This window comes from Lagenorhynchus albirostris, chromosome 11 (genome assembly GCF_949774975.1).
Source record: "Lagenorhynchus albirostris chromosome 11, mLagAlb1.1, whole genome shotgun sequence".
NCBI lineage: Eukaryota > Metazoa > Chordata > Mammalia > Artiodactyla > Delphinidae > Lagenorhynchus > Lagenorhynchus albirostris.
The window spans coordinates 11,383,350-11,454,863 of record NC_083105.1 but is presented as its reverse complement, the minus strand read 5'-3'; the positions used below and the strand labels follow the sequence as shown (position 1 = coordinate 11,454,863).

At 48.2% G+C, this 71,514-nt stretch overlaps 1 protein-coding gene across 1 annotated transcript; it reads left to right on the top strand.

Moving 5' to 3' along the window:
- Positions 1-43,359: 43,359 nt before the first annotated feature.
- Positions 43,360-61,310, top strand: NCF4 (neutrophil cytosolic factor 4). Its single transcript, XM_060165308.1, has 10 exons — positions 43,360-43,531; positions 48,928-49,012; positions 49,417-49,570; positions 51,756-51,826; positions 55,075-55,202; positions 56,283-56,340; positions 57,016-57,114; positions 59,290-59,420; positions 59,699-59,764; positions 60,932-61,310. Exons 1-10 carry the CDS (start codon positions 43,500-43,502, stop codon positions 61,125-61,127), a joined length of 1,020 nt encoding a protein of 339 aa, XP_060021291.1. The 5' UTR covers positions 43,360-43,499; the 3' UTR covers positions 61,128-61,310.
- Positions 61,311-71,514: the final 10,204 nt, after the last annotated feature.

Sequence of the window (71,514 nt, the reverse complement as noted above, 5' to 3'; positions counted from 1 at the left end):
ATGGACCACGTTCTCATGAAAACTCTCCAAGTCTTTTGAAATGGTTACCTTTACTTTCTTAAAAAATGTTTTTATTATAAAAGCGATATATACTCTTTATAGAAACAATGGAAAATAGAGGCGCTAGGGTGGGGGAGTCACCCATATCCATTGCTACCCAAGTACAGCCACTGTTACCATTTCTGGAGGCTTTTTTGCCTTCCCATTCCTGCCAGGTCATCCACCTGCCAATCACCCTTGGTGACTCAGCTTGGATGCCACCACTTACTGGAAGCCCTCCTTGGTTTCTCCCCCCTGACCATATGCCGCTCCTAGCCCCTGCATTGACCTCTATCACTACCTTGGTAATGGCCCCATTATTCCACTTGTTCTCTCTGTGCTTCCAGCTGCCGTTTCAGCTGGGAGTTTGAGGCACAAACACTGGCATCCAGCTTCTCCAGGAGGGCCTCCAAGGAGAATAATTCAAACTGATGTTTTTATTTCGGGCTATGTGTGGACAGTCGCTGTTCCCTAAAACATTCTTGGATTGCTACTTATAAAGCCATCTAAATCCACTTATTCACCTGTACTTCAGGGGCACCTGCTGGTGTATAATTAGTCATTCAGGAACTGCAGCCTTCCCTTGGGGTTCAAGCCTCATATTCATGGAGCTCTCACTTATAGGCCAAAAATTGTAGTTCATATTCTGATAAGAGAGGGTGCTTTGGGGAACAGGGAACTGGATATTTGAAACCAGACTAAGCAAATTTGGAATATTTGGTGCCTCCTACACATCTTGTGTCCCTTCAGCCAATGGGGGGAGGCCTGATGTTGGCCCCTAGCGGGAAAGCCCCTGGTGACACGACCAACTTGTTTTAAGGACATGGTTGAATCATCGCTTTTTCTTATCTGCTCTGTATTGCTTTCATTCTGGTTCTGGGTCAAATTCTATTGAAAAGATATCGTAAATCACAGAAGCTGAATCTATTTGAAAACCCTGTGGTTCCCATCTTGCTCCAGTACTGTAGACTAATCCACAGATTGTATGAGAGATCGGACTGGAGTTCAGAGAGTGACAGTGACTGACAATAACTGAGAATCTGGAAATAAACATATGGGCAAAGCAAGGCAGAGAAAGACTGCAGGACAGCCCTCCTCCCCTCCCCCCTTCCCCCTGTACATCTCCTCTCTCCCTCTCCCCCTTCCTCTCCTTCCCTTCTCCTTCCTTCTCTCCCCTCTCCCTCCTCTCCCCTGTCTCTCCTCTCTTACTATCTCCCCCGTCTGTCTCCCCATCCCCCCTCTCTCCATATCCCCTCCTCCTTCCCTCCCTCTCTCTCTCTTCCTTGACTGGACTTTTCCTTTCCTTCCTTTGTCTCCTTGGCCAGCCTTTCTTTTCCACGGCTCTCAACCATGAGTCCTTGGTCTTATTGTGCTATAGGATTGGGTGGCCTTTAGCCATCAATTGATCAATTCAACCGTCTCATTTTTAAAGTTCTTTCCTTGTATTGCTTTTTTAAAAATTGTGATAAAAAAATACATAACATCCACGATCTTAACCACTTCAAAGTGTAAAGTTCAGTTGTGTTAATTGTGTTACGTTGTTGCGTCAACTATCTCATTTTACAGATGGGAAGCCTGAGGCTCAGAGGCAATGGAACACGTCAAGGGACACAGCAGAGTGAGGACACACACCCAGGCCTGTGGATCGCCTTCTGGCTCCTGAAGGAGGGTAGGACATGCCGAAGGCAAGAGGAAGGAGAGATGTGGAGGGAGAGGGCCCAGGCAGGGGCTGGAGACGCTGGGTCATAATTAGACCACGGTCCGTGCTCTGTTCTCTCCTTCTTAACTGGAAAAGACATAAATTATCAAATGAAACCTCGAGAACACGCTCAGTGGAAGAAGCCAGTTACAAAAGGCCACGTACTGCACCATTCCATTTATATGAGATAAAATCAAGAATAAAATCCATAGGGACAGAAAGTGGGTCGGTGGTGGCCAGGGACTGGGAGAGGTGACAATAGAGGGTAACTGCTTAATGGATAAAGGATTTTATTATGGTTGATGAAGAGGTTTGGGAACTAGATATAGGTAGCGGTCACACAATACTGTGAAGGCATGAAATGTCACTGAATGATTCACTTTAAAATGGGTAGCTTTCTGTTGTGTGACTGTCACCTCAATTGAAAGCATGTTTTTCACAAGATTTTTAGTGAATTTGCAGATGACAACATATCACACGACAGCTGGTTTCACAGGTGTAGTCATGGTGGTTCACACTCATCGGAGACACACACTCATCCGTTTGCTTTGAAGGATTTCCTAGGCCACCATAACAACGGCTTGTAGGAATGGCCAGACCTGACACCGTGCTCCCTCTCTGGATGTTTCCTCACCCTCTCCCTCCTGCAGGCCCATGACAGCAGCCACTCATCCCTCACGACTTAATTCAGGTGTCACTGCTTTCCAGAAGCCCTCCTTGATTGCTCCCCTCTGCCCCCTGATTACACGCCATGTTCATGTTCCCTGCGTTTACTAGGACAGTTCCTGTGGAGCAGTTATCCACTGACTTGCCTGCTCCCACCCTGTCTATGAGCCTGCTGAGGTCAGGGACCTTTTAGCGGCAGAGTGGAAAGGAAACCATGTAGATCTTCGTGCCACATCCACCTGGGTTCAAAGCCTGGCTTGGCCGACTTATTAGCTGTGTGACCTTGGGGCAAATTGCTTAACCTTTAGGAACATCAGTTTCCCATCTGGAGAATGAAGTTGATATTTTCCCTATAGGACGGTGCCAAGGTGTCTTGATTATTTGATCTCATTTCCTGAGAGACTTTTATCTTTTCCTTTTTCTTGTCCAACTCCTTCTCCTTCTCCATTATTATTGTATTACTTTTCCCTTAGTTTCAGCCCTTTCCGATATATTTCCGAATATTGTCTGACTATCTCCCTGACCAGACGGACCATAGAATGGGCAGCCTGGTGTCCACGAGGGAGAGCTGCAGTGGTGCAGGAGGGTCGAGCTGGGGCAGCGAGGAGGTGAGTCCCAGGGGTGGGTGTCTGGGGACAGCGATGCCTGCTACCATTGCCCGGGGACAGGAAAGGATAGTATTAGCTTGAGCTGCCAGCTCTTCCTGTGTGATGTGGCCAGAGAGTCACCCTCTCTGAGCCTCCATTTCTGGTTGTGTAAATGGGGACTCATGAGAGGACTTCCCTAGAGTGTCACACCAATGGGAAGACCTAATGCAGAGAGTGGCCATAGGAATGGGTCATGCACTCAATAGCTGCACGTGCGCAGAGGTACCACCAGGTTGCCTTGCTTGTGTAGCATCACTGTGAGATGGAAGAATGATGTCTTGCACCAGAAATAGAAATATACTCAACTCTTTGCTGGGTTCTGAACAGATTCTTCAGCAGTGAACTTTCAGGAACTCCAAATTCCTACCCAATTTCTTAAAATGATTTTCAGATAAGCAAGAGAGGAGAGATCCTTTCTTTCTTTTTTTGCTTTTTAAAAAAATTGAAGTATAATTAATTTACGATGTTGTGTTGTATGTTTCTGGTATACACCAAAGTGATTCAGATATACATATATATGTGTATATATATACATATTTTTTTTTCATATTCATTTTCACAGCAAAGGAAACCATAAACAAAACAAAAAGAAAACGCTCAGAATGGGAAAAAATATTTGCAAATGAAGCAACCAACAAGGGATTGATCTCCAAAATATACAAACAGCTCATGCGGCTCAATATTAAAAAAACAAACAACCCAATCAAAAAATGACATTTTGATCTAAATAGACATTTCTCCAAAGGAGACATACAGATGGCTAAAAAGCACATGAAAAGATGCTCAACATCACTAATTATTAGAGAAATTCAAATCTTTTCCATTGTAGTTTATTACAAGATATTGAATATAGTTCCCCATACAATACAGTGGGACCTTGTTGTTTATCTATTTTATGTATAGGAGTTTGTATCTGTTAATCCAAACTCCTAATTTATCCCTCCCTCATCCCTTTCCCCTTTGGAAACCATAAGTTTGTTTTCTGTGTCTGTGAGTGTGTTTCTGTTTTGTAAATAAGTTCATTTGTATCATATTTTAGATTCCACATATACGTGAAATCGTATGATATTTGTCTTTCTCTGACTTACTTCACTCAGTATGACCATCTCTAGGTCCATCCACAGTGCTGCAAATGGCATTATTTCATTCTTTTTATGGCTGAGTAATTGTCCATTGTGTGTGTATGTATATATGTATGTATGTGTGTGTGTATATATATCACATGTTCTTTATCCAGTCATCCGTTGATGGACACTTAGGTTGCTTCCACGTCTTGGTTATTGTACACAGTGCTGCTGTGAACACTGGGGTGCGTGCATCTTTTCAAATTAGAGCTTTAGGAGAGTTCCATTCTTGTTGGCACAGCTGGTACCTGGTGTTGCAGGCTGAGGGGTGAGCAGTTAAGGGCCAGAGGCAGGAAGTGATGCCCCCACTTGAATTCCCTCAGACCACAGGTGTGGGCTAAGGCCCCTCCACTTCTGGAGGGTGAGAGGGAGGGGGGAGGGCCATGACCAGAACTGTCCTCCAGGGCGAGTGAAAGTCAAGGCCCACGGTTAAGTGACCTTGGAGAAGGGGGGAGGGGGGCCCCACTCTCCAGGCTGACGAGGCTACAGCAGGCAGCCCCCTAGAGACTCCAAACGCCAGGGCAAGAGTTCAGTTAAAGTCTTAGATCCACACATGACAAAGAAACGTCGGTAGGATGAATCAGACACGTGGGCTGATCCCTGAATTCCCTCCTCTCACTTCCCTCCCTGCTCATTATGACGGAAGGAAAGGTATTGCAAATTCTAGGCTGCCTGAGAACTCAAGGAAATACTCTAACCACCTGAGCTTGGTTTCGCCGTCTGTCAAATGGGCACAGTCCACCCACTTCAGCAGATTCCTGAGATGCTACGTTAAGGCCCCAGTTCGCACAGGCTCAGCAGGGTTGTTCCCTCCGTTCCCTCTCACATGGAATGGAACCACTTGCCTCTCCGGACCTCCATTTCCTCCTCTGGCTAATGGGGTAAGTGTGCTGCCCCTTTTCCCATGGAGGGAAGCCTGTGAGCTGTAAAGGCAGTGATGGGACTCCCCAGTCCCCTCTGAGCCCAGGAAGTGCTGAGGGGGGAGTGCGGAGGGGCAGAAATGTCCCAGGAGCCAACCCTGCCCCAGAGCACGGTCACTCGTCCCACGGCTGCCCTCCAGGTCTGCTCCCCGTTCTCCTGTACTCTTGAGCTCTGAGGAAACAAGAGATCCCAGCCTGGCTCCATCCTCACCTGTCTCCTGTGAAGCTCCCTCAGAGGTCTGCAGACTGACTGCCCATCCTGGGCCGAAAGGAGTCTTCTGTGTCCTTCTCCAGGTCCACGTTCTCTGCATTAAAGACAGACCCCAGAACCTTTCTCTCCATGATGGGAAATCAGTCAGTGGGTCCTTAGAGGGGGAGCAAAACACCTAGGAATATATTTCTGCCCTCAAAGAGTATACAGTTACAGTATAGATAGAGATATCAATATAACTATATGCTATTTGAAATAGAAGTAGATACGTGTAACTTTGTAGATACATGTAAAGATGTATATGCCTCCAACTTTCTTCACCAGCTCTCTATGCCCTACAGTTCAGGCCACTGCAAAGACTTTCTTGGACCATAGTAGTAAATATCCATGTAAATATATACACACATAAGAGGTGATAATATTCCTACGTGGTGTTAACCCTGGGAGTAATTCCAGCCACTTTGCATTTTTCAGCTCCTCTATCCTCTAAAGCTATCATCATTCCCATTTTACAGATGGAAAAACTAAGGCATCAGAGAGGCTAAGTATCTTGACCAAAGCCACACAGCAGATAAGAAAAAAGCTGGGATTTGAACCCAGGCAGTCTGGCTCCAGAGCCTGTGCTCTTCATCCTATAAACTCCTGACACTCACCAGCAGCAGCCTCTATATGCGCCTCTGTCTGCAGAATCAGCCCCTCCAACCACCCTCCACACACTCTGAATCGACCATTCCACTGCCTAAAACCCTCCAGCCCACCCCTCACCCCTGACTTTGGGATAACATTGAAAACCCTTGAGCAGGTCCTGCTGCCCTCCTCTGCCTCATTTTTAGAAGTGACCCTTTTGTAACACGCATTTGAGAATCAATGTCTCTTTTTCAGTATAAACCTCCTTTACAATGTCAAAATAATTCCTGAACCAAGCATGGTAATAATTCTACTTTTAGTTGAGAAAACATCTACCAAAAAAAGCTGCCATGAATTCAGTAATTCTTTAAAATACATTTGACGAATTGTGATATGGATGTATTATTTTTTCAGTTTATAAACCAGGCTGGATTCAGAGATAAATCCTCAGACCATACAAATCCTTGAACCCAGAGATCCTTATCCCTCAGCTGGGAATCTTTATCCCTCCACTCTTCCAAAATCTTGCAGGTTCCCGAGGCACATTTGAACATGCTGATCCCTTGTCCTGGAGTGACCCTCCTTAAGGACCCAGCTTAAGCACCATCTCCTCTGAGGAGTCCTCCCCTGACTCATCTCATCACCCCACCGTTGCCCAGCTCTGCTCCATTATCTCTGTACCATGGCCGGTTCTTTACCATTGCTCACATCACACTGTCTCATTGTCGTTTGTTTGCAAACACCATTGTATAATTTGACCATTGAGTACAGGAACTTTGGCACCCACAAGACCCAGTTTTCTGTCTTGGCTATACCGCCTTCTAGCTTTGTGAACTTGGGCAAACTCGAGCAAATACCTTCACTATTTTTGACCATCAGATTCTTGACCTGTAAAATGAGGATGCTCGTACGTACCACCTGTCTTCCCAGCATCACGTGACTTTCTGATAGCAGAGCCTTTCTTTCTCTCTCCCTTTGTCTCTATTTTAAAGTAAAGTAGCCATCCCGTGTGGTTTGATAGGGCTACAGTGGTGGGCAGGTGTTCCAGACCTGGACAAAAAGAGGGCTACGGGCTTCCCTGGTGGCGCAGTGGTTGAGAGTCCGCCTGCCAATGCGGGGGACGTGGGTTCGTGCCCCAGTCCGGGAAGATCCCACATGTCGCGGAGCGGCTGGGCCCGTGAGCCATGGCCGCTGAGCCTGCGCGTCTGGAGGCTGTGCTCCACAACGGGAGAGGCCACAACAGTGCAAAGCCCGCGTACCGCAAAAAAAAAAAAAAAAAAAAAAAAAAAAAAAAAAAAGAGGGCTCCATCTCCTGGTCACAGAGACTGGCTTAAAGATAGGCAAGTGGCTCCAAACAAGCTAATCCACGCCTGTCTGGAACTTTCTATAAGAAAATAGGGAGAGATTGTCTCTTCACCCAGGGATTGCTAAGCAAGTAGAATGTGGTTCTAGAGAGGTGGGCAGCTGTCTTACCCACCACATAGAAAGAATCTAAGAAATGGAGAGAAAGATGAAACACTGATTGTATCATATGAGCCCCTTGATCCAGCCATTCCTGAAGATAGATAAACTCCTGGGCTTCCAATTACAAAAGCCAATAAATCCTTCCCCACACCTTTCCTTTGAAACTTAAGTTAGCAAGTGTCAAGTTTGCTTACACCTACACCAGAGAGAATTCTGACTATGATTGGTGGTTCCTGATGAGCCATGCTTTTTAGTATTCATGCCCTTGTGTCGGTAAGTCCTCTTGACTGTGGGCAGGGCTTGCAAGTTGCTTTAATCAATGGAACGGGATGGAAATGATGTCGTGCCAGACTTGGGCCTAAGCCTGAAGAAAACCTGACAGCTTCTGTGCTCCTGGGAGGCCTGAGCTGTCCTGTAAGTTCAGGAGAGACCTTCTGGAGATGCCACATGAAGAGGGAGAGGTCCAGATGCCACACAGAGAGTTAGAAGCTCAGCTTCCCAGTGTCCTAGCTGAGTCCAGCCCCCTGTCAACCTAACAGCTGAATGCAGCCATATGAGTGATCACAGGCGAGACCTGATGAATCACCCAGTCTAGCCCTGTTCAGGTTACGGTATTTGGAGCGATGATAAAATGATGGTTGTATTAAGCCACTGTGTTCTGGTGTATCTTATTGCACAGCAGTAGATAACTGAAGCACTGACTAATGTACTTCTTCATAGGGTTGCTGTTAGAACTAAGTAATATAGTGCATGTAAATTGCTTAGCACAGTGCCTCGCACATAGAAAATGTTCACTAAGTATCAGCTATTCTTTTTCTTATTGTTGTTGTTACTGTTTACATGTTTGCTGCCCAAATTAGATTGTGAGCTCACTGAGGGCCACAAGCGTATCATATGCATTGCCGTATCCCTGGGATCCAGCCTAGAACGTGGCGTACGTTTGACTTTCTATCAACATTGCTTTCAATGAATGAATGACTGAATGAACAGCAAGGGAAAGTGTTTGCAGAGGGCAAAACCCAGAGCATTAGGCACAGTTCGTCCTTAGAATGTATTTTTGAACTGAACATACTTCAGATGGAATTCAATCCAAAGGGTATATGGACTGCTGAGGGTCCAGACAACTTTCCAGGACAACTGATCTCCTGGTAGCAACTCAACAATCCAGGCTGAGGGGGATTTCAGAATCCTGTGGCGGCACCATCTGGAGCATGGCCTCTGATTGGTTGGCACATCAGGTGAACACAGGCATGGAGTACAGCACATTGGCTCTTAAGTTCTTTCCCTTAGAAGGACATGCCTTACTTCCTGTTACATTTCATTGGCCAAAGCTAGTCACATGGCCCCATCTAATTTCATGTGTGACGGGGGGCTGTTCTCAAGGAGAGGGAACTGTTTTAAACCAGGAAGCCACCCCAACAGGTGCTTACACTTTATGGGCAAGATGGTCAACAGCTCTACCGCTCGGATTAGCCCTGGTATAGTGAAAAACAGGGAGAATACTCCATGCATCTCATTTTTCAGAGAGAAAATCAAGACTCTAATAAGTAAAGTGACTTTCTTAGACCTTAGAGATTGATTAACTTTTATTTAAAAAATTAAAATATATGAGATAAGGCTAGTCTAACAAAATGCTAAGAGTAATTCTCTGCAGTGGGTACCTGGTATTCAGTAGAATTCCTTCAATTTCTCTGTACATTTGAAATTTTTCATAATAGAATGTTGAAAATTTTTTTAATTTAAATTTACTTTTAAAGTAGTAAATACATTGACATGCTTCAAAATTTGGAAGGTATCAAAAGTTAAACAGTATAGTCTTCCTCCTCTGCTGTCCCAAGCACCCAGTTTCCTCCCCAAAGACAACCAATGTTATTAGTGTCTTATGATTCCTTCAAGAGATATTCTGTGTCTGGGCAACCACAATTCCAAACAGATGCAGGCTTCTCCCTTTTTATTATTATTAGGAGGTAACCCACTGTACACACAAGTATGCATCAGGAATTTCCCCTGCACCAGCTAAATGCTTGGTACCCATTATCTCTTTCATCCTCATAGCAACTGTGTGCGAGAGACATAATATCCCCATTTCATGGATGAGAAAACTGAACTATAGGGAAATTAAGTGAATTATTCTAGATCCCATGAATAATAAGTGGCAACATTAGGATTTGAATCTAGGTTTTCTGACCCCAAATCCCATGCTATGAGCCTCCACGTTGCAGCACAGGCATGGAGGGTCAGGGAGATGTTCTGGTATTTTGTCCACAGGGATGGCGTTGAAACCACACTCCTTCGGATGGGACTCGAACCCAGCTGCACCTCAGATTGGGACTTGAACCCACAATCCCTGACTTAGGAGGGGACTCGAACCCACTGTCTTTTAATTGAAACCTCTCACCTGGTCTCAGGACTTACTGAAGCTCAGGTTCTTTTGTCTCGATGCAGAAAGAATTCAGTGTGAGGCAAAGTGATAGGCAAAGAGTGAGTTTATTAGCACAGGATGCTTATGAGAGATACAAGCGGGCAGGCAAGGGAGCACAGCCCCAAGGACAAAGAGGGCTACATTTTTATAATCAAAGAAAAAGTGGGGAGGGGAGAAGACAACCTTCTTCCTCATTTTTGGGCAGACGTCAAGGCTTACATCCTTAGTTCCTCCTTTGACCCTATATGGTCTAACTGGGACTGTCATGGTGCTGTTTACATCATATATATAGTAGCAGAAGGGTGATAATATATACTAAAATACGGTAATTCATCTCAGGTTTTGGTGTAACATCCCCTTTCCCGAGTATTTTCACTCTTCACCTGTATTCCTGTACTAGCTACACGCAGAAATGCAATTCTTCAAGGACCGTTAACACTGTGACTTCATGTTACAAGATTCAGACCCATATCTATTGTCTTGTGTTTTAACTATCAGGATTGGTGGCTTGAGTGTGTCTGGTGCTTGAATGTGCCTGGTCTTCCTTCAAGGTAGAGTAGATCGTTACTAGGTTACTAGCTTCTTTTCTTGAGTGGTCATTAGCTTACAACAGTCTCCCAAACTCCCTTAAAATTCTCTTTCTGTCTTTAATCCCCTGGTGGGATTTTTAAACTATTTAATGATCCTACTCTATCCCTATCAGCATGGGATAGAATTTTTAAAATCAAGCCAGAAATGAGAACAGGTCCATCACGGTGTGAACCAGGACCCATTTGAGCGTTAATGGGCCTCCAGGGCATCCTGCTAATTTTCACCGAGCCTTGCCCAAGCAGTGTCCCCCGGGATGGAAGTAGATTTACAGCTGTCACAGCGACTGAGCAGGTGTAACCAGCAGCAATTTCATCTCTCCTGTCCCACACCAATGCTATGGGGCTTGTTCTACTCTGGTCCTGGAGGAAACTGTCTCACTCTTAGGTAATTAAAAGCTCTCTCGTGCCGGTAGCCACCGTAGATGTCAGTTCCATAGCTAGCATGTCCAGTTTTATTTAATGATTTAAACTCCAGATTTTATTCAGAGATAAAGCTTCGCCCCTCGTCTAGCTGCCAGAGGGGGAGCCTGCAGTGGGGCCCACTTTTCTTGGTTCGCTGCATTTCACTCTTACGACTCATCCCCTGGCTTGCTAAGAATTGATGGTGAGGGGACAGGGAAGTTCTTACCTCTCTGGCACTCTTGGGAAGTGGTATAGGCTCTTTCTGGGTTTGTCAGATGTTTAAAATTGAGTCTTTCAGGAGGCCACTTATGTGGGTTCTTCGGAGACTCTCGCTGCTAGGCAGTTCTCCCTCTCTTGTGGGTGACACTTCTCAGAAAGGACACTGACTACTCGTCTCCTGATCCCTGGGTGCCCACCTCTACCCCTCCGGGTCTTCTGCCAAGGTCTCTTCACCCCTCCAGGCAGCAGTCAAGGGCAGGATCTAAGATCATCTTATGCTGGCTTGCTCTCTTGTGTGACCACGTGTACAGAAAATAAGCTCCCAGACAGCATTAGACTTTATGTAACTGGGAGTATTGTCACTTGTCAATCAAAGTTCTGTACTCTGCTGCCCCCGGACACTTCATCAGACAGCAATCCGTGGGGCCGGGAGTACCCAGAATACTCGGGTCAACCTTTCCCATTGGTCTGCTTGGACCTACTCAAGTACCCCACGATGGATGAATCTGCAAGGACGGCTACCAGCGATTCCTCTCATCTCTATGTACCTGCCATTGATCTCAGCAAGAGGTGGAGTCTATTCCTCTGCTCTTTTGATGGGTGGAGATGACCTTGTGACTGACTTTGACCAACCAAAAAGGTACGAGTGATTCGTGCAAGTTTGGAGCCTGGACCTCAACGTACCGTGCAGTTTCCACCTTTGCTCTTTTGGGGTCCAGTTGCCACGTACAGAAGCTCAGGCTAGATTTCTGAGTGATGAGAAACCACACGAAAAGAGAGAGGCCTGGCCAGCACCCCCACCATTCCAACCACTCCAGCTTTCAGCCAAAGACAGTCACATGAGTGACCCCAGCCGACACCATGTGGCAGGAGAACTGCCCGGCAAAGCCCAGTGGACCCACAGAATCAGGAGACATAGCGCACTGTTGCTTTAATCCACTAATCATGACAATAGAAAACGGAAACAGGGGACTTCCCTGGCGGTCCATTGGTTAAGACTCTGCGCTCCCAGCACAGGGGGCACGGGTTCGATCCCTGGTCAGGGAACTAAGATCCCACATGCCACACAGCGTGGCCAAAAAAAAAAAAGAAAAAAGAAAAACAAAACGGAAATAGAATTTGGTACCTAGAAGTCGGTGCTGCTGGAACAAGACCTAAAAGACATGGCATTGGCCTTGGGACTTGGTGGCAGGCGGAGAGAAGGGTAGGGAGGAAATTGTTAGCGGAGGCCGCAAGAGCATTGAGAAAGTTTCTCCTAGAGGCTGGAGAAAGGTGGAGCCCTTTGTGTAGCAGCAGAAGTTTTAGCAACACTGTTGCCTGCGATAATGCAGATGATAGAAAACGTACTTCATGAATTTGTGGCTCTTCTAAGGAGATTTTCAGGCAGAATGTTGAAACGACAACTAGTTTCTTTTACTGACCTATAATAGGTATTTCAAAAGAAAATTAAGTTAAAGAAGGAACTGTTCAATTTTCAGGTAAAATTTTTTAAAACTTTATTTATTTATTTATTTTTGGCCGCATTGGGTTTTCGTTGCTGCGCGCGGGCTTTTCTCTAGTTGTGGCGAGCGGGGGCTACTCTTCATGGCAGTGCGCAGGCTTCTCGTTGCGGTGGCTTCTCCTGTTGCAGAGCATGGGCTCTAGGCGTGCAGGTTTCAGTAGTTGTGGCACGTGGGCTCAGGATTTGTGGCTTGCAGGCTCTAGAGCGCAGGCTCAGTAGTTGTGGTGCATGGGCTTAGTTGCTCCACGGCATGTGGGATCTTCCCGGACCAGGCCTTGAAATTGTGTCCCCTGTATTGGCAGGCAGATTCTTTTTTTTTTTTTACATCTTTATTGGAATATAATTGCTTTACAATGTTGTGTTACTTTCTGCTGTATAACAAAGTGAATCAGCTATATGAATACATATATCCCCATATCCCCTCCCTCTTGCGTCTCCCTCCCACTCTCCTTATCCCACCCCTCTAGGTGGTCACAAAGCACCGAGCTGATCTCCCTGTGCTATGCAGCTGCTTCCCAGTAGCTATCTATTTTGCATTTGGTAGTGTATATGTGTCAATGCTACTCTCTCACTTCGTCCCAGCTTCCCTCCTTCACCCTTCCCGTGTCCTCAAGTCCATTCTCTACGTCTGTGTCTTTATTCCTGTCCTGCCCCTAGGTTCATCAGAACCATTTTTTGTTTTTAGATTCCATATATATGTGTTAGCATACCGTATTTGTTTTTCTCTTTCTGACTTACTTCACTCTGTAGGACAGACTCTAGGTCCATCCACCTCACTACAAATAACTCAATTTCGTTTCTTTTTATGGCTGAGTAATATTCCATTGTATATATGTGCCACATCTTTATCCATTCATCTGTTGATGGACACTTAGGTTGCTTCCATGTCCTGGCTATTGTAAATAGTGCTGCAATGAACATTGTGGTACATGACTCTTTCTGAATTATGGTTTTCTCGGGGTATATGCCCAGGTGTGGAATTGCTGGGTCATATGGTAGTTCTATTTTTAGTTTTTTAAGGAACCTGCATACTGTTCCTCATAGTGGCTGTACCAATTTACATTCCCACCAACAGTGCAAGAGGGTTCCCTTTTCTCCACACCCTCTCCAGCATTTATTATTTGTAGATTTTTTGATGATGGCCATTCTGACTGGTGTGAGGTGATACCTCACTGTAGTTTTGATTTGCATTTCTCTAATCGTTAGTGATGTTGAGCATCCTTTCATGTGCTTGTTGGCCGTCTGTATATCTTCTTTGGGGAAATGCCTATTTAGGTCTTCTGCCCACTTTTGCACTGGGTTGCTTGTGTTTTTGATATTGAGCTGATGGCAGGCGGATTCTTAACCACTGCACCACCAGGCAAGTCCCATTCAGGTAGAATTTTGAGGGAACAGAGGACCCAGGACAGCCCTCCAGTCAGCAAAAAACTTCTCAGAGTAAGAACTAGTGTCAGGGCAAAGATAAAACACAGGGGCTGCCAGTTAAATAACGGCGTCAGGTTACAGATCATATCAAGGCTGTAAGACCTCTTTTAAGAGTTTGTAAACATTTAAGGTTTTTCTTTATAGACCCTCTCAGATAGACCAAAGTTTTCAAAAATCTTAAGGGAGTTTTCCCACACACCCTGCCATGCTCAAGGGAAAAAGAAATCTGTTTTGGAAAGAATTATGGGTGGGTCTTTTGGGACACAGAGTAAATCCCAATAACATGCATGAGAAACTTACAGAGTTTTTGAGGAGAGTGATTGGTGAAAGGTCAATCAGCCTGGACTCAAAGAAAGAGAGATCGTTCACATTGAAAAGAGGTCTTTGGGATCCCAACTTTCTATAGTCAGGAAGCAAGTCAAGCAAGCTACTCTGCTGCAGATGATGGGCCATTTCTTATGGAAAAGGAAAGATGTCTCAGAGGGTGGACCCAAGAGCACAGAGGGTAGACCAAGAGCCAGTGGATTAAGGAATTACTCCCTAGTGAAGTAACTTTTACTGTCCTAGAGCAGGGGAAAATGGTAACATGTGCTCAGCTGGGTTTCCAGATTTTCTATGGATGAGTGACTGCTACATGCTTCCCTTTCCTCCTCTTTTGGAATGGTCGCATCTATTACGGTGATCTCATCCCTGTCTCACCCTTGTCTCCTGGGTGTGGGGGGCAGAAAATTTGTCTTTTTGTTCACGAGTCTCTGAATCAGGAGGAAACTGAACTTGAGGAGCTGCCTCTGGGGAGCCTCACCTGTGCCTGTATGATGGAGATGATGAGATCCTGGACCTTAAGCTTAATTGCAAAATGAAATGAGACTTCGGGGATCTCGGGAGGGAGAAGGGTAACTTATATGCATGATATCTGTGGCCAAAGGGCAGACTAGAGTGGATTAAGGATAGTCACGAGTTCTTTGCATCTTCTCTCATCAAGAAGTGCAGTCTACCTTCCCCTCTTTGAATCTGGGCTGCTCTGTGACTTGGCTTTGACCGACACAATGCAGCAGAAAGCCAGCCATCACATAAAGACGTCTGATCACCCTGTCAGACAGAGAAGACCTGGAGGATGAATGACAACAAAGGGTGAGAGAGAAGCCCTGCCATTCCACTCACTCTTCGTGGTGCCAGGGAGCGTTAGAAAAACCATCTTGAATCCTTTGCTTTAGCTGAAGCAACTTAGCCAACACCGCATGGAGCAGAGATGGGCCGTTCCCACCAAGCTTTGCCTCGTTGCAGAATCATGAGCAAACAGTTGTTGTTATTTTAAGACACTACATGTTGGGCTTAACACTAACTCGGCAATAGAAAGCTGATACAGGAGTTATTACCAGAAGTGGGATTTGAACCCACACAAATGTTGAATCCACTGGCGACATGTGCCTCGCTGGATTTCAAATTGCTGTGGCCCGTGGATGGCTGCGCACCTTCTGTTTTCTCTCTTGTTTTTTAATGGAAGCATCTGCTGAAGTAATCTTTTCCCTATCTCACCCTGCGAGGGCACGCAAGGCCGTGCCACTCCTCCCATCAAAATGTGGAATCTGATTCTCCAAATCCTTGACTCTGGGATGTCCTTCTGACTTGCTTTGACCAACAGCGTGGGTAGAAGTTACACTGTGTGAGTTTCTGAGCCTAGGCTTCAAGATGCCTTGTAGTTTCCACCTTTGCTTTCTTAGGATCCAACCACCCTGTGGCAGAGCTTGAGCTAAACCACTGAACGATGAGAGTCCACATGGAGAGAGAGAGTCCCAGCCAGGCTCCAGTCCCTCCAGTCCACCCCACCTGATGTCCCAGGCTTGTGGGTGACACCCCCTTGGTCTCCCAGCTGCACCTAAATCCCAGCTGAGTGTAGCCATGTGAGTAATCCTCAAATGACACCACACAGAGCAAGAGAACTGTCCAACCACCCAACCCAAAGAATCATGAGAAATAATATATCATTGAAGATTAAGGTTGAGATGGGTTTTCCCACAGTGATAGGTAATTGAAACATACCCCAGCAATTACCCCCTGGAGTTGGGGCACATCCTCCAACAAATCCCTCTAAAGAAAAACCTTTAACCTTCAACTTCTCTGCCTCTCCAACTTTAACCCTCTTATAGCTTCCAGTGGAGGAGAGGCCAAGGGTCACAAAAGAGTTTTTTGACCCTTTCATTTTTGCAAGACCAGCATAAGGGATCTAGTACAGGGGTTGGCAAAGTATAGCCGAAATCCAGCCAACCACCTCTCCTCTCCCAGTTTTACTGAGTTATAATTTGTTTACTGGTTCATGAGGTATGAGCTGCTCAGGCTTGCCGCACATTCCCCTGACATGATGGGCTCCTCTGTCAAGGGATGTTTTACCTTCCAGCTTCTTCCTTTGATTACATTCAAAAGGCCCCAGCAACGCTGAGCCATCATTTCAGCTCCTAAGAGCTTTTCTCTCTGTTTGCCGTCATCCCAGGAACTCCAGAAGAATTAACTTGCAGTGGAAATTGTAGAGGAATGCTCTCTTCTCTTTGTAAAGCTAATTTCGGTCTGGAGGAAGATTTATGCAGGAGGATTAGAGAATATGTTAAAAAAGAAGCCGTGATTGTGTTTATTTTCAGCCGCATTTGCACATATGACATTTGCAGATGCTCCAATAGTAGGACCTAGACACATAAAGCTTTGATGATTTATCCCCAAACGGCAATCTTTTCTTTGATGGGCATAAAATTTCCATAAAATTTATTGGAATACTGAACAACCAAGAGGCACTTTGAGTGACATACCCTGCTCTATAGGTTCAATGGAAGTCAAATTAAGTGAGGCTTTACCAGGGGATGGGGGGGGATAAATTGGGACATTAGGACTGACATATATACACAACTATATATAAAATAGATAACTAATAAGAGCATGCTGTATAGCACAGGGAACTCTACTCAATACTCTGTGATGGCCTGTGTGGGAAAAGAACCTTAAAAAGAGTGGCTATATGTATAACTGATTCACTTTGCTGTACACCTGAAACTAACAGAACATTGTAAATCAACTATACTCCAATAAAAATTGTTTAAAAAATTAAGTCAGTCTTTCTTGGCCATAGCTACATATGTGCAGAGTTTGGTGGTCCAGGTGGAATTTAAAGGAAATCCTAACTCCTTCCCAGGACCCAGGACCTGCAAGCTCTATGGGCTTCCACCCACCCTCCCTCGGACTTCACCTCCCACCCTGCCCTTCCTTCTTCACTGTGTATTCCAGGGACTCTGGTGACCCTGCTGGTCTCGGGACACAATGCCACGTGTGTTCTTACCTTGGGACCTTTACCCTAGCTCCTCCCTCCTCCTGGAACCTTCTTCCCCCAGATATCTTACCCTCATGGCACTCTCTAGAGCCTCATCAGGGTCTCTGCGCAAATGTTGCTGCATGCGAGAGGCCATCCCCGGCCACCAAGTCTACGGTGGCATCCAACCTTCCCCTCCACTTCCCTCTGTTCACTTGCTTTCGTTTCTTCAAGGCTCTTCGGCTGCTTGCCTGGGGGTTGCCTATTCATTTCTCCATCATTTGTCTCCCCCACTAGAAAGAAAACCTCAGAGGTTTCCCCAGAACTGACGCCTGGCAAAATGAAGCACTCGATAAATACGTATTGAATGAATGGGTGGATCCTTGAAAGAGAGGAGGTAACTCAATATAAATGATGTCCTGGTGGCGGGACAATGGCATTTCTTTCTCTTTTTTTATATTTAATGAAAAAAAATTTTTTAACGTCTTTATTGGAGTATAATTGCTTTACAGTGCTGTTAGTTTCTGCTGTATAACAAAGTGAATTAGCTATATGAATACATATATCCCCATATCCCCTCCCTCTTGCGTCTCCCTCCCACCCTCCCTATCCCACCCCTCTAGGTGGTCACAAAGCACCGAGCTGATCTCCCTGTGCTATGCGGCTGCTTCCCACTAGCTATCTATTTTACGTTTGGTAGTGTATATATGCCCATGCCACTCTCTCACTTCGTCCCAGCTTACCCTTCCCCCTCCCTGTGTCCTCAAGTCCATTCTCTATGTCTACTACTTTATTTCTGCCCTGCCCCTAGGTTCTTCAGAACCTTTTTTTTTTTTCAGATTCCATATATATATGTTAGCATATGGTAGTTGCTTTTCTCTTTCTGACTTACTTCACTCTGTATGACAGACTCTAGGTCCATCCACCTCACTACAAATAACTCAATTTCTTTTTTTATGGCTGAATAATATTCCATTGTATATATGTGCCACATCTTCTTTATCCATTCATCTGTCGATGGACACTTAGGTTGCTTCCATGTCCTGGCCATTGTAAATAGAGCTGCAATGAACATTGTGGTTCATGACTCTTTTTGAATTATGGTTTTCTCAGGGTATATGCCCGGTAGTGGGATTGCTGGGTCATATGGCAGTTCTATTTTTAGTTTTTTAAGGAACCTGCATACTGTTCTCCATAGTGGCTGTATCAATTTACATTCCCACCAACAGTGCAAGAGAGTTCCCTTTTCTCCACACCCTCTCCAGCATTGTTTGTAGATTTTTTGATGATGGCCATTCTGACTGGTGTGAGGTGATACCCTCATTGTAGTTTTGATTTGCATTTCTCTAATGATTAGTGATGTTGAGCAGATTTTCATGTGCTTCTTGGCCATCTGTATGTCTTCTTTGGAGAAATGTCTATTTAGGTCTTCTGCCCATTTTTGGACTGGGTTGTTTGTTTTTTTAATATTGAGCTGCATGAGCTACTTGTATATTTTGGAGGTTAATCCTTTGTCATTTGCTTCATTTGCAAATATTTTCTCCCATTGTCTTTTCATCTTTTCTATGGTTTTCTTTGCTGTGCAAAGGATTTTAAGTTTCATTAGGTCCCATTTGTTTACTTTTTTTTTTTTTCCATTTCTCTAGGAGGTGGGTCAAAAAGGATCTTGCTGTGATTTATGTCATAGAGTGTTCTGCCTGTGTTTTCCTCTAAGAGTTTTATAGTGTCTGGTCTTACATTTAAGTCTCGAATCCATTTTGAGTTTATTTTTGTGTATGGTGTTAGAGAGTGTTCTAACTTCATTCTTTTATATGTAGCTGTCCAGTTTTCCCAGCACCACTTATTGAAGAGACTGACTTTTCTCCATTGTATATCCTTGCCTCCTTTGTCATAGATTAGTTGACCATAGGTGCATGGTTTTACCTCTGGGCTTTCTACCTTGTTCCATTGATCTATGCTTCTGTTTTTGTGCCAGTACCATATTGTCTTGATTTCTGTAGCTTTGTAATATAGTCTGAAGTCAGGGAGTCTGATTCCTCCAGCTCTGTTTTTTTTCCCTCAAGACTGCTTTGGCTATTTGGCCTTTTTTGTGTCTCCATACAAATTTTAAGATTTTTTGTTCTAGTTCCATAAAAAATGCCATTGATAATTTGATAGGGATTGCATTGAATCTGTAGATTGCTTTGGATAGTATAGTCATTTTCACAATGTTGAGTCTTCCAATCCAAGAACATGGTGTATCTCTCCATCTGTTGGTATCATCTTTAATTTCTTTCATCAGTGTCTTATAGTTTTCTGCATACAGGTCTTTTGTCTCCCTAGGTAGGTTTATTCCTGGATATTTTATTGTTATCATTGCAATGGTAAATGGGAGTGTTTCCTTAATTTCTCTTTCAGATTTTTCATCATTACTGTATAGGAATGCAAGAGATTTCTGTGCATTAATTTTGTATCCTGCAACTTTACCAAATTCATTGATTAGCTCTAGTAGTTTTCCCGTGGCATCTTTAGGATTCTCTATGTATAGTGTCATGTCATCTGCAAACAGTGACACTTTTACTTCTTCTTTTCCAATTTGTATTCCTTTTATTTCTTTTTCTTCTCTGATTGCCATGGCCAGGACTTCCAAAACTATGTTGAATAATAGCGGTAAGAGTCGACATCCTTGTCTTGTTCCTGATCTTAGAGGAAATGGTTTCAGTTTTTCACCATTGAGAATGTTGTTTGCTGTGGGTTTGTCATATATGGTCTTTATTACGTTGAGGTAGGTTCCCTCTATGCCCACTTTCTGGAGAGTTTTTATCATAACTGGGTGTTGAATTTTGTCAAAAGCTTTTTCTGCATCTATTGAGATGATCATATGGTTTTTATTCTTCAGTTTGTTAATATGGTGTATCACATTGATTGATTTGTGTATATTGAAGAATCCTTGCATCCCTGGGATAAATCCCACTTGATCATGGTGTATGATCCTTTTAATGTGTTGTTGGATTCTGTTTGCTAGTATTTTGTTGAGGAGTTTTGCATCTATATTCATCAGTGATATTGATCTATAATTTTCTTTTTGTGTAGTATCTTTGTCTGGTTTTGGTATCAGGGTGATGGTGGCCTCATAGAGTGAGTTTGGGAGTGTTCCTTCTTCTGCAATTTTTTGGAAGAGTTTGAGAAGGATGGGTGTTAGCTCTTCTCTAAATGTTTGATAGAATCACCTGTGAAGCCATCTGGTCCTGGGCTTTTGTTTGTTGGAAGACTTTTAATCACAGTTTCAATTTCAGTGCTTGTGATTGTTGTGTTTATATTTTCTATTTCTTCCTGGTTCAGTCTCGGAAGGTTGTGCTTTTCTAAGAATTTGTCCATTTTTTCCAGGTTGTCCATTTTATTGGCATATAGTTGCTTGTAGTAATCTCTCATGATCCTTTGTATTTCTGCAGTGTCAGTTGTTACTTCTCCTTTTTCATTTCTAATTCTGTTGATTTGAGTCCTTTTTTTCTTTATGAGTCTGGCTAATGGTTTATCAATTTTGTTTATCTTCCAAAGAACCAGTTTTTAGTTTTATTGATCTTTGCTATCATTTCCTTCATTTCTTTCTCATTTATTTCTGATCTGATTTTTGTGATTTCTTTTCTTCTGCTAACTTTGGGGTTTTTTTGTTCTTCTTTCTCTAATTGCTTTAGGTGTAACGTTAGGTTGTTTGAGATGTTTCCTGTTTCTTGAGGTAGGATTGTACTGCTATAAACTTCCCTCTTAGAAGTGCTTTTGCTGCATCCCATAGGTTTTGGGTCATCATGTTTTCATTGTCATTTGTTTCTAGGTATTTTTGATTTTCTCTCTGATTTCTTCAGTGATCTCTTGGTTATTAAGTAGTGTATGGTTCAGCCTCCATGTGTTTGTATTTTTACAGGTTTTTTCTTGTAATTGATATCTAGTCTTATAGTGTTGTGTTTGGAAGAGATACTTGGTATGATTTCAATTTTCTTAAATTTACCAAGGCTTGATTTGTGACCCAAGATATGATCTATCCTGGAGAATGTTCCATGGACACTTTTTGAGATGAAAGTGTATCCTCTTGTTTTTGGATGGAATGTCCTATAAATATCAACTGAGTCCATCTTGTTTAATGTATCATTTAAAGCTTGCATTTCCTTATTTATTTTCATTTTGGATGATCTGTCCATTAGTGAAGGTGGGGTGTTAAAGTCCCCTACTATGAACGTGTTACTGTCAGCTTCCTCTTTTATGGCTGTTAGCATTTGCCTTATGTATTGAGGTGCTCCTATGTTGGGTGCATAAATATTTACAATTGTTATATCTTCTTCTTGGACTGATCCCTTGATCATTATGTAGTGTCCTTCTTTGTCTTTTGTAATAGTCTTTATTTTGAAGTCTATTTTGTCTGACATGAGAATTGCTACTCCAGTTTTCTTTTGATTTCCATTTGCATGGAATATCTTTTTCCATCCCCTCACTTTCAGTGTGTATGTGTCCCTAGGTCTGAAGTGGGTCTCTTGTAGACAGCATATATATGGGTCTTGATTTTGTATCCCTTCAGCCAGTCTATGTCTTTTGGTTTGAGAATTTAATCCATTTACATTTAAGGTAATTATCGATATATATGTTCTTACTACCATTCTCTTAATTGTTTTGGGTTTGTTATTGTTGGTGTTTTCCTTCTCTTGTGTTTCCTGCCTAGAGAAGTTCCTTTAGCACTTGTTGTAAAGCTGGTTTGGTGGTGCTGAATTCTCTTAGCTTTTGCTTGTCTGTAAACGTTTTAATTTCTCTGTTGAATCTGAATGAGATTCTTGCTGGGTAGAGTAATCTTGGTTGTAGGTTTTTCCCATTCATCACTTTAAATATGTCCTGCCACTCCCTTCTGGCTTGCAGAGTTTCTGCTGAAGGATTAGCTGTTAACCTTATGGGGATTCCCTTGTAAGTTATTTGTTGCTTTTCCCTTGTTGCTTTTAATATTTTTTCTTTGTATTTAATTTTTGATAGTTTGATTAATATGTGTCTTGGCGTGTTTCTCCTTGGATTTATCCTGTATGGGACTCTCTTGCTTCCTGGACTTGATTGACTATTTCCTTTCCCATATTAGGGAAGTTTTCAACTATAATCTCTTCAAATATTTTCTCAGTTCCTTTCTTTTTCTCTTCTTCTTCTGGGACCCTTATATTTCGAATGTTGGTGCATTTAATGTTGTCCCGGAGCTCTCAGATGTTGTCCTCAAGTATTTTCATTCTTTTTTCTTTATTCTGCTCTGCAGTAGTTATTTCCACTATTTTATCTTCAGGTCACTTATCCGTTCTTCTGCCTCAGTTATTCTGCTATTGATTCCTTGTAGAGAATTTTTAATTTCATTTATTGTGTTGTTCATCACTGTTTGTTTGCTCTTTAGTTCTTCTAGGTCCTTGTTAAATGTTTCTTGTATTTCCTCCATTTTATTTCCAAGATTTTGGATCATCTTTACTATCATTACTCTGAACTCTTTTTCAGGTAGACTGCCTATCTCCTCTTCATTTGTTTGGTCTGGTGGGTTTTTACTTTGCTCCTTCATCTGCTGCGTATTTCTTTGTCTTCTCATTTTGCTTAACTTACTGTGTTTGGGGTCTCCTTTTTGCAGGCTGTGGGTTTGTAGTTCCCATTGTTTTTGGTGTCTGCTCCCAGTGGGTAAGGTTGGTTCCATGGCTTATGTAGGCTTCCTGGTGGAGGGGACTGGTGCCTGTGTTCTGGTGGATTAGGCTGGATCTTGTCTTTCTGGTGGGCAGGACCACGTCCGGTGGTATGTTTTGGGGTGTCTGTGACCTTATTCTGATTTTAGGCAGCCTCTCTGCTAATGGGTGGGGTTGTGTTCCTGTCTTGCTAGTTGTTTGGCATGGGGGGTCCAGCACTGGAGCTTGTTAGTGGTTGAGTGGAGCTGGGTCTTAGCGTTGAGATGGAGATCTCTGGGAGAGCTCTTGCCGATTGATATTACGTAGCACCAGGAAGTCTCTGGTGGTCCAAAGTCCTGAACTCGGCTCTCCCACCTCAGAGGCTCAGGTCTGATACCTGGCTGGAGCACAAAGACCCTGTCAGCCACACAGCTTTTGGGAAGGCTGAGGTCTTCTGCCAGTGTTCAGTAGGTGTTCTACAGGAGTTGTTCCACATGTATATGTATTTTTGATGTATTTGTGGGGAGGAAGGTGATTTCCACATCTTACTCCTTTGCCATCTTAAAGGTTCTCCTCAAGCTATTTTACACATGCCCAACTTTTGGGGCCACCAACATAGGTGAAAGTAAAGGTGGAGTTTAAGTATCTGAAATTGGTCAGGACGTGGTCATGGCTGGGCTTGGGATGCTCAAGGTGGGGGGGAGCCCGACCACAGTGGCATTTCTCAATGAAGGGAGATGCCAGGAGGCAGGGCTTGACCCTCAGCCCTCAGGACAGATGGGGCGTGGCTACTCTCATCACTCCTCACTGGGGTGCATCTGACACACTGTGTTCACGGCTCCAAAGTTTAATTTAGCTGATGCCTTGGCTGTAAGCAAGAGCTGGTAAATTTAGTTGGCGGATTAAGGAACATATAAGATGCACAGCTCCTTAAAAGGAGTGGATGTCAGGGGAGAAGCAAAGCCGATGCATCCCGAAGTTCGCCGTGAAGGTGGAGGCAGGAGGCCTCCCAGATTAAAGCAGGCCAAGGGGCCGCATTTGCTGAATCTTCTCAGGGGGAGCATCCCTGCGTAGGGGTGGTGGAGGGTGAGCACAGGGATGGAGCCAGTCACTGAGTCACTGAGCAACACAGAGCAACCTGCTAACAAGGAGAAGGACAGCTCTAAAACCACCAGGTGGCCCAGAAACCATAAATAAATGGATGGAAAAATGCGACTGGAAGAAAATGTAGAACATCTGCGACGCAAAAAAAAAAAAAAAAATTATATATATACATATATATACAATCAAAAAGCAAACAACAAAATGGACAGAAAAATATTTGCAACACGCACAATAGAAAAGGAGCTGATTGGTGCTGATTTACAAAGAGCTCATAACCAATGAGAAAATGATGAACAATCCGATAGGAAAAAAGGGTCCTGAGCACAAACAGGAGGGTAAAAGGGAAAGAAATACAGACGGCTAATAAACGTGTTAACTTCTGCGCAGTCTCATCAGCCATAAAGGAAACACAAATCAAAATGAAATCCTTTTTTTTTTAATCAGATTGGCAAGAACTTTAACGTGTGATCCCATCCAGCAATGGCAATGAGGAGAGGAAATGTAAATTTCCCTTTTAGGAGGGAAATTTGGTGATTTCTATCCAAATTAAAAACGCACTGGGCTTCCCTGGTGGCGCAGTGGTTGAGAGTCCGCCTGCCGATGCAGGGGACACGGGTTCGTGCCCCGGTCCGGGAAGATCCTACATGCCGCGGAGCGGCTGGGCCCGTGAGACACGGCTGCTGAGCCTGTGCGTCCGGAGCCTGTGCTCCGCAACGGGAGAGGCCACAACAGTGAGAGGCCCGTGTACCGCAAAAAAAAAGAAAAAAAATTGCAAAAAAGGCAGCTTGATCCTCTTGCTCCCCCTCCTTCTTCTCCTTCCCCTTCTCTTCTTCTTCTTTTTTTCCCAAGACTGGGGTCTAAAGAATGGTTACTGCCCCAAATCAAATCTACCTAGTGCCTCACCCAGGGTCCAGCCAAAAAGGAGAAAGCAGTTATTTTAATAGAGAGAATTTACTAGAGGGAATTGTTTAGACAGGTCTTACAACCTAGAGGTTCATAGACGGGACCCTGGAGAACTGAGATCTGAACCACTGAGAAGGGACACTCGCCAGCTGGCTCTGGGATCTGAAGGAAATACAGTAGGGCTAGTTTGGAGTGCTGGGAAAAACCGGAGACGGTAACAAGTGCTGCCGCGGAGATGAAGGGCCATTGCTAGGGTGCAGATGTGAGGCCAGGTGATGCTCCGGAGAACAGCAAGCAGAAGGGAAAACACGAACCCGTGTCCCCTGCATCGGCGGGCGGACTCTCAACCACTGCGCCACCAGGGAAGCCCTCTTTTTTGCGTTTTTGTCCATTTTGCATCAGAAAGAACTCTTCACAGTGAAGAGATGAGACAGATCTTCTCATATGACTTACTGAGCTGTCTCCTTCCTCCTGGTTTTGGTTTTCTACTTTTACAACCCTGACAGGAAGAGTGCGAGCATAGCGAGATGAAGGTGGAGCACAGAAAGTGCAATTTCCTCACAGGCATTGGACAGGGTCTTCCCTGGAGTCTGGATCTGTCATCACTTTACTCTGGCCTCAAGAGCTGGGAAGGGGATACTGTGATCCCTTAATGTTCCAGCACAACCAGGGACACAAACTCCTTCCTACATTTATCCTTGGAATTCAGGCAGAATCATCCTGAAACTGCCAAAAGACTTCACTGAACCCCAAGGGAGAGCAGCTGAGAAGTACACACAAAGAGGACATGAATTTAGGCACGTCTTTTGCTCAGCTCATCACCCGGTGTTTGGAACCTGCTTGCAGCCTGTCACTCAAGAGAATCCAGAGAAAGCCTGCTTTTCTTGGGTCCCTCACTAACTAGCTCTTGGCCTACTTTCCTGGGCTCAGTGCCATTTGCCACCCTGCAACCCTGGGATGTTGATACCAAGCAAGGGCTCTTGTGCCCGAGATGCAAAAAGCCAAACACTGACAGTGGGTGTTTGCAGCAAAGTGTTTATTGCAGGGCGCCAAGCAAAGGAGTAGGAGGCAAGTCTCAGATCCCCTCCAACCTGGTCTTTGAGTTGGGGGTATTTTTAAAGGAGAAGAACAAAGAAGCTGGGATGAATCGTCATCTTCTGACATTTCTTAATCATAGTCTCAGGAGTCAGGATGTCTCCAGTTTACGATTCTCTGGCCAGGTGGTCCATGGCTCAGGGCCTGTTAACCCATCTTTCCCTGGACAAACAACCTGAGTTTGTATGTTAATGATGATGTCTACAACAGCAATTTTAGTACATCGACGATGTTATCAACAACAACGATTTTAGTCATTAATGATCTTAACAACAGCAATTGTAGTCATCTGACTCCGTTGATTAGCGTTCAGTTCGCACAAGATTGAGGTCAGAGGGAGCAAGAAAGGGTTTGGGTAGAGACAGCAATCATAAACTCGGGAAGGGAAGTTGGTTTTAGAGGGGCTTGGTTTCAGGCGATGAGGGTGTGATAATGGTGAGTTAATTCATGTATTGACTCATTTAACCACCCTAGGAGACAGACACTACTCTTAGCCCCATTTTATAGATGACGAAACTGAGTCCCAATGAGGCTAAGTAACTTTCTAACGTCACTCAGCTGGAAGGTAGCATGCTAGGATTTGAACCCAGTTCACCTGGATCCAGAGCCCCTTCTTAGGATGTCCCTCTGCCCCAGGTGGTTCACCCTACAGGGACCCCTCACTGCGCTAGCAGACTGCCATTGACCCAAAGCTTACCGCTTCACAAGGCAGCCTGGCCTGTCAGAACATGCTTTATGTGGAGCTGGCGTTTCCTTCTATCCTACCTGGAATTTCCTTTTAACGACACACAGGATGAATTTACGTCTCTTCAAAGCCAGCATGAGTCTCTTTCTGAGTTTTCTCCTCTTCTCACATTGCCTCCTAGCAGCATGACCTTGAACCAGTTACTGACTCTTTGCCTTGGTTTCCTCATCTGTAACATGGAAATCATAGGAATAGATACCTTATTGGTACTTTACATGTAAAGCCCCTAGAGCAGAGCTGGAACACACAGCAAGCACTCCGTACAGGTGGGCTACTTTTATCGTTCTGCAACCTCAACGTTCTCAACGTTTCAAATGGGGATGATATTGAACCTGGCTCCATACACAGTGTGGCTGTATGGAATCAGCCAGGGCTCTTGGGATCCTGCCTTCTGTCTGTCCTTCTCCTCAGACCCTCCCCTAGATACAGACTCAGGCTACTGCCCAGTCTTCCAGCTTCTCGTCTTGCCCTGCTCCCGCACATCTTTCCCTTGGCTTCCTTGATGTTCTAGGTAAGACGCAAATCCCATCCGGTCCCTCCCCTGCTCAGATCCCTCCCCAGGTGTTCCTGGGCTGCTGGATAAAGTTCAGTCTCCTTCGTTTGGCTTTTAAAACCCTCCTTGGTCTGTCCGCTGCTGACCTCTCCGCCTCGCCTCGCCTCTCTCTCCGCTTCTGCTCTATTTGCAGCCAAATGAACCAACTCCCAGGTCTCTGAGCCTCACTTGACTTTGAGCTGCACCTGCATCCTGCCTGACTCCCCAGGGCCCAGCACAGGGCCTGGCACACGGCAGAGGCTCCTTGGTCCATGGAGGTGCCCGTGGGCTAATGCAGAGGGTGAATGCTCTAAGCCAGCGTGGCATCCGTGTCAGTCAATGTCATTATTTTTTCAGGGATCCTCTTCAAAATCTGTCACCACAATTGTCTGGTCCGAAGCAGTGTCCTGGAGGCCACCTGATAGACCAGGCGTTAACCCTTTAGTTGCCGCGTTGTGAGGAGGCTGCAGAATTCCGGGGCGAGTGTTGGGGAGGGGGGCAGTGCACAGGCACCGAGGGGCAGTGCTTTTTAACTGACTGGTGTAGAAGCATATCTATATTTTGACAATGGCTCAGCCGTGCCTGCTTCTCTGGAAAGCTCCCTCCCCATCCCTGGCCCTGTTTCCTCCCCTCTCCCCAGCTTCCTTGCCCAATTGCTCTGTGGCCCCCTCCAGCCCATTACTATTTGGAGACTTTTATTTTGAAGACTGTACAGCATTAGGGTGACCCATTTTTTTCCCAGAGTTAGTCCACAGGGCTTGGAAATCCTCCCTCCCCACATGGCACTGCGGACACCCATCTGGCCTGGTTCTTTAGCCTAAAAGTCCCTCGACCGGGGGCCACACACTCAGGATGGGGGCCAGGGAGCTCCCAGCCGGCTCCCCTCACCCGTCCCCAGCACATGCTACACAAACAGCAGGGGGGCATGCAAAACAATGATTCACCGCCTGAGACCTCCACCCAAATAGGTCTGCAAATTGGATTAGCTTTTGAGACACAGTTTAGTCACCACATTTAAGAACGAAGGGTGTTTTCTCTCATATGGTGAGAATCGAGAGCTCTCGGATTGATGGGGGCCAGTGACCTTGTACCAGGTACTCAGCCTCTCCAGGCCTCTGGGTCTCCTCAGGCCAGGGCAGATGACAGTCTCCAAAGGGAAAACCCTCTCCTATGGTTCTGTTGCTTCACGGTCTCCATGGCACCCGATGCTTGTTGGATGCCTAAGCTAGGTCTGTCGGAAACCCATCTTTGAATTTGTGACAAAGTTAGAAATGTCTGTAAGAGAAGCATCAGAAAATTGTGGAAGTCAGCCCTTCGTGGAGGGGGAGCTGCCCTCTGAGAATGTGCAGTTTGTCACTCTGGCGAGTCTCAGTTTCCTTGTGTATAAGCGGGGACCGTCGCGGCCGGCAGTGCTGAATGAGCCAGCTAAGGCACCTGGTGTGTGTGAGGGCCTGCATCTGCGTTCTCCATCGAGGAGCGCTCCGGGCCCCAGGCCATGCGGTGTAGGGGAAGCAGCAAGCACTCTAAAATGAGAGGGATGGAACTCAAGTCCCAGCTCAGCTCTGTGACCTGGGCAATTCTTTCCGCTCTCCAAACTGCAGTTTCCTCATCTATGAAATGAGAGGAATAATGCAAATGAAAGAAAACAATATGCATTGCCAATTTTTTAAATGCCTGTTACGCTTCGTTCCTGGAGGAGTTGGTAGCAGATGATGACTTCTTAGGTCAGGAAAATCCCTTGATTAATTCTTGTGTTGTTACTAGAGAGGCCCCCTGGGCAAAGTCTGGATGAAAGATGTTTATAAACGCAAAAAGCAATAAACTACTTTGTAGAAAAAAGGTAGCAGTGTTGGATTCTCCTCCCTCCTGAGCATGAGCTGTCGTTATAGAGAAAAAAATATAAACAGTATAATCCCACAAGGACAAAGGGAATAGAAAGGGTGCATTGAGAGAGTGCAACACACTTTTAGAAGAGGGATTTGTTTGGAATGATGGTAACATATTTAGGAGGCAGCAGAAACCAGAGCACACAGAAGGGGACTCCAGTGAGAAGAGAACGAGTGAACCTCCAGGACCCCAACAAGGACCGGGACTTTAGGGGCGCAGGTGGAGGGGATGATGGGGCGAGTTGAGAGCCAGTAGCAGGGGCTTACCCTTGAGCCTCCTGCAGGAGATTTATTCTCTGGAGATGGTGGAGGGGAGACTCTCAGGACACGAAAGCCACCAGCATGGCAGAGGACAGGGACAAGACCCAGGGCTGAAAATGGTATTAATTGGAAATTTACATTCTGAGTGGTCAGAACATCCTCCCTATATCCTCTCACCCCCAGTCCACACTTGCCCACTCCTACATTGCAGTCATAGGTCAGCTGCAAGATAAGTACTGGAAAATTTACTAGAGAAACAGACTTATACATGCTATCTTGGTGGGGTTCCCAACAACATAGCTGCCTCCCTGCCCCGACACCCAGATAGACACCTGTCAATTCACATGCCATCTCCCACCCTTGCAGAGCTTCTGATCAACTTTATTCGTGCATTTGTCTTAAATACTAATGAATAACCAGAGAACATTAGACACATGAGGAAAACCACCCATGTGAAACAGAGACACCAGACTAAAATGATAAAAGAAAAAGAAACTGGAAGAAACACTGTCCCACTAGATTGGACTCAAGAACGAATCACTGGGGAATTCCCTGGAAGTCCAGCGGTTGGGGCTTCACACTTTCACTGCTGAGGCCCAGGTTTGATCCCTGGTTGAGGAACTAAGATCCCACAAGCCATGTAGTGTGGTGAAAAAAAAAAAAAAAAGAATGATTCGTTGGATCAGAATGACTCCAGTCAAGCCACAGATGTATGAGCAAAAATAAATTCCTTATTGTTACGTGTCACTGCGATTTTTGTGGTTGTTTGTTACACAGCAAAAGCTGATGGATACAATTCATAAAACAAGAATAGGAAAATACTGAACAATCAGAGAACAAGAGAGAGATCTTGAAATTTAACATAAGGTAGCTAAAATAAGTATTTCAGTAGCAGCTTTGGAAGATAAGTCACAGAAATATCTTTTGGGTATAACAGGAAGACATGGAGATGGAAAATATGAGGGGGAAAAACAGACTTAGAAAAACAGCTCAGGAGGTCTAACATTTGACTTAGAAGAATTAAAGACAGAGAGAGAGAGCAAAGAAAATTATCAAAGAAACAAAATTTCCACACGCTGAAGATTGAGAAGGTTTACTGGGAACTAGTAAAACGAACAAGAAATAATCCACACCACAAACATCATCGTGTAACCTCAGAAGACCAGAGATAAAGAGAAGGTCCCCAAAGCTTCCAAATTTAAAAAAAAGTTTTAATCCATTGAAACAAAACTAAGAATGGAGTTGGTATTTCTGTTTGTCCCAAGACCTACACAGGATGCTAGAAAACAATGGAAAACTGCCTTTGATATTCTGTTGAAAATGATTTTCAACAAACAAGTCTCTATCCAGCTAAGCCCAAACAAGCATGAGGATGGAATGAAGACCTTTTCAGGTGTGCAAGGACTCAGTGCATTAACCTCCAACGCATCCCTCAAAGTCTTCTTCCTTGTTGTGAAATAAGTGTCTGCATCTTTTGTTCAAACGGGGACACGTCCATGAAAAGAAGTAACAGGTGCAGTCAGAGCCACTGGCTGGGGAGGAGAGTTGGAAAGGAAGGATCATGGGAGCAGATTCCTGCAGTGGGCCATGCATCTGGCCCAAGACAGAGAGCCAGCGAGGAGCCTCTCACCCCTCTGGTCAAGCCCACACCTTCCACCCTTCCGTGGAAGCCTGTAAATGTGGTTTGGGGGGGAATGAGGGGCAGACCCATGCCCCACATGGGACACTGCAGGGCCCAAGGGGGCTGGGGTTGGGCTGGAAGGGTATGGCTGCAGGGTAGTAGAGTTAAGGCCCCTCTTCCTCCTCTTTCTAGAAGAACTGGACTCTTGGAAAGAATCAGGGTTGGGGGCTGGAGAAGGTCTAGATCCTGCCATTAAGTGAAATGAGGAAAGGATGACCCCTCCTCTCACCACTACACTGGTTGGAGTGGTCAGAGCATCAAATGTCATTATGAAGGTTAAGCCCACGCTGGGATCTGATGAAAGCAGTAACCATGCTTGTTGCCAGCACCCCCAGGGCTCTAGGGTCCCCTACACATAACAATCCTAACCTCGTCATCTGAAGCACCTACTGTGTGCCAGGAGGTACCACATTTCTAATCCTTGCGACACCTTTCCTGTAGACGGTACATAGAGTCTTTCAGGAGAAGTGGGAGTTGGTCAAGCAGAGAAGCTGTATACATGCTCGGGGACCAACCTGCAATGTGGGCTGGAGCTGGGAGAGGCGGGGAATGAGGCCGGGGAGTGGATGGAACCCACAGCCAGAGAGAGTGTGAAGGGTGAGAAGGGGGCTGAGGAAGCAGATGCTGAGGAGTCTGGGATGGAGTCCCCAGACCAGGAGGAGATGCTGGAGAGGCGGTGCCAGGGAACCAAGGCTGCTTCGTGGGCATCAGAAGAGGCCAAGGCCGGAGAAGGGGCCCTATGTAAGGCCTGAGGTGGGTGCACCGAGAGCAGTACTGGCAGGAGGTCCCGGGGACGCAGGGGTGGGAGCAGATTGCCAAAGGGGGAGAGGATGGAAGGGCGGTTACAGAATTTCTAGGACCTCCTGTTGCAAAGCTGTCCGATTCCTGTGTGTACATTTCCAGGGTGGCAGGGCACTCTGGGAAGCTCTTGCACGTTGTGGGCTAGGAGAGAGGAAGCGCTTCTTTTAACAGAGAAGGCAGAGCCATGAGGCAGAGGAAACGTATTACCTCGGTCACCAGGGTCCCAGCCTGGCCCAGGGAGAGGGGAGTTCCTGGGACCGGAAGCTCAGTCCCAGCCGGCTGCAAGCCCCTCACCTGCTGTGCCCCTTCTTCACCTCCTCTCTCCCACCAACTCCTGTTGGTCCTGCTTTGGACATTGGAGATTCATAGATGAATATGACACAGTCCTTGACCTGAATGTGCTCGTGGTACATAATCTTCGGCAGGAAGAGGTGGAAAGTCTAGAAGACGATCTGATAGAGACCCCCAACTCCCAGGAGCTAGAGAGAGAGGCCGCCCAGCCTTCAGGAAAAGTCTTTGACCAGCTTAGGTGATGCAGAGAATTAAAAGGACCTTAAGAAAGTCAAGTTAGAGGGAAGGGGGAGGGGCAAGATACGGATAGAGTATGAAGAGGTACAAACTACTATGTATAAAATAAATAAGCTCCAAAGTATATATTGTACAGCACAGGGAATATAGCCAATCATTTATAATAACTACAAATGGAGGATAACCTTTAAAAATCACGGATCACTATGTTGTACGTCTGAAACATATAATATTGTACATCAACTCTACCTCCATTTAAAAAATGTGAAAAAATAAATGGAATCATTAAACAACATCCATTACCAACATCGCCAGGCTGTACAGACCACAGTCAGAGGAGCCCTTTTTTCTGGGGCAAAGTTTTAATTAAAGACAGGGGCATCATAGTGGCACCAAGAAACAGAAGCAGATCCCCAGGAAGGAGGCGACCTCGGGGGGGGGCAGGGCATCATCCCCACCTGAGCTCTCCTTAGCTCTCGGGAGAGCCTCTGTGAACCGTTATCAGGGAGACTCTTGGTTCTTAAGTCTGCTGCAGGGATCTGCGAAGTACGGACCAAGGGCCGCATCTGTGGCCTATTTTTGTACATAAAGTTGTGTTGGAAGCCGGCCACACCCATTCAATTATTTATTGTTTATGGCTGCTTTCACGCTGTGACAGCAGAAGCCAGTAGTTAGGACTGACCGAGAACGGCGCCCCGCAAAGCTTAAAATATTTACTACCTGGCCCTTTCACAAAACACGTTTGCCTGCACTGCTCTAATGCATGAAGTCGGACACAGGCTCAGCTGCTGTAAACGAAGGTCAAAATGTCAGCGGCTTGAACACAACAGAGATTTCTTTCTTTCTCATGAACGGGCTGAATGCGAGTTGTGCAGCATGGGTCCAAGACCCAAGCTCCCTCGCCTTTGCTGTTCAACCATTCGCTACCCTGGGCCTCTCTAGCCAGCAGGAAGGGGAGGAGGGAAGTGGAGGACACGCCTTCTTCCTTTGAGGGTACAGCCCAGAAGTCGTGCCCGTAGCTTCCCCTCCCATCCCACTGACCAGCCCTTGGTCATGTGGTCACATGTAGCTACAGGGTAGATTGGGAAATGGTACCTTTACCAGGGGGACACGAGTCCAGCCCAACTTTCTTTGGACTTTATTACCAGAGGAAGAAGGGGAACATGGACTCTAGAACATTCTGTAGTCAAGAACAAAAGCACAGAGTGGGGAGGGAGAGGAATTTGCATTCCCTGTAAGATATTGGAATAAAATTTGTAACATGCCCAAACTGAGCAGGCATCTGTAACTAATACAAAATACCTCCTTCCCCCACTTCCTTCCTCAAATATTTATTGAGCCCTCAATTAGATCAGGCTCTAGCTTGGTGCTTTTTACAGATAAAGGAACTGATGGTCAGAGTGGTTAGGTGAGTTGTCCAAGGGCCTGTCCTCCTGCTTCCCTGGGGACATTCTAGCTGGGAGGGAGACTTGTGGCCTGCGAGGCTGGCTGGGTGTTGGGGAAACAGCAGACAAATTATTTTAGCAGCGAGAATTTAATATAGGGAATTGGTTGAACAGATCTCAGAAGACTGACAAGGCAAAAGGGGACACTGAGGTAACTAGATAGTAACTGCTTCCTACGACCATGGGAACAGGAGAAAGAGAGTAGGGTTGTCACAACCTAGAAGCTTGGAGGAGGGAGATGGTGGAGGGGGTGTTTTTGCCCAGCTGCTGCTGGTGCCTTAGAAACTTGGAGAAGAGACCTTAGGTAGCTGGAACTCAGAACTTCAGATCGCTGAGGAGGGGATGAGGTGAGCCTCATACTGGGAATGTGGAAAAAACTAGAAACTAGAAGCGATTGTTACTGGAACCACCTACAGCTTCCAGGGCAGCACTGCTGGGTACAGTGAATGAATATAAAGGAATAAATGCCTGTCTACTCTCCATCCTTCCGGCCTCCCTCTAGTGCCCCCTAGTGGCAGAGATTACTGGGAATCAGTTGGCAAAGCAGAAATGTGGTTTGGAGACCCAACCCGCAGCTCAAGAAAGCTGAGCACAGAAGGGTAGGTTTGGAGCTAAGAGGAGATACTAACTAGCCCACAGGTTACGGACGCATTTAGACCCCTGGTCTTTACAAACCCGGTGCCCCCGTCTCTGAGCCACCGTGGATCTGGAACGTTGAACATATATGCCTCCGGTTGACTGGCTGCAGGGAATGCAAAATGCTGCAACCACTTTCTAAAATGGTTTTCTTAGAAGGTTAAATAGGCACCTGCCATATGACCCAGCACCTCACTCTTAGATATTTACCCAAGAGAGATGAAAACTCATGTCCACACAAGCCTTTGTACGTGAATGTTTCTAGCAGCTTTGTTTTAATAACCCCAAACTTGGAAACAGCACTGATGTCCATCAACTTGTGAATAGATACCAAATTGTGGTATATTCATACAATAGACTGCTACTTGGCGATAAAAAGAATAAATTACTGATGTACACACCAACTCTGATGAATTATACCATGTGAAAAAAGCCAGAGACAAAAGACTACATACTCTATAATTAATTCCATTTGTATGAAATTTGAGAAAAGGCAAAATAGAATGATAGAAAACAGGTCAGTGGTTGCCGGGGCCTGGGGTGGGGAAGGCAGGAGACTGATGGCAAAGGGACACGATCTTTTAGGGGACCTTTTAGGAATAATGGAAATCTCCTATATTGTGATGTGATGGTTACATAATTGTCAAAACCCACTGAATTACACTTTAAGTTGGTGAGTTTTATCGTATGCAGATTATACCTCGATAAAGCCAATTCTTAAAAACAATGCTGTTAGAAGGGGGCACATGGTCTGTTCACTTCCAAGGCCACCTCCCGTGAGCCACCGTCCAAGTAGCAGACAAAGGGATCTTTTAAACATTAATCAAGGCTTCCCTGGTGGAGCAGTGGTTGGGAGTTGCCTGCCAATGCAGGGGACACGGGTTCGAGCCCTGATCCTGGGAAGATCCCACATGCCATGGAGCAACTAAGCCCGTGAGCCACAACTACTGAGCCTGCGCTCCAGAGCCTGCGAGCCACAACCCCTGAGCCCATTGCCACAACTACCGAAGCCTGCGCGCCTAGAGCCCATGAGGCCACTGCAATGAGAGGCCCGCGCACCTCAAGGAAGAGTGGCCCCCGCTCACCACAGCCGGAGAGAGCCCTCGTGCGCAACGAAGACCGAATGCAGCCATAAATAAATAAATTTTTTTAAAAAAGTTAATCAGATTACATCACTCTTTTTTTAAAAACACTCTCATGGATTCTCTCTCCCCTTTGAAAGAAATCCAGAGGATGACTGTGGCCTACAAGTCCCTCTGCCCTCCTTACGGACCCCAACACTACGGGGACTGGAGCGGTAGGACAAATGGAGGCCCGTGTACCATGTGTCTAAATACATAAGGCTGCAGAACGAGCCAACAAACCGCAAATAAAACAATTCTGCCCTTCTACCTTGACAAGCAGGCCTTCATGGCAAGCGGGAAGGCCAGGTTCAAATTTAGAAATCTTGGAGTCTTTTGGAGTTCTGTGCCAGACGGTGATGGCATGGAAGGCAGACCCTAAGCCGCAGCTTGCCCACCCCCTTGCCTTTCCACCCTGGCTCCATCTGAAACTGAGGATACCTGCCAGGTCCCTGGAGACATTTGTGTTTGCAACCCCCTGGGGGCTGAAGACAGCATTGGGCATAGAATCAGGGAAACTGGATTCTTAACGTGTATCTCCTGGTTTCTCCCCGTATTGTGCTTTGTTCTGTATGCACGTGTAATGTGTGGGCATGCATGCATGTGTGTGTGTGTGTCTCCATGTGTGCATGTGCACACATGTCTGTGTATGTGCATGTGTGTGCAGGTGCGTGCATGCCCGTGCATATGCATGCGTGTGCATGCATGTGCACGTGTGTATGCATGCATGCATATTTACATGTGTACTTCAACAGGAGTGTGAGCGCCCTGAAGGCAGCACCTGTACCAGATTCATCTCTCTATCCTTTCTACCTGTGAAGAGTGGTTGCTAAATGCTTGTCGAATGAATACATGAATGAATGGGCCAGTATAGAACAGTTATTAACAGTGTGGGTTTGGAGTCAGCCAGATTTAAGGTCAAAATCTTCCTTTGCAGCTCACCCTCTAGGTCACTTTGGTTCAGTTTCCTAATCCCATAGAGCCTCGGTTTCCTCATTTTCAGAGTGGGGGTTGGTGTGAGGATTAAGTAACAACAATCAGAGCCAACATGCACTGAGCTGCTTTCCGAGCCAGACACTGTTGTAAGGGCTTTGCAAGTGCTAACTTATATACTCCTGCAATTTTTTTGGGGGGGGTGCGGCTGTGTTGGGTCTTCGTTGCTGCACGTGGGCTTTCTCTAGTGGCGGCGAGCGGGCGCCACTCTTCACTGGGTGCACGGGCTTCTCACCGCCGTGGCTTCTCTTGCTGCAGAGCACGTGCTCTAGATGCGCAGGTGCACAGGTAGTTGTGGCTCGCGGGCTCTAGAGCGCAGGCTCAGTAGCTGTGGTGCACGGGCCTAGCCACTTCGTGGCACTCGGGATCCTCCCAGACCGGGGCTCGAACCGGTGTTTTCTGAATTGGCAGGCGGATTCTTAACCACTGCACCACCAGGGAAGCCTCACTCCTGCAATTTTATGGTGGAGGGTTAGTTAAACAGTAAACTCAGAGCGTCTCGGCCGTTATCATACTTATCAACGGAGAGGATATTCAGGATCCTTAAGCCTCAGGGAGCATCTTCTCATGAATCTTGCTCAGATTCTGACTGATGAGGCCGTCTGGAGAGGGCTGTGAGATCCAGCAGGCAGCGCTCTGCCAGGCTCTCTCACACAATTTGACCCTCTGGTCGGACCGGTAGTTTTCTTGCGGTTTACGACATTCTTCCTCTACGTAGCGAGGCAGAGTGGGAACTGGGCCTCTGGGTCGCAGCGCCCCCTGGTGGTCTATTTCCGTAAATATTTTGATTACGTGCAGAGCCGTTTCCACAACTCAAGTGCAGTGATAGTGGATGACATATATGGGGAAAACAATAGAATTTGATGTGATGTTTTAAGTCAGAGGGGAGCAAGGTGTGCAGGGAGAGATAGACCAAGAAGGGACCAAGACCTACTAAGGAAATGATCATCAATAATAACATTAACATCAATGATTTACTGCCCACCTTCCATGGGCCAGGCATTGTACCGAGTGCTTGGCGTCCAACCACCTTATTTAACACACTTCCAGAAGGTATGTGTCACAAGAACAATGACTTTCATCTGGAACTTAGCACGCAGTAGGTGTCTGGGATGTAGAAGGTGCTCACTGCATTTTGAACAAATGAATAAGGCAATAATCCTATGAAGCAAATATCTCTATTTAGAAAAATGAACAAGGAAACTGATGGTCAGAGAGGTCACAGAGCTCGTGTGTACCAGAGCCAGGGCACCTGAGTTCCAGACCCAGCTCTGCTGCTGGTGCGTCACAGAGGAGGGCAGGGCACTACACGTGGCCTCACCCACACACTCTCTGTCTTCAAATACTGCTCTTGAGGGCCTGCCAGGGTGGCTCTTTATGGCTCAGAGAGGAGGTCCAGTGAAGCTCCCCTCATAAACTATAAAGAGACGCATGTGGGTCAGGGTTGGGGAATTCAGGGCATGAGGGATTCCCCAGGAATCTTGTTCAGTCTAATCTAAGATTTTCCTTCTCTTCCCTAAGAGAGTCACTGATTCAGGCAGCAGGCGTTTACTGCGTTCCCATGATGGGCTTCTGGGAGCATCTCCTGGTCCTGCAGAAGCTGCACACCTCCTCCCCAGCCCCTGACCATCACCACGCTCCCTTTCCTGCAGCTGGAGCTCTTAGCCCCAACAAATGGCTACTCAGAGGTAGGTTTCCTCATTTTATCGCGCACACCCATAGCACCCGAATGAGTAAGGTTTGAAAAAGGCTGTGCATTTGGTGACATTTAGATCCAGTCCTCATTCAGGCTCTTGCAATCCCTCAGGTATGTTCTGAGTGTATTGAAACTTTCCTTGGAGACGTGGTTATGAATGGATATTAGTAAACCTTCGTAATGCAGCGATGCCCCTTCTCTGGGTGGCCCCCAGCATTTGGTCCTTGAGCCTATTTATTTTTCATATTGCATCCTCTTTGCCACTGTCTGAATGTCACTTTACTGTCATTGGCTTCCGACTGCCCCTAGCAGTTTTCTTCCTCCTGATTCTGTGCTTCAAACCTCTGAGCTGTTAGGTTTGGGTGTAACCTTCAAAGTAACCTGGCGGAAAGAGAGGGCCAGCGTGCATGCTTCTGTGAATAAAATATGTGAGCTTTACTGCCCGGACCGGGAGCTACCAATTCAGACAGCTGGATGACTTGTGTGTGAGTTTTACTCACGGGCTGTGGCGGGGGGAGAGGGAGGGGAGAGGTTATCACAAGTCAGTTCTCGAGATGCAGGAGGTCACTTCAGGCATTTCTTTGTATCTACCCAGAAAGGCTGGATACAGATGTGCTTTGCTGGAATGTGTGAAGGGTTTGGCTCCCCTCCCTGGCTATTCCTCTGCCTCGTTCTCCTTCTACGGCAGTAGCAGCAGCGGAAGACCAGTGGTAGAGGCGGAGGGACACGGGGAACCGCAGCAGCAGTGGGACGGAAGCCCGCTGCTGACAGTGTCTGCCCTCAAATTACACAGTATCAGAGCTCGGGCGTAAAATTAGCAGCAGTGTTCTGTATACGAGGAGCCACAGGGAAAATACCCATATTCAGCAGATCCACGGGCAGGGACAGAAGAAAGGGAGAGAAGGAGCTGGGGAGGGAAAGAGCTGGCCCACTGCAGGCCCCTGGCCCTTCCCTGGACATCCTTGTCCCTGCCCCCCTACCGCCGAGTCAGGGCCACGGGAGGCTTCTGGGGGTGGAGGGGGCCGGGGATGGGGAGGGAAGACCTTGAGAAACCTGGGAAGGTGAATTTGATGGTTTGTTCTACCCTACACACACACACACACACACACACACACACACACACACACACACACGTACACATTGAAAACTTTGAATAAGATTTAGAAATTCCCACATCTAGGCACTTTTCACACATTTTTTTCTTGTTAATTCTTACTACAACCCCATTCGGTAAACCTATTTTACACATGAGTAAAGAAAGGATGAAAAAGGACATATTAGCTCACCCAGGTTCACATGCTGTAAACGTATTCATGTTTATGGTCATTTTGTGCCCACTTAGATTCCAGCATTTAAATATATCCTCTCTGCAGCCACTATGGAGGACAGTATGGAGGTTCCCTAAATGACTGAAAATAGAGTTACCCTATGATCCAGCAATCCCACTCCTGGGCATATATCCGGAAAAGACGGAAACTCTAACTTGGAAAGATACATGCACCCCAGGGTTCATAGCAGCATTATTTACAATAGCCAAGACATGGCAGCAACCTAAATGTCCATTGACAGATGAACGGATAATGAAGATGTGGGATATATACACAATGGAATATTACTCAGCCATAAAAAGCATGAAATAATGCCATTTGCAGCAATACGGATGGACCTAGAGATTATCATACTAAGTGAAGTAAGTCAGACAGAGAAAGACACATAATATATGATATCACTTATATGTGGGATCTAAAAAAATGGTACAAATGAACTTATTTCCAAATCAGAAATAGACTCACAGACACAGAAAACAAACTTATGGTTACCAAAGGGGAAGGGGAGGGTAAATTAGGAGCTTGGGATTAACATATACGCACTACTATATATAAAATAGATAAACAACAAGGACCTACTGTATAGCACAGGGAACTATATTCAATACCTTGTAATAGCCTATAATGGAAAAGAATCTGAAAAAGAATATATATGTATATATATAAAATGGAATCACTTTGCTGTATACCAGAAACTAACACAACATTTTAAATCGACCGCAATAAAGGTTTTTTAAATAAATAAATAAATATATATCCTCTCAGACTCACAATGTCACTACTGTACACATCACATGCTTGGATAGACACAGCATAAACACACTCACACCTGTCTACACAGAGTTGTACGTGTTTATAAACATGTTTGTATACAATACGTGTTTTTAACTATACACGTATGACGATACACACAATCACATGTCAGTGCTGCATCATACTTTCTGGCTAAAATTGTTGTCACTTCCTGTCTTTCCTGACCAACTCTAGGCCAGCGTCCTCCTGGACCCCAGCCACGGCTCAGCGCTTGCCCCTCTTGGAACTCACAGACAATGGCCATATCGGCCACAAGTAACCCTGTCCTGTTAGTGCTCATTTAGTTGTTTCATCCTTCAAACGAGCGGAACCCTGAGACACCAGTGACTGGGTCGGAGTCATTGTATTATTTCTGGCTCTTTGGGTGTGAATTCTTCTGTACGTTCGGTCTATAAGCTAGCTTTCATAGTGGAGAGGCTCTTTCCACCATTTGTAGTTTTGGTCTGTGAGCCCACGGGACAGTTTCGTTATTGCTCTGCAGGCTCATGGACTCCAAAGTATTTTGAGGTAATGCTGCAGCTTGGGAATTCTATACCATGTGGGCAGCTTAGATCTTAGATCGGTGCACGTTTCAGGCTTGAGGCTCTGATCTGGTGTATGTCTCTCTCATTCCACCCATGGCCTGGGAGAGTATCTCAATTCCTGCAGTGACCCCAGGCTGATAGCTGAGACGTTCTATTCCTTTCATCAGTTCTGACACTCAGTTTCACACTGGGAGCGCAGATTTGACTTCCTGCGAACAGAGCAGGACCTATAGCCTGGACCTAGTCCCAGATTAGGCATTAAAATCTCAGCCCTATGAACCCATTTCCACCCTTGGTTTTCCCATTGGGTGTGGCGTGCCTCTCACTGGTATAGATTTCCCCTCTCTTAAAATCTGAAAATTATACTTTCTTGCTTTTGAGCTGGACTCTCTATGTTTAAAATACTTAAAAATTTATTATCTAGCAGTTTTTATATGCCTGGAGTAGGATGGGAAATTTCAACTTGTGTTCACCCTGCCATGTTAGTTTATATCTATATTCTAAATGCCTTTCTTGGTAAATAGTTGTTGATTGGGTATCTCTCTCCATTTTTCTCCTTTCTTGTCTTCTCTTCTGTCCTTCTCCAAAGCAGTCTCTGCCTCCCAAGGAGTCCATAAAGGATCTTGGTTTCAGAAGAGTTTGGCCCTGAAGAGAGGGAGGGAGGTCCTCACTGGGTCAGGACTGTAGTGCTGGGCCCAGAGCATAATTCCTCCTGGGGACTCTGCCTCCACCCTGAACTCTCCTGGGGGCAGAAGGTCCCTTGGGGTGGCTGGGTAGAACGGGACGAGGTTCAGAGGAAGGGCTTGAGGCTCCCAGCTGCCCTTCATTCTTGGAGCCAGACAGCCCTTGGGATCCTGAGAATGGCTCGTACTCCCAGTCCCTGTGTCTGGGAAATAACAAAGGAACTGCAGTGGGAAGTCCTGGTTCCAGGCTCCACCCAGCCGGCTTTGTCCCCGCAGAGCCCTGTCCCAGTCCTGGGGGGTCTTAATTCAGCATGGGTTTGGGGCAGAGGGAGTCAGAAGGGCCCATTCTGTGATGGTACAAGGCACGGTTTCCCCATCATCTATATCCTCTTCCTGCTGCCTTTCTACTTTGTATCTGTGATGCATGAGTTTATATGAATGTGAATATGAGTGTGTGTGTGTGTGTGTGTGTGTGTGACCAGTTGGGGGTTCCTGGGTGTGGCTGTGAACTTCTAGGGAGAGCTCCCTCGGAATCCAATAGCCAGACATGTTAGAGGGGCCACAGGATCACCAACTAGAAGCATTGTGTTCATTTCCTGAATATTGGGTAAGCACTTGCAATGTGCTAGGCACTGCGCTAGCTGGGAAGACAGTGGTCGAACATATAAATACACAAACAAACATGAAGTTACAATAGTTCTGAATGCTCTAAAGCAAAAGTACAGGGATCTGGGAGAGAATATCAGAGAGAGTGTGACATATGTAGGGTGAGTGTTCAGGGAAGGTCTCCCCAAAGAGGTGACTTCCAAGTCGAGCCCTAAAGGAGACAGGGAAGAACATTCCAGCAGGGGAACCGCATGCACAAAGACCCAGAGGAGAAAACATCTTGGAACATTCTAGAAATGGACTAGTGGCCAGTGTGGGAAGGAAACAGCCCGGGAGAGGGGGCTGGGGAAGCCAGTAGGGTGTTCAGAACTTTGGAGGCAGACAGGGCTAGAAGTTTGGACTTTCTCCTAAGTGCAGGGTGAAGCAGTTAAAGTTTAAGCAGGGAATGGTGTGATCAGGTTTGTAACGTGACAGCCCTGTAGGGAGGATTGGCTATGGCAGGCCCGTGTAGGCCCAGGGATCTAGGGATGAGGAAAGTACAGCCCAGAGCTCCAGGAAAAGGGGAAGACGGAAGCATAAACCAACCTTCACACTCTAATATGACACAAGCACCTGTGAGCACTAACTTCGTTGGGGGAACCAGGGAGGCTTCCTGGGGGAGGTGGCTTCTGACCTGGGCCTTTGGGAAGGTAGGCAAGGTGGAGGCCAGCACTCCAGGCCTAGGGAATAGGTAGGGTAAGTCTCAACAGTGAAGGGGTGCAGGCTGGATTTGATGAGTCAGTGGATGTGAAGTGACTCCTCAAGGTTATAAGTCCCCATGGTGGCTGAGCCAGCACAGGGACCCGATCTCTGATGGAGAGGAGGTCTCTGATGCCCAACTGAAGCCTGGCCCCAAGAACTGACATCGAGGAAGTCCCCAACACCCCCCATATCAGTGCACTCCTGCATACCCAGCGTCAGCGGGTGCGCACTTCCCCACTTGTGGTAGAGCTGGGAGGTGAGGAAGAGGAAGTGTGGGCCACAGGCCAGCCCCAGAGGGCCTGGGGGAGGAGCCTCTTCTAGAGTTGAGAGAAGCCAGCCTGGGGTTTCCCTAAAGGCAGCTCCTGACGACTCTTGGGACCACAGCCGAGACGCAGGGTGGCTGGAGGGAAGTGAGGGGCAAACTCAGCCTGGGCCTGGCTGGGAAAGAACCTCCGCCACCCCCTCCCCTGGACCACCGACAGCCATGGCCACGGCCCAACAGCTGCGTGCTGAGAGGTGAGTGCAGGGGCGCTGCCCTCCCGGGGCCTCCTCACTCTTCCTGGCAGGCCTTGGGGGATGGAGGCCTGCCCTCCTGCAGCCCCTTATCAACGTCGAAAGTTGAGAGGCTGGAGTTGAGTCAGAACCCAAATACCCAGAAATGCAGGCTCTGAGAACTGTTTTAAGGAAACTCCAAGTCATGGCTCACCTCCCTCAGGCACGGATGAAGACACTGAGGCTCAGAGAGGGGGAGTGACTTTCCCAGGGTCACGCAGGAGTGGGTGGTAGAGTCTGGACGGGAACTCAGGTGTCCTGGGGCCCAGGCTGGGCCTTGCTGCTCCACACTGTTCAGTAATGGCTTTTCATTTTCTGTTCAGACAGAGGCGTAGAATCTGGCTCTTTTCCAGGGCTTGTCTCAAATATCACCTCCTCCGAGAAGCTTTCCTTGATAGCCCCCTCTGAACACTTGCCCTGTTTCCTTTTCCTGTGTAGTCCTTACATTGCAGGCATAATAGTCTATACTCAACTCATTGGTTTTCTTTACTACTGGCTCCCCAATTAGAAGCAAGTCCCATAGGGTATTTATGTCTTTTGATAACTGCTCTATCCCCAGGGTTTGAACAATGCCAGTACAGACTAAGTGCTCAGTAAATGCTGGTGAGTGATGAATGAAGGAATAAAGGCATGAATGGACCACTGAGCTAGAAAATGTTCTTAGATCCTTCTGGTCCAATCCTGCCACTGTATGGGTGAGGAAACCGAGCCCCCAAGGAGAATAAATTACTTACTGAGGGTCACATGGAATGAATGGCAAGGCTGGGGCTCAGAGCACAGCCTTGTCAGGGCCTCGCCTCGTTTCTCAGGAGACACTTTCTGGATGTTTCCTCAGTAGCCAGGCCTGTGCTCCGAGCTCTGGGGGGACCTGAGGACACAGGGGTTGGCTCCTGCCCTCCTGGATTGGAACAGCAGGTGACACCAGCAGGTGACATCAGAGTGTGGTAACAGTGTGGGGGTGGCTCTGAGGGTCACTGGAGACGGGCTAGGCTGCTCTGGGCCGAAGCGGGCAGCAGAGGGCCTGTGGGGGAGTCTGTGGCTGGAAGTGGAACCCGGGGTGGAATTCCCGAAGGCTTGTGTGTATGGCGGGAGGGGCAGCAGAAGCAAATGCTTGGAGGGTAGTTCAAGAGTGGCCTTTGAGAGCCACAGAGGGTGGTGCTCGGGGCTGGGGTGAGGTTTTCCCACCAGATCCCAGCCCCTCCAGCCCACGAGTCCTCCCTGGAGACTGGGCCTGGCATGTCAACCCAAACCTTCGGAAAACAGCTGCTGTTTGAGGCTGGTGGTACTTCCTATTTCTCAGAGCACGTGGGTCAGAGAGAGGATGACCAGAGCCGGCCAGCCGGACAGTGTGTCCCCTCCCTCCCATTCCCCGTCCCTTTGCAGATGTCCTTGGCCCTCCACGGAGGAAAGGCGCCCTGCTCCCCTCCTTCATGGGGCTGTAGAGCCAGGCCCTGGGGTCTCTCAGCCTCCCTGCACCTGGATGCCTGTCTGAAAGTGAGCCCCCGATGCTTGAGGCCGAAGCGGAGGATGTGATGGGAGGGCAGTAGATTTCTGGCAGTAGGACTTTCTAAGACCCGAGACGTCTAAAGATGGAGAGGACTGCCATGGGGGGAGGGAGTTTGCTTCCCACAGACATGTTTAGAGTATACCTACTGTGTGCAGGCAGCACAAAACCTGAACTAGCTGCTGCCTCAGGGTCTTTCCACGCCTTACTCAGCCCTTCCCGTGCAGGCCCCCAAAATGCACTTCTCATGAACGATATGAATCTATGGACTCTGAGTTGACTTCAGCTCAGAGGGGTCCCGGCTGAGGTGTCTAGCAGGCAGCTATTCTATTGGGACTTGCAGCCGGGTTTGTTGCACCCCTGGCGTCGCCCTGATACAGCAACTTCCAGGCTCAGCTCCCCGCACCCAACCCCCTGGCAGCCAGGCTATTTCCATGTGGCATAAAGCGGACTTGCTGAAAGACAGACACAGGGAGTGGCCTTGCGTCACACATGTGCCGGGGCTGTTCTGGGCCCTGGGGATGCAGCAGTGAGCAGGGTCCCTGCTCTCGTGGGGATTCTCCAGCTGTGCTTGTTACAGATGTGACCTCTGAACCCTCCAGGGATGTAAATACTTCCATGGTCCCCATTTTGGAGTCAGGGAGAGTCCAGAGTGCAGAGAGGAGTCTCCCCAAGCCTGCTGACCTTGGTGACGGCAGAGCGCGAATTCAGGTCTTCATCTTTCACCTGTGCTCTCCCGCCCCATGACACACAGGTCTCCCGACGTAACCCCTTCCTCACCCCACCACCAAAGGGTGAGGCTCAGGGGCCCTTCGTGAGCAGGCCCTGCCTGTCTCGCTGGCTTCGTCCCTCATAACTTGCCTCCTCTTGCATGGCTGGGGGTCTTTGCACTCGCTCTTTCACTTGCCTGTCATCCTGGGGCCAGGTCCTCTTTACTTCTCCCCCTGACCTGGTGCCACTTCTTCTGGGAAGCCCTCCCTGACCATCCTCGATCCGAGCGCACCTTGTCCTATATACACAGGACCCCTGATTCTCTCTCTCTGATAAACGTCACCCTCGTCTTAGAATTTTCTGCTTGCCAAGCTTTTTTGCCCATGACTACCAATTCGTTGAGGGAATACAATAATGGCCAGACTCCTGCTGCAGCTCGAAACATCGTGGGCTTTTCCTTCACAGCTTCTAGGACCACTGAAATTAGGTAATTATTTGTCCAACTCCTCCACTCAACTATGAGACCCAGGAAGGCAGAGGCCATGTCCTCATGTTCTTAACAGGGTCTGAGCTACAGTAGGTGCTAACAACGTTATTAGTATTATTCTGGATGCGGACTGAGGCTGGGAGGGAGGGGCTGCGGTTCATCTGAGTTCACGCAGCAAGCTGCTGGGAGCTTTCAGACCAGGGCCAGTGCAGCAGTGTTTGGGAACAAAATTCTGCAGCCAAATCCCAGCTTCTTTACTTACTTGGGCAAGTTCGTTAACCTCTGCGTGCCCCAGTTTCCTTGTCTGGAAGAAGGTGACGCTGTCTTAGAAGGGCACCTGGTGCTCGGTGTGTGCTCAGGAAATCGTTAGCTGTAGTTACTATTACCCAACCTTCCTGATTCCCCGGAAGGGGCCATTTCTACCTCTCTGGTTTCTTCCTGCCCCACCCCCATCCTACTGCAGGTGAAATACCCAGGAAATGCACAGTCTCAGGGGAGAAAGTGGAGGAGGAAGCTTCTCCCATGGGTGCTACCACAGGACCATGTGTGGAAAGTGAGTGGGGAGGTTGCCAGCCGCTACCAAATTGCTCTGGAAGTGCTGGGGGTTCCTCTTCCCGCCGTCTGGCACCCTGAGTCACCTCCCCGCCAGCCTCCAGAGTCCTGAGGTAGCCTGAGACCCCAAGCAGCCCAGGTCACGTGGGGACCAGCAAGGGCTGGGACTGGGTGTGTAGACTTTGAAACCAATATCGCCTGAGGTCCCAGCCAGCTCTGAGGCTCGGACAGGGCAGCCCTGCCCCTCACTCCCACTCTGTTTCCCAATCGCTGCAGCAGTAACAGGATTGCTAATTGCTTCTCATTTCCTCATCTGTCCACAATCGGCTGGACTCAGAGACCCCTAGCTGTTCCTTCTCCATCTCCTTGGCGGTCCCTTTCCTCTTCCTCCATCTGTCCCTCTCAGCCCCCTCCTCTGCTCAGTGATTGCTCTTCCCTGGGGGTCTTAACCACCAGTCACAGGGCAGATGGTTTCTACCACTCCCACTCCAGTGGGGTTCAGCCCCACCCCCGCTGAACTCCAGAGCCACACACCGCCTTTTGCCAGACCTCGACCTGTGTGCCCAAGGGACCTCTCAGATTAGCATGCCCCAAACTGAGCCCATCAACCAGGCTCCCCCCCACCCACCCATCCTGGTCAGAATACGGGTGACATGTGGGTGTCACTCCTGACACTGCCCTTTCTTTCATCTCCACGTCCAAACCATCTCCAAACCCTGCTGGTCGTAACTCTGGAATGACTCACAAAGCAGTAGTGTGTCTGTCGGATATGCATAAGGCTGCAGAGAACAGAGGAACTGATAGTGGCTGAAACAAACAGGGGTTTATGTTTTCACGTAACGAGAAGTCCAGACGTAGAGGCCACAGCTGGTTCTGCAGCTCAGTGACTTCAGGACCAGCGTTCCAGAGATTCCTGTGATCAGTCTCATGGTTTTGCCTCATGGATGCAATGTGGCTGCTGCAGCTCCAGATGTCTCACCTGCTTTCCAGGCAGGCAGAAGGGGAAAGGGCAGGAGACCATGCTAGCCTTGTCCAATCCTCTGGATCTTGAAGTGAACACTCTCCTAGAGGCTGCTACAGCCTCTAGGTTTCCTCTTAGGTTTCATTGGCCAGAACTGCTCGTAGGGCTGCTCCTAGCTGCAAGGGGGTCTGGGAAACAGCAATGGGATTAGTATGTTTGGCTCAGACCAATGGTCATCGATCACCTTGGGGCTAGGCATTGCCACCCTGAAAAAAAATGGAGCTTGGTTAGCAGGAAGAAGCAGGGGACACAAAAATGGAAGAGTGCCTGCCAAGGGTGGTGTCCCTTGTCCTCTCCTCCTGTCCCCACTGTCTGGCTCAGGGCCACATCTTCTCTCAGCTGGACCCCTTCAGGGCACCCCAGGGGCGCTCTGTCCCTTCAGTCTCTGCCCGCCTTTTCCTCTCCATGCAGCCACCCCAGATGGCCTCCTACAGCCGGGCTCCTATTGTGTTTTCACTCTCTTCTGAAGCTTTACACCGCCCCCCCGTTGCCTATAAAACTCCTCAGCTCAGCACTGGAGACCCTCCTCAACCTGGCCTCATCCGCCTATTCAGTCTCTGATCACACCAGACTCCAGCCACACTAGACCTGGAACCACTCCTGGGGCCTCAGACCCTTAGCACGTGCTGTTCCTTCTGCCGGAAGGCCCTTCCCCCTCCCCGGTCCTACCTGGTGGACTCTTATTCAGCCTTCTAGACCTGGCTCCAATGTCACCTCCTCTGTGAGGATTTTCCCCCGGGTATGATGAGCCATTCTCCCTGGGAGGTGTGTGTTGACTTTGTTTACCCCTGTGATCCAGGGCCCAGAACAAGGTCTGATAGGCAGGAGTGCTTGATTCCCTGTTCCCGGATGAATAACGCAGCCCCAAAGCGATTTGCTAGACTCTCCTATGGCTGTTGATATATGGCTCCGATTCCAAATGCCTTCACTGTCAAGGTCTGGTCTGTGTCGCTGCCTGGCACGAGAGGGGTGTTGAACGGGGTAATGCAGGTACACGGGTTCACTTTGCACGGGGCCTCACACCCAGGGGCCACCCAACACAGCAGGGTGATGACCAGGGTTTCTTCTCCTCCCGCCTCCCTCAGCGACTTCAACCAGCTTCCCGACGACATTGCCACCTCAGCCAACATCGCCGACATCGAGGAGAAGAAAGGCTTCACCAGCCACTTTGTAAGAGAGACCCCTGGACCTTCACCCTCTGACCTCTGAGCCTCCAGCGCTCTCCTCTCTTCACTTCTATCCCAGGGGTTCTCAACAGGGCGATTGTGCCGTCCAAGGGACGCTTGGCAGTGAATGTCTTGAGACAGGTTTGACTATCACAGCTTGGGGCAGAGCGTCTACTGCCTGGAGTCCGGGGATGCTGCTTCACGCAGTGCGGTGCACCGGACAGTCCCCACGACAAAGAATTACCTGGCCTCACATGTGATACCAAGGTCGAGAAATTCTGCTCTGACCCTAGGACCCGTGGACCTCTCCCCTGCTCTGGCCCTGGCCTGCGATGCCCCACCCCCTGGTCTGCAAAGCCCCACCCCCTGGCTTGCGAGGCCCCACCCCCTGGCCTCTGTCCTCCTTAGGTTTTTGTCATCGAGGTGAAGACGAAAGGGGGGTCTAAGTACCTCATCTACCGCCGCTACCGCCAGTTCTACGCCTTGCAGAGCAAGCTGGAGGAGCGCTTCGGGCCGGAGAACAAGGCCAGCCCCTACACCTGCATCCTTCCCACGCTCCCAGGTAGGCCACCAACGGGCTGCCCCAGGATGGCGCGGCGCCCGCCAGCCTCTCCTCCCAGTTCTGCGGGCGCTGATCGGTGCTTCTATTTTAGCACAAACCCTTCTATTTTAGTGAAAACCGTTCATTTAGTCCACGGCCCCCCTCCTGCCAGCCATGGGCTGTCACCTCTGGCTCTCCGGACTTACAGCCCTTGACCCCCTGCTCTCCAATGAGCGTTACGGCCGCCCTGCTTCAGCGATCCACCGCCAGCTTCGGAGCGCATCAGCCCGGGCCTCTCCTCTTCGAGATAGGAATCCCCGTGTCTCCCACATTAAACACAGACTCATCTTCCAGCCCTCCCTCTGTCCCCTGTGGGGGAACTACCTTCTAACTCCCCAGGTCCCCGCGGCTCCCCCTGCTTCCCTGCTCTGCTGGGACGCTGTGGGTGCGCACCTCTGCTTTTGGACAGTCCCCTCACCCCTTGTCTCCTGACCTGCCTCCCCTGCTCCGTCCTCACCTTGGACAGGCCCAAACCTCTGGCTTCTCAAGGCCAGCCTGCATGAGCCCAGCAGGAGAAAACTCCACCAGAGTGGGGGTTCGGGTCCACGGAGTGGTCTTGGCTGTGCCCTGCACACGCTGCAGGCTGCATCCAATCACCGTTCCCCTAAACAGCAAAGACACTTCCTGACCTTCGCTTCCTCAAAGTCCAAACCCTGCCTCCAGCTTGCTTTCCTCTCTGCCTCAGCCAGTGCCGGAGGTTCCCTGCCTCCAGTGTCCAGCATCCAGCCCCAGGGAGGAGACTGTCTCCCAGGGGTTCGCCCATTCCCTGGCCCCGCCCCACCCCCTCCCCCTCTCTGAGCAGCAGGGAGGAGGGGTCCCTCTTGATCTCAGCTGACCTCTCCTCCCTAACAGCTTCTCCCATGCGTTCCCTGTAGACTCACCTTCTCCTTTATCTTCTGATTCTCTGCCAATCCTCGCCACGGGAGGGCTCGGTTCTCTTCCATCTTTAAACAAGCACGTGCCCTAAGTGGGCACTCTGGCCACAAGCCTCCTTGAGCCCCGAGGACCCTCAAAGATCTCTGCCTCCTCTGGTGCTCCTTGGAAGGCGGGCATCCTCTGTACCGTCATCCTCAGTTCTGTCTTCTCACTCCCCCATAGGCAATCTGACCCGTGCCTGTGATTTTAACTGCCCTTTTCTGGCTACTAATTCCCCAATGTCTCTCTCTACCCCAGACCTCAGACGCTACCCTCCTTACACCGCCAGACACCAGCCAGTGTGTCTCACAGGCAGCGGGCAGCAGGAAGCCGACCCGTCTCACATTCGCTTTCTGGGGGGCTCTCTGGGCGGGCAGTTCTTCCAGGACCCCTACCTGAGGCTCCTGGAGAGGACATTTGTCTTTGGTCAGCCGTCATCGCTTTCCCTTTCCCCGCAAACACTCTGCCTTGCTTGTGAAGAATGATTCACCCATCCACTGCACAAATATTTATTGATTTGGGCATTATTCTACACCATGGTTCCTAACCTTGGTGACATATTGGAAGTACCTTGAGATTTAAAGAATCCTGATGGGCTTCCCTGGTGGCGCAGTGGTTGAGAGTCCGCCTGCCGATGCAGGGGATGCAGGTTCGTGCCCTGGTCCGGCACTGGCTGATCCCACGTGCCGCGGAGCGGCTGGGCCCGTGAGCCATGGCCGCTGAGCCTGCCCGTACGGAGCCTGTGCTCCGCGGCGGGAGAGGCCACAGCGGTGAGAGGCCCGCGTACCGCAAAAAAAAAAAAAGAAGAATCCTGATGCCCGAGTCCCACTCCCAGAGATTCTGATTTAATTGTTCTGGGGTGAGTCCTATGCAATGAGATTTTAAATGCTTCTTAGGTGACACGAATGTGCAGCCGGGGTGATGAGAACACAGCTGTGAGCATTGCAAAGCTCCTGTTCTCTCAGAGCGAAGAATTGTGTGTGTGTGTGTGTGTGTGTGTGTGTGTGTAGGAACAGGCAATACATAAACAATTAAAACAAGAAAAATATCAACTGGTGATCGTACAACTCAGAAAACGCACGTTGGATGGTGGCCACCGCAGCGCTGTGGGAAGAGGAAAGGGAAAAGCGCTGAGCCAGTGTGGAGGGTTCCTGGCCTGGGTGGGCAGCTCCGGGCCCAGAGGCCACACTCTTGGGTCAGATTCCCAGGACAGCTCTTTGTGTCTCCTCAGCCAAAGTCTACGTGGGTGTGAAACAGGAGATTGCCGAGATGCGGATACCCGCCCTCAACGCCTATATGAAGGTAACAGAGGGGCCAGGCCAGGGGGCCCCTGGGAGGGCCCAGGATGCTGAGGATGGGCGGGGCCCAGGTACCATCCCTGGGCATGGCTTTGGGAACTAGGGCTGGCTCTTCTGCTCTGATGGTCCCCATCTTCAATCCTTAAAGGCCAAGCCTAGGGAGAGAAACAGGATGTGTCCTCAGGGTTCCGGGGGATGGGACAGGAGCAATGGAGAAAGTTCAGAGAGCCACACTTTGAACTGACAAATCTAATGGCTGTGCCGGGTGTCCTGGTACAGAGGAGAATAGGATCCAATGCCTGCCCCAAGGTCCCCGCCGTCCAGGGGGAATACAGACAGGTGGGTCATGAAACCATAAAGGGATACGGTCTGTATAACAAGGGCACGGCAGACCAAGGCCCCGGCTTTGTCACATAGCACCTTTGTATGAACAGGCCACAGGCTGGATTTTAGTTGCATGCATGGGCCTTGGATGGATGCCCTTGTGTATTCCCCAACCTGTAAACTGTCTACCTCCTCAGAGGACGGGAATGCAGAGGAAGGAACATCTTAAAGGCAGAGAGCCAGGCTGGTCAGGAAAGACCTTCCACCAATTAGAGCTGGGCAAGAGAGGGATAGTTTTCCTCGTGAGGTAGTGAGCACCCTATCACTAGAGGCATGCAAACCTTGGCTTGATAACAACCTTAGGAAACTGGGGCGAGAAGCCCTCTTCATAGCCCAGAGGCATCGTCACAGACAGTGAGGCCTCCCTGTTCTACTCTTACGGGAAAAGAGCACCGAGCTAAGTGCTCTGGTCTTTGCTCTGACACTGAGTGGGTGATTTAGGGCTATTTGCTCATTCTGTCTAGGACTTGGTTTTCTCACCTATGAAATGGAGCCGTGCCCCCAGCTCTCCTGTCTCACAGGAGGGGAGTGATGTTGGGATCTATTGAGAAAAGGACAGGAAGGTGTTTTGTAAACTGTGAACCTGCTTCCAGAATGTGAGAGAGCATGACTCCTAGTGGAATGAGGGGACCCCAGGAGTATAAAGGGGGTGAGGGAGGGAGGAGGTGGCCGCCTGCCCTCCCCAGTGGCTGCAGGAATCCTGGGCTCTGGGCAGAGGAGAGGTAGGGTGGGAAAGCCCACGGGCTCCAGTACTGGAGGCATCTCCCCTCCAGGGGGCGCTGTGACACCTGCTCCTTCTGGGCAGCCGGCGGCTCCACTCTCCTCCAGCGGGGCTGGAAGGAGGGAGCAGGGGCTGTGGAGCTGGAGCTCTTCCATCCACGCCTGGTCTTGGCAACCAGCAGCCTGAAGGATCTCATCTCTGCCTGTCTGTGTCTGAGTGGGTTCCTCGAAGCTCAGAGGTCAATCAGTACTATGGGAACCTCACCCTGGGCTTGAAACATTCAGAGACGGGGAGCTCACTACCACTCTCCCCTGACCCAGGCTGCTCGTCCATTGTCGGACAGCTATTAGAAAAGCCCGACTCCCTGTGACTTCTACCCACCGGTCTCACCTCTGTGCTCATGAAGAATAGGGCTCACGTGACAATGACAATTGCCTAGAACTATGTGGAGTGCTCTGACTGGCAACAAGGAGGCTCTTGATATATATTTATTGGATAACTAAATAGGCTTATTTAATTCCCTCAATAACCTGTGAGTTCAATACTCTTATCCCTATTTTAAAGTGAGGAAATGGAGGCACAGAGAGGTAGAGTCACTCACTCAGTGTCACAGAGCAGTTAGGTAGGTAGGATGGGATTTCTTTTTTTTTACATCTTTATTGGAGTATAATTGCTTTACAATGGTGTGTTAGTTTCTGCTTTATAACAAAGTGAATCAGTTATACATATACATATGTTCCCATTTCTCTTCCTTCTTGCATCTCCCTTCCTCCCACCCTCCCTATCCCACCCCTCCAGGCGGTCACAAAGCACAGAGCTGATCTCCCTGTGCTATGCAGCTGCTTCCCACTAGGTATCGACCTTACACCTGGTAGTGTACATATGTGGTAGGATGGCATTTGAACCCACATCTCTGTGACTCCAGGGTTGTGCTCTTACCCACTGTGCTGTATTGTAATAAAAGTAACAGCAACAATGATAATATCCAGCTTGGATAGGGCCCTTGCTAGATGCCCAATGCTGTTCTAAGTGTTCTGCACGTATTCAATTATTTAATCTTTACACAATTCCACGGGGGAAATAATATCACCTCCATTGTATCAATGAACATACAGAGGCACCCCTGCTCCATGTCACCCAGATGGGCGGCAGAGCTGGGATGCTACCCCGGGCATCACCTGGCTCTCTCTGTGCCCTTGAGCCCATCTCTGGGCTGGCCTCCTGCCCTCCCTATAGGACAACCGTGTCTTTTCCAGGCTCTGCGTTCCCAGTTCCTCTGGAGAGGAGTTCCCGCCCCTCCCCATGCTGCTGCCCTCGTGGAATTCTCTGAGGGGGTCTGGGTGCCTCTGGAGCTGTAGCGCTCAAAGCCAGTCACAGTGCTCCTGGGGACCCGTGCAGCGGGCAGCTTGGGGGGATGACCCTGGCAGGTCCCGGGCGCTCTGCATCCTCACAGCCTGAGGGTCGTTGCATTGTGGTGGGTGTAACCAGCATCTGATTGAGAGTCCCGACCCCACCACTTCCTAGCTCTGCCCACCGGCCCGGGCACTTTCTCAACCTGAGCCTCAGTTTCCCCAACTGTGATATGAGATGAAGTATCAGGAAGCATGTTTTTAGGCTGTAATTCCACTAACTGTTGTTAATTTGGGTTATTTGGGGAATACGTCCCCCACCATTGTCTCGCTTTGATGTAAGGGATGAGCCTTGGTGGCAGACGGCTCTGGGTATCACTCGCTAGGCTGTGTGGCCCTGGGCAGGTCCCTTCACCTTTCTGGCCCTCGCTCCCAGGTTATTGTTAGATGGAGCGAGGTCACACCGTGGGGCACTCAGTGCAGTACCTAGACAGTCACCACCACATCACGTTACCTGTCGTCACCATTATCATCCTGTCTGAAGGCCTTTGGGTCTTTTCCAAATGAACTGTTCTCAAGCTAGTTGGCCCCCTCCTGACCTTGAACCCAGGGGCAAATCTTGTGACGTGTTACCCTCAGCCTACTGAGATTTAAAAATATGTCTTACTTGTTATCAGGCAGAGGACCATTAGTGGAGAGGTGGGCCCAGCATGGGGGACGGGGATGGAGCAGCTGGGCTGCGATGTCGAGAGCTTTCTGCTGACCACCCCACCTGTCCTGCATCCTCCCCAAACGCAGCACCTCCTCAGCCTGCCCATCTGGGTGCTGATGGATGAGGACGTCCGCATCTTCTTCTACCAGTCGTCCTATGACGCGGAGCAGGTGCCCCAGGCTCTCCGACGGCTCCGCCCGCGCACCCGGAAAGTGTAAGTGCCCGGTCCCTGTGCCCTCATCAGCTAGAGCCCTGGGCCGCTTGCTCCTAACCAGGCGCTCTGTCCCAGAGGCCTCTGCGGCAAAGGCTCTTATTTTCCCTGAAAGAAGCAAGGAGTAGAGACCAGGTCTATACCTAAGCACTCCGGGGTGGTTTGGCTTGTTAGGTGAGCTTGGGAAATCAAGCGTAGGGCCTAGAGGACAGAAAGTGTGTTTGACAGTAAGGGCTGGAGGACAGGGGCTGGGCCATTGACGGGGAGAGCTTAGTGCCTCAGCAACCACTGGGGATGGTCCGAGGGCTTCGGGTGCCTGGGGGGAGTAGGGAGGAGGGAAGGGAAGAGGGATCGTTCTGTCTGCAAACACTCCTCCCAGCCTCTCCTGGGACGCCTTGTCCCTGGTTAGTTTTTGTTCCATGGGGCCGGCGGTGGCTCCTTGGTGTATCACACTGGTCCCCAGGAGGCGCTGCTACTCACTCCCTTATTCCAAAGGGCCCGCAGCTCCCTCCAGCCCCTCCTAAGCTGGAAAAAGTCTTCAAAAATCCAAGCCACCGAAATAGGGCTGGGCTTCCAAACAAGAGGTTGCTGCTGCTAAGAATTCCAGGACAGGGCTCCTGAGCCCCGCCCTCCCACACAACTCCTCCCTCCTCCCTCTGGCCAGTATCTCTGAGCGTCCTCTCTGTGTGGTGCCTGGCCATCTCCCCTGTGCACCCAGGCAGGTGTGCTCTGAATGCCAGCTGTGCCCCACAGCAGCCCTGTGTCCTGGGGTGGAGCTCAGCACTTCTTGAAGCCCATTTCCTCAGCTGAAAATTTAGGGGTTGAGTGTGGGAGTAATGTGAAAGGGCTGGCAAGCTATGGCACTAAGCAAATGTATATCTGAGCCTATGCCTCCTGGTCCACAGAAGGGGATGCAATCCTCCTCCAGGGCAGTGAAAGCTGTGGGGAGTGTGCTGGTCCAGAGGAGTAATTGTAGCTGCATCTTTAACACCCTCTCCCTCCCCTGCCTTTCCTGCCTCTGCTGAGGGTCTCCTCCGGGCACAGAAGCAGGAGAGGTGACAAGCCCCTCTTCTCTCTCCACAGAAAGAGCACGTCCCCACAAGGCGCCGGCTTTGACCGCATGGCAGCTCCACGAGCGGAGGTACCTCACCACTGGGCAGCAGCCTAGCTCCACCCTTCAGCCACTGAGCCCGTCCTACTGGCGCCCGCTGTGTGCCCAGGATGCGGCTGGGTATTGGGGGGGGCGTGGAAGGACCCACAACCGTGGCCTTGGACGCCTGAGGACTCCCAGCCAGCTGAGGGGAGGGCATGTGAGGAGCACACGGAGGCAAAGGGGAATCCACCCATCCATCATTCATTCAGCAAGCTCTTCTGGGTCAGCCCTGCCTTGGGGACTGAAGCTTCAGAGGTGACTCAGACCAGGCCCTGCCCTCAAGGGGCTCACACAGCTCCCCAGGGATGCACCCTTAGAAACGGGCATTTCAAAACCAGTGTGGTCAATGCCCTAGGGGTTATGGGGGCATTGGAGTCCCCAGTGAGGCCTGGGGGATGGGGAGTTGCCCAGTCCATGGAGTCTGGCCCCTTCCCTCTCATGCTTATCCTGGCAGGCCTGGAAGGAGCACCATTCTGGAGTCAGGGAGACATGGGTTCTAAACCCGGCTCCTCTGCTAACAAATAGAGTGGCCTCAGACTAGTCACTTATCCTCTCTGAGCCTCAGTTTTCTCATCTGTTAAATGGGATGCTGAAGCATGTAAGCACTTCAGTAGGAACTCAGTGAATGTTTCCTCCCTCCCTCCTCACTCCACCTTCTCCCAGGCCCTGTTTGACTTCACTGGGAACAGCAAACTGGAGCTGAATTTCAAAGTTGGAGATGTGATCTTTCTTCTCAGTCGGATCAACAAAGACTGGCTGGAGGTAAGGTTGGAAGTGAGGATGGAGGTGAGGATGGAGGTGAGGTTGGAGATGAGGATGGAGGTGAAGATTGAGGTGAGGTTGGAGGTGAGGTTGGAGCTGAGGATGGAGATGAAGATTGAGGTGAGGATTGAGGTGAGGTTGGAGGTGAGGTTGGAGCTGAGGATGGAGATGAAGATGGAGGTGAGGATTGAGGTGAGGTTGGAGGTGAGGTTGGAGGTGAGGATGGAGGTGAGGACGGAGGTGAGGTTGGAGGTGAGGATGGAGGTGAGGTGGAAGTTAAGTTGGAGGTGAAGTCACTTCAAGTCTGTGAGGGGATCAGAGAACATGGAGGTATCTGAGAAGTCCCCAGGGAAGAGATGCTGTCCAAAGATAGTCCTGGGGATCTGGGCAGGTGGACTGGGGAAGCCTGAGGAAGTACAGCTGTGTGTGGCTGGAGCAGCAGGTTCTGAGCCTACCCTCGCCTTTGGTACTGTCCCAACCAACGGTCGCTTTAGGCAAGTCAGTTAACCTTCTGAGTTGAATTTCTTGGTCTATAACAGGGTATCTCAGCCTGTTCACTGCTGGCATTTGGGGCCAGGCAGTTCTCTGTTGGGGGGCTGACCTGTGCACTGCAGGCTGTTTAGCGGCGTTCTTGGCCCCCATCCACTAGATGCCAGTAGCACCCCTCCAGCTGCAACAATCAAATGTGTCCCCAGACCTCTGGCCCTGGGGGGCAGAATCACACCCAGCTGAGACGCACTGTCCGTAATCTGGGGTAACGTTACTCACTACGCAGGGAGCGAGTGAAGGTGATGAGGGAGACTTGAGCTCCAGAGTCTGGCGTGACATCCTAGCTCTGTTTTTAACTAGCTTTGCAACTTTGGGAAACTTACTCAACCCCGTGGTTTCCTTTCCCATAAATGGAGATAACTAACAGTGGCCGTTTCTTCACAGGTTTCGGGAAGGGTTGAAGGAGGCGCTGCTGTTCAGGGCTCGGGCCATAGGGAGCCTGGGCGTGTGGCATCTTGGCCATGCTTTGTCCCTGCACGCGGCAAGCGTGATCCATACAAGGGTTCATAGCATGACTGGAGGTGGGGGGTGGGGGTCACCGGGTGGGAGGCCCTGGCCTGGTGCCAGCCTTTTGGATTAAGTCCTATAGTTATGAAAGACTCTCTTTTCTCGGGGCTCCTGGGGGGTGGGGTGTGAAGGAGGTCATGGCACAGGAGGCAGGGCCAGCCCCCGGGGGTCCTGGAATCATTGAGGGAAGGGGAGGGTCCCTGGCATCCAGGGGCTGGAGAGGAGTGTGGACCAACCGTTGGTCTCGCAACTTGGCGGTTTTGATTTTACGCCAGTCCCGGAGTTCTGTCTCAGGCAGTCTACAAGCTGTTACAGCTGAGGGGTATTGCTGGGTCATTCTCCAGAAACAGGAAATGTTTGTTGACTTCTTGTTTTCTAGAAGGTTCTATGAGTCAGTATGCTGGCCGACTTCTGGCCTCAGATGGAAGGGAGGGTTGGGGAGGAGTGAGGGTAGCACTTCAGCCTCAGTTTATACGTCTGTAAAAGGGGGCGGAAACAATATGTCTTCCATAGTATTGCGAAGGTTAACAGAACAGGTGACAAAGCACAGGCAGTGGCTGGGTCTTGGATGGAGTTTAGGAGAAAGGCCTGGCTGGAGGGAGATTTCTGGCTGTCTGGTCTAGAGCAGCTGGAATCCGTGGACAAATGAGTGACTTGGCCCCACCCCTCCCTCCCCCCTCCCCCCACAGTTTTCTCCCTGAGCGCCTACCACCACCTGAGTCCCCGTGAGGTCCACCTGTTTACCTGTGCATTGTCTGTCACCCTCCATCACCCTGGAAGCTCCAGGGGGGAGGGCAGGGATTTTCATCCCTTCTGAGTGCCCAGAGCCTGCTCCATAGCCGGCACTCAAGAAGCCTTTGAATGAATGACTGAGTGAATCAATGACTGAGGTGAAAGCAACTTTCCAGATAAATTCAGGTCTTAACTTGTTCTAAAATGGACGCCTTGGGGTGAACAGCTTGGTGACCTTGCCCACTTTTTCTCCTCCCTCTGCCTGAGGGGACCCAGAGCTCATCCGCCTGTCCTGTCATTATAAAGGGGTGGGTCCCCGGGGCATGGCCCGGCTGCCTCTGCTGATACCAGGCAGGACAGTGCCTTCTCCCCCTCCCGCCCCCACAGGGCACTGTCCGGGGAACCACAGGCATCTTCCCGGTGTCCTTTGTGAAGATCCTCAAGGACTTCCCGGAGGAGGAGGACCCCACCAACTGGCTACGCTGCTACTACTATGAGGACACCATCAGCACCATCAAGTTAGTGGCCTGCTGGGAGGGAGGGGCCTGTCCAGCCTCCCTGCCCCTCCCCACCCCTCCCCCATCTCCATATCACACTCTGGGCTCTAAGACCCAAACCAGATCGCATGTCCCCCCACCAAACACACACACTTAAAAGCCCGCAGGGGCTCCCAGCGCCCTCCGGATAAGCCAAAAGGCTGTCACGGGGTGTCAGGGTCCAGCATGACCTGGCCAGCCTCATCCGCCTCCCCCCTTCCAGCCTGCTGCCTCCTCATCCCTGCCCCTTGTCCCCTTAGGGACATTGCAGTGGAGGAAGACCTCAAAAGCACCCCACTCTTCAAGGACTTGCTGGAGCTCATGAGGTGAGGGGCTGGGGTGGGAGGCGCTGGGGGCGTCAGACACCCTGGAGGAGAGAACAGAAGGGGAAACAGTGCATTCAGGGGCTGGGGGTTCTGCATTTATTTCACCTTCTTGTTTTATCCACAGCCCAGCCCTGAGGGGTGGGTATCGCCTCTCCACATTAGAGATGAGTGGGGGGCTGCAGAGAGGTAAAGGGGCTTACAGTTTGTGGGCCTGGATTTGCTAAAGTCTCTCTAGGTTCAAAACCTTGGACTTGGACCCTCCACCCTCAGGGAACCACCACCTCCCAAGATCCAGTTGAGTTACGAACAGTTATTTTACAGAATGGAAATAGCATCGTTATATTCCTGACTGCAAAAGCGATATCTATTCATTATTTTTTAAAAAGAATGTCAGAAATCACAGAAAACATAAAGAGGTGAAATCCCCTCGTATTTTGCTCCTCTCATTATCTGATACGCATTCAGTTTTCTTCAGCACACACCCCACCTGCACCCCACTCCCCCTTAAATATTATTTAATTGGCTACACAGCATCGTTCTGCGGATGCACGGTAACTAATGTAGCCACATCCCCTTCTGTTGCCATTGAAGTTATCTTCCACTTTTTTACTACTGTCAGTAGTGCTGGGATTCACATATTTGCTGACTTGCCTGATTATTTCCTTAGGACGACTTTCTAGAAGTGAGATTTGGGGATCAAGGTGTTTGCAAGTCTGATGGGGCTTCTGACCCATTTTGTCAGATTACCTATGGAAAATTGGATGGCTTTTCGCCCATCTACCTGCACCCCAGGTGGGACGGTTCCAATCCTTAAAAGGTTCTTCTCCATAGCCACACACAGGGGCTTTTTTCTGCTCTGCTCTGCGCCCAGCAAAACCCACTCTTCTTCCCTATGACGGTTCTTACGTCTTCAGTACATTTATGCACAAGACATTTCAAGCTGCACCACTAATTTTTTGTGAAAGTCCCGTTGTCCCCTGGAGGTCTCGGTTTCCCCATCTGTATAGTAGGAGGTTGGACCACTCGGATGACAGGGCTGGTGTCCAGCTCTGACCTCTTCTGATTTTTAGATCCCGGCCCTAAAACTCCCTCTGTCCCCTCTCCCTGCCCCCACGCTTAGGCCTAAGGCCGCTGGACCTTTCCTGAACCCTGATCTCTCCCACCCAGGCGGGAGTTCCAGAGGGAGGACATCGCCCTCAATTATCAGGATGCCGAGGGGGATCTGGTTCGGCTGCTATCAGACGAGGATGTGAGGCTCATGGTGAAGTGGACCCAAGGTCTCCCCTCCCAGAAGCACCTCTTCCCCTGGAAGCTGCATATCACCCAGGAGGACAACTACAAGGTCTACAACACGGTCCCCTGAGCCAGCGGCATCCCTGGGGCAGTGAGGGGACACCTAGCAAAGAGCCCTCGGAGAGGATTAGGACCAAGAAAGGCTGGGAGCACGGGACACACTTCCTGGTTCTGCACCAGATGGACCTACTGGCCTCGGCTTGTACCATCTCTACATTTGGTCTCTGAATTAAATAAACCATTTCATCTCAAAGTGCTGGACTGAGGAAGATAGTGTCTTTTGAAGAGAGAGAGGAGAGAGAGGAAAATACCCATTAATGAGCATCACTGAGGGGTCATTTATATACGGAAGGGGGCCCTGGCTTTGGGCCGCTAATCCAGCTGCCCTGTTCCCTCGCCCTGTCCCCATGTGTGGTGAAACCCAGCGACACTCGTGTCCCTTCTGGTCACTCCCTTTTACGCCCTTTCCCAGGAGTGGCCGCCTGCCTCACGGAAGTCATACTCCCCCGGGAGCCCTCTGGGTCAGGCCAACACCAAGCCCTCTGCATGACCAGGGTCGAGGGCTTCCTCTGCCTTATTGCTGCTGCTCTGCAGAGGGGCAGAGACCTGGGTCGTGGTGTTGGTGGTCTCCATTGTAAGTAGGGGGTGAGCGGAGGGAAGACTCTGGCCCCACTGGGGAGGAAGAGGAAGCAGAATGACGGGATCTTCCTCTGTGAGCTGAAGCTTTTTCTCTCCTAAGCAGCTAAAATGGCAATAGCTATCACCTCCAGAAGGGCGGCAGGAAGAGCTTGGCGGACGCCCCTCCCCAGTGACACAACCACTTAACTGATGAAAGATACTAAAAGCCAACCATTGAAGGTTTCTGGAAATTGTTCTGAGGGCATACAGGAAGTGGAGAAGCGTTTATTCTAGAAAAGCCTACTAAATCTCTAAGAACAATGAGTCTGTGGCATTTGAACCTCCATGTGCTCCCCTCCCTTCCCCATCCCCTGCTCCATGTGATGGAAACTGCTCCAGATGCGCTATCCTGAGTGAATGCAGCCAAGAAGATGGGGGACCCCTCTCCCCTCAGCTCCCCGCCGTTTGCCATTTCAGCCCCAGAAAGGGCAGGCGGCCAGTGCCTCTCATCCCCACAGCCCTGTGTTGTGGAAGCGCTATTCCAGGCCATCACGGCCCCCTACATCTGTGTGCTGGGGCCGCCATAACAAAGTACCACAGGGATGTCCCTGGCAGTCCAGTGGTTAAGACTCCACGCTTCCACTGCAGGGGACACAGGTTCGATCCCGGGTCAGGGAACTAAGATACCACATGCCGCCCAGCGAGGCCAAAAATAAAAATAAATAAATAAATAACCACAAACTGGTGGCTTTCACAACAGAAATTTATTGTCTCACAGTTCTAGAGGCTAGAAGACTGAAATCAAGGTGTCTGCAGGGCCACGCTTCCAATGAAGCCTGCTGGGAAATCCTTCTTTTCCTCTTCTTAGCTGCTGGTACTTTTCTGGCGTCCTTTGCCATCCCTTAGCGTGTAGACACCTCACTCTAATCCTCCATCTTCATGTGTGTCTTCGCATTTTTCTTCCCTCTGTGAGTGTCTGTCTCAGTGTCCAAATTTCCCCTTTTTATAAGGACACCAGTCATATTGGATTACAGCCTACCCTGATCATTTTATTTTGACTTAATGACCCTATCTTCATGTAAGGTCACATTCTGAGTCACTGGGGGTTCATATCTTTTGGGGGAGTACAATTCAACCGTAAGAATGCACTAGAAACATCTGTTTAAGAATCATTAAACAGGGCTTCCCTGGTGGTGCAGTGGTTGAGAGTCTGCCTGCCGGTGCAGGGGACACGGGTTCGTGCCCCAGTCCGGGAAGATCCCATATGCCGCGGAGCGGCTGGGCCCGTGAGCCATGGCCGCTGAGCCAGCGCGTCCAGAGCCTGTGCTCCGCAACGGGAGAGGCCACAACAGTGAGAGGCCCGCGTACCGGGAAAGAAAAAAAAAAAAAAGTCCTTAAACAGACCATGCAAACTATGTACCGGCAAATTCAATTGTTTGGCTTCTAACATGTTGCCTGAGCAGACTCGCTGAGGGACCCTGCTGCTGCAGAGCATCGAGACCCTAGAGAGCACACACTCTTCAAAGAATCATGAGCCCGATAAGAAGTGGCGGGGCTCTCCAATGACCCTCCCACCCCACCACCCACCCCCACTGAAGAAAAATCCCATGAGAGCTGGGGCCAGAACCCACAGCATCTGGGAGGTTGTTCCGGAATATGCAAAGGCAGTGCTGCTGTTAGAACGCTGAGCCCCAGGGGAGGCCGTGACATGGGGAGCCTGGACCAGGGGCTTTGGGGTTGGTCAAGGTCTGGGGATAAGGGCCGAAGTGACCCTGAGAGAGTGGTGTCCCCGTCTCCAAGCAGAAGCAGAAGAAAGTCCCCTCTGGAGTAAAGTGTCCCCAGTTGAGGCTAACAGGAGTCACTCAGATTAACATGAAGCAAAAAGGGGACTTCCCTGGTGGTCCAATGGGTAAGACTCCATGCTCCCAATGCAGGGGGCCCGGGTTCGATCCCTGGTCAGGGAACTAGATCCTGCATCTGTGCCGCAACTAAGAGTCTGCATACTGCAACTAAGAATTCCCCACACCACAACTACAGAGGATTCCGTGCACCACAACTAAAGATCCTGCGTGCTGCAATTAAGACCTGGCACAGCCCAAATAAATAAATATATAAGTAAATAATAATTTTTAAAAAAAGATGTGGACTTCCCTGGTGGCGCAGTGATTAAGAATCCGCCTGCCAATGCAGGGGACATGGGTTCAAACTCTGGTCAGGGAAGATCCCACATGCCGCAGAACAACTAAGCCCGTGCGCCACAACTACTGAGCCTGTGCTCTAGACCCCACGAGCCACAACTACTGAGTCCATGTGCCACAACTACTGAAGCCCGAGTGCCTGGAGCCTGTGTTCTGCAACGAGAGAATCCACTGCAATGAGAAGCCCGCGCACCGCAACGAAGAGTAGCCTCTGCTCGCCGCAACTAGGGAAAACCTGTGTGCAGAAACGAAGGCCCAATACAGCCAAAAAAATAAATAAATAAATTTATTTTTAAAAAAAAAAGATGAAGCAAAAAGCTCCTAGTCAAAGATCACTGACTCTGTGAGTGACAATAGGCAGTGACAATAAATAATAGCGTTAGACCCTCAGGGTCTACAGATTATTGAACTGTGTGACTAAAGTGTTTAAAGAAATGAAGGATTAAATCATAAAAATGAATGAGCTAAAGTGAATGACCAGGCAGATTTGCAAAAGAAAGATGGCATATATATTGAACTTGTACATATACCTATGTACAGGAGTATGTGTGTGTGTACATCTGTTGAAACAGAAAACCCAATGGATGAGTTGGATAGTATTATATATTACACACAGGTGATGAGAAAATTAGTGAATTGAAAGATAAAATTAGAAATTACCCAGAATATAACACAGAGAGACAAGTAGTTGGAGAGTATGAAAATGGAGTTGAGATAGGAACAATAGAATGAGAGTTTTTTAAAAAATCAGAATCTCAGAAAGAGAAAATACAGAGAATGGCAAAGAGGCAACATTTAAATAGGCGGCAGATGCACTGTTTCAAAACTGATGAAAAACTTAAACCTATGGATACATGAAGCATGTCTGGATAAGCTGGATAAATTAAAAGTGGTCACAACTGGCTACAATATTTCAAAACTACAGAACATGGAAGTGCAAGGGAAGATCTTAAAAGCAGTCAGAGAAAAGTGGCGATCGCTACAAAATAACAACAATTAGAATGAGAAGTGGACTTTTCAACGGCATCAGGAAGCCAAAGCCAATATAATTGTATCTTCAGATTTTTGAGACAAAATAACTTTCAAACTAGAATTCTATGCTCAGTAAAACTCTCTTTCAGTAATGAAGGTGAAATGAAGTCAAGTGTGGATACAAACTGAGGATCTGCCATCGAGATACCTGAACTACGCTGTACGTCAGAAGTTAATGCAACACTGTAAATCAACTATACTTCAATAAAAAAAAGAAAAGATACCTGAACGCTAAAAGTAGCGTTAAAGTACATGCTTCGAGAAGAGGGAGAATGGCCCTAGAGGGATAGTCTGAGATGCAAGAACAAATGATAAACAAAAAGGTGAACATAAGTTTGGACTTGTGTTGACTTAGCTAAGCTGGAACTATATTTCCAAGAGCTTCCTTCCCTGCACGGATCCAGAAGAGACATTTTGCAAGAGACTTTTAGAAAGCAAATGTGAAGCAGCAGCCGTTTTCCGTTCAAATAAGAAGTGCTGTCCAGACAAACCAGACAGCATGGGTAACCAGAGAAATATCTCCTGACTGATTGGCAACTGCTTGTACCAGTGGTGCATATTCAGTGCAGGGACGGGCGGAAAACAAACAAACAAACAAACAAAAACAGTGGTGAGGTGTTACCATCCTTCCTGGAAAAATGCTACGCACGCCCCCTTCCTGACCTTCAAATGAAAAGCAGTGTTTCACATGAAAGAATGCTCAACATTATTAATCATTAGAGAAATGCAAATCAAAACTACAATGAGGGCTTCCCTGGTGGTGCAGTGGTTGAGAGTCCGCCTGCCAATGCAGGGGACACAGGGTCGTGCCCCGGTCCGGGAAGATCCCACGTGCCGCGGAGCGGCTGGGCCCGTGAGCCATGGCCTCTGAGCCTGCGCGTCCAGAGCCTGTGCTCCACAGCGGGAGAGGCCACAACAGTGAGAGGCCCGCGTACCGCCCAAAAAGAAAAAAAAAAAGACTTACTGTAAAGCAATGGAAAAGAAAATGGTGTGATATTGGGACAGGGATTGACAATCTAGCAACGGAGCAAAACAGACAGCCCAGGAATACCATGCGTACATGATTTTTGATATGTGATAGAAGTAGCTTTGCAGATCTGTAGGGGAAAGGAGGAAGAAAATCAAAGAATGGTACTTGGGCAAATTGCTCAACTGTACGGGATCCCAAACAAATGAGACTGAATCCCTAAGTCAAACAATTCCCAAAGGCAGTTTTAGATATATTAGATTGTAGGAAAGAAAAGCAATGCTTTGAGAAGATATATAGAATACTACCTATCTAATCTTGGAGTAGGGAAGACATTCTTAAATAAAACAAAAATAAATATTAATACATTTGACTACGTTCTGTCAAACATACAAAGTTCTGTTCATCAAAAGATGCATGGGAAAAGATAAGGCAAAAACTAAAAGATATTTGCAAGATATATAAATGACAAAAGATTAGTATCTAAAATATTAAAGAATTCCCACATCTAGAAAAGAAAAATACAAACAATTCTATAATATTTAAAGTGAGCAACAAACATGAATATGTATTCCACCAGGGAGGAGAAAATAAAGGGCGAATTAATATACGAAAAGATGCTCAGTAATAATAAGAGGAATGTAAATTAATTCAGTTTCTTTGGAAAACCATTTTCCATTATTTTGGAGAGTTGAACATTTGTGTATTTTATGATCCAAGAGTGAACTCTTGCATGGGACCAGGAGACAGCAGCTCTCTTTGCAATAACCGCCAACAGAGGTTATCCATCCAAAGCTCTCAATCAGAGAACAGTAGGTTCATTCGTTGATTAGAGCACAATGGTGAAACACACAGCAACACAAATGATGTTTAGAAACATAACTGAATGAAAAACATCAAGTCTCAGAAGATAGGATTCTATTTTCATAAAGCTCAAAAACTATGAAGAAAAACTAGCAAACACAAAATTCAGGATAGAAGTTGCTTCCGGGAGGGAGGCAGGAAATACATAGGGGAGGAAGACAGTTGGATACAGATGGTGGGTAATGTGTTGCAGTACTCAGGGTGTGAGTGGTAGGTTCACAGCTGTTTGTTATACTTTGTAGCTTACATACATGTTACACATGTTCTTTTCTATGTACCACTAAGACATTAAGGGTATATTAGAGGTTGAAAATGTAAGAGGGGGAGGGATAAATTAGGAGGTTGGGAGTAACATATACACACTACTATATATAAGATAGGGAACTAACAAGGACCTACTGTACAGGACAGGGAACAATACTCAATATTTTGTAATAACCTCTAAGGGAAACAAATCTGAAAAAGAATATATATATTCACCTGAAACTTTGCTGTACACCTGAAACTCACACAACATTGTAAACCAACTATACTTCAATTTTAAAAAGTTTAAAAGTCAGTTTCCATGGGAGATTCATATTCTTCAGTCTTCAGAACTTTGCGTTCATTTTGTATTAATTAATTATTTGATCTCTTATGCTAAGAGAGCATTGGCTCCCTCCCTTGGGTCAATTTGTACATTTTTGGACATGAAGAGAGACTGATCAGTTCTTTCTCTCCCGGCTCCAGAATGGCCATGGCAGGACTGAGGGCTGACATTTCCTGTCTCTACAATAATTGGAGGAGGATGATTTTCTGAGAGGGAGTGACTTCTATGCTTTGCAGTGCCCAAGGCTGCAGTCCGTGAATGTGACCTTAATATGTTTTCTCGACTCTTCTGGCTGACGGACGTGATAGAAATGGGGTTTTCCGGGATGAGGTTGTGGATTGGTGAGCCTGGCCTTGGAGAAGAAAGACCAAGGCAGGGATCCAAGTAAGTGCTGTTGTGGCGAGAGACTTGGAACCCTCTTCCCAACCTGTAAACTTTGGGACTTTCCCCCTTTGAAATTCTGCCTAATGTTCCATTTCCCCAGAAGCTGGTGCAGTAAACCCGCACAATAGCCCTGGTTTGGAAGTCTGTCTTTAGGAGCAACAAGGAATGGACAAAAGGAAGGAAGGGGGGCCAACCGGGAAGGGAAGAGGGGGAGGGGGAGGAAAGCGAAGCAGCTGACAGCGGTGGGGAGGCTGTGAAGAGAGTGAAAGCAGGGGAGGCGCCTGGCTCAGTGAGTGAAAACATGGCTCCTGTCTCCATCACTTCCTAGCTGGGTAACTTGGGTAAGAGACTCAGTTTCCTCCTGTATAAAATGGGCTCATGATAATAGTACCTCCCTTTGTCATAGGGTTTGTGAAAATAAGGAAATATATCTTGTATTCCCTGGCATACCCCAAAAAATGCAGACTTAATAAAAAGAAGACCACCTAAAAAGAAGTCACTAAGCCTTAACACAAACTCTGAGCATTTGAGCTGGGGCCCATGGTCCAGCGGGGAATGGGGTGCAGTGCAGGCTGGCTGGAGTCTGGAGGGAATCGCAGACACTGTGATCATATTTTCCCACCCCAATCCACCCACCCCGTCCTATGACAATTCCCTCAAGGAAGAAATGCCCTTATAAACATGAAACCGCCCAAGCGCTGTGCTGGAGACGCGGTTATTACTGTTAAGTGGACTTTTATGAGCCATGCCCTTTTCCTCTCATGCCTGTCCAGAATACATCAGGAGGTTTCCGGTAAGGCTGGTTTGACTTTTTCACCCATTTGACATTAAACAGTGTACACTTGGACCCAAATAACACCCATTGGGATGTTTGGTGGCATTGGTCCGGGGCTTATGTCCTTCCTGTTTGGAAATTGGGGCCTTTGAGAAGGAACATTAGCTCCTGTGGATGCTGAAGTCTTATAACCTCAGAAACCTGGGCGACTGGAATCCTGGAATCCCCATGATTGAGTCACAGAACCTCTGAAGATCAGGGTGGTGTTTGGAAGAGGCGGGTGGGGCAGAGGCTTCCCAAACAACAAACCAACGTGGGACGGATGAGATGAAAGTCATACAAAAAGGACAAAACATTTTGCAACCTGAAGCCAAAAGATACCTGGTGATGGCCCAACAGTGGTGCTACCTGCCCCCTTGTCCCAGGGAAAGCAGAGGTCATCTGGTAGGGGCCACTGCTGCCAGCCTTCTGGGAATGGGTGGCCAGAGGATGAAGCCAGATGAAGCCAGACTTTCCTCTGAATAATATCTCGTCAAGGCTGTTGGCACCTGTCCTGCAGAGTTAAGGAAAGATGTAAAGGAAGTCAGTGAAAGTCTGCAAGTCAGAAAATATCAATAGCTGGAAAGTGTTAAGATCTCTTGCCAAAGGGGAAAAGTAAAGTTCTTTTGGAAAAATATAATTTTTTTGGTAATAAGTAAATAAAAATAAGTAAAATTTTTTTTCTATGCACTGAAAGCATCCACTTCTATCAGGTGAATGGTTCAAAGATTAAAATATACTTGAGGAATAGCAAATGATTTGCTTGACTTAATCTGACCGAATGGAAGAGGTAAATTTACTCCCAGTCAAAAACATCCAGGATATGGACCTAGAGATTATCACACTAAGTGAAGTAAATCAGACAGAGAAAGACAAATACCATTTGATATCATGTATATGTGGAATCTAAAATATGAACTTACTTACAAAACAGAAACAGACTCACAGACATAGAAAACAAATTTATGGTTACCAAAGGGGAAAGGGAGTGGGGGAGAGATAAATTAGGAGTTTTGGACTAGCAGATACAAACTACCGTATATAAAATAGATAAACAACAAGGTCCTACTGTATAGCACAGGGAACTATATTCAGTATCCTGTAATAAACCACAATGGAAAAGAATATGAGAAAGAATATATATATGTGTGTGTATATATATATATATATATACATATGTAACTGAATCACTTGACTGTACACCAGAAACTAAAACAACGTTGTAGATCAACTATACTTCAATTTTTAAAAGGCTGTACTAAGATATACACTCAAAAACAAATCAAAATTAAATTAGAGAAAATTCTAGAATGTGACCTACAGAAAAGGAAGGAAGAAAAAAGACAGAAAAACAAAAAATAAAATAAAACCAAAACAAAAACATCCAGGATCATATACTGAGCACGTCCTTCTGCCCAGGGCCAGCTCTAAGCACTTCCATGGACCACCGCACTGAATTTTCCAAGTGGTCCCGTGTAAAAACGAAAGTAGCATCCCCAGTTTGGAAATGAGGAAACGGAGGTATGGAGAGACTGAGGAAGTTGTTTGAAGTCCCGCTGACAGTAGCATTTGGACCCAGGCAGTCTGTCTCATTCTTTTAAACACTCCCGATCGTACCACGAGAGCATCTGCCTTTATTTTTGGAATCCAATTCTTTGAATGCTTCAGTTCCTTCCAATATTTTCCCTTAATTTTTGAAACATCATATTTTCTCCTGTCAAACTCAAGGACTGCACCATTCCTGGGTTTCTTGACATGGTGATCGGGTTAGAGAGAGGTCCACTGTAATTCCTCTAACGTTGAGTTGTGGATGCTTGCCATGTTTGGAACAAGTTCGAGATCTTATTTTTACCTCTGGTCTAGTGTCAGAATCTCCTTGGTTAGGCAGAGGAGGCTACTGGCTTCAAATCCACACCAAATGTGCTCTCGTGGGGAATGGCATCGCAAAAGGGCTTCTTCCAACTGTTCCTTGGAGTTGTTGCATTTGAAGATCATGAAATTTAAAGAATATCTCGACCCTTGGGCTTTCAGTAGCGTGTCAGAGAATAAACTTACCTCCAAATACTTATCCTGATCTCTGCATGCAGACACCCAGAAGCCGGGTGGCCCTTCTGGTGGCACATGGGTCTGTTGTAGGAACAGAAATAAACTGGAGAAATAATGATCATGATGAGCATTTCTTGAACTTTTATCATGTGCCTGACACTGATCTAAGCGCTTACCATCCATCAGCACCTTCCCTCTTTGTGACACCCCATGAAGTTCAAGAATTGGAGATATAGGGGGCTGTTAGGAGTTTTGCCCCCAGTCTCAAGCTGGGGAACAAATGGCTCCAGGGGAAGAATATTTCTCCTTTGTGATCCAGTGTTTCTTTCTGTCTCAGAGTTCTGAGAATTTGTTCTTTTGCATAGAGGATGAGGTTACATTACCTTGGGGAATAAACTTGTCTTTGATGACAACTCCAGGCAGTGGCTGGAACTCGCTGCTTCCTAGCGGCCCAAGGTCTTCCATTAACTAGCCCAAGTGGTGGCCTCACGGGTCAGGGCAGAGAGCAGTGGCCCTGATAGCCGGAAGCTCCAGGCCAGACCACGCCCCCTTCCCCCTCCGCGTCACCTCGGCTTATCAATTTACAGCAAGAAATATAATTGCAGGGACACGGAACACTTGCAGTCTCTATCCAGTATTCTCTCCGAGCCATCCCGGGGAGATGAATTCTAATCCTCAAGGCCTGGAATGGGGAGGTAAGTGGGTGATTAGCATGTTTAATTATTTAGCGGATGGTGTTCATCTCACCGGAGAGATCTGTGCCTTAGTTTCCCCAGGGTCCCATCCTCTGAATAGGACTTGAATGGCTTTGGACTCCGTAGCTGCCCTTGTCTGTCTGCCCTGCCAAGGGCTCTATGTCTCCTTCCTGATGGGCCCAGCTGTCTTTAGATACATTAGCAGTTTCAGTGACCAGTAAGCTTTTGGTTCTCTTTTCTTGCCCTGTTC

Coding starts and splice junctions, on each gene's coding strand:
- NCF4 (XM_060165308.1), top strand. CDS start 43,500: ATGGCCACGGCCCAACAGCTGCGTGCTGAGAG. Junction 56,341..57,015: donor TGGCAGCTCCACGAGCGGAG/GTACCTCACCAC, acceptor ACCTTCTCCCAG/GCCCTGTTTGACTTCACTGG. Junction 57,115..59,289: donor TCAACAAAGACTGGCTGGAG/GTAAGGTTGGAA, acceptor CCGCCCCCACAG/GGCACTGTCCGGGGAACCAC.